Below are 69,976 nucleotides of genomic sequence, written 5' to 3'. Positions count from 1 at the left end.
AAGGCAGCCACATGGCCCAACTGGTGCAGGAGGGGAGAAGCAGGCTGCAAGCCTGGCCTGGCTGCCAGGAAGGTGGTGTCGGATCCAAGGCTGGGAGACAGGTCCAAGGGGTCAGGAGCAGCCCCTTCAGTTACCCACCTGCACTGAGCTCACTCCTGCTCGCTGACACCTCCCTTCTCCTTGTGGGCTCAGGGCTCCTGGATGTCTGGGGCTTCTGCTCCCCTCTAATCTGTCCCTGAGGTGTAGGCACCTCCACCTTGGGCACCTTGTGCCTGCGGCCCCGCAGTCTCACTTTGACGCCCAGGTCCAGGGGGACATAGACCCGGAAGGGCAGTGAGATGCGGAAGGGCACGTGAACTCTCACCCGGACCTTAGAGCTGATGGCAGCAAAGCAGATGTGCATGCACAGGTACATACCCTGGTAGAACGTGTGGGCACACAGCTGGACAAAGGCCACCACGGCCCGCACCCGAGACAGGCTCCTGCCGGCCTGCATCCCAGCCCACACCCCAGCCTGCATCAGCCACCTGGCAGTCTGCTCACACAGTGGGATTAAAGGAAGGTGTCTGAGGGTCTCCAGCAGGGCACAGCAGAGCCATATGTGCAGCATCACCCAGCTCCCTACCAGCTGGGCAGACCAGGCAACACCCTGAAGTAAGACGTAAACCCTACACGAGAGCGGCTGTGAGCACAACACTGCCCTCCTCCTGCACACACACATACGGCACTTGGAACAGCATGAAGAGGCAGAGGAGGAGTGCCCACAGCCCCAGGGACAGCAGGTGGAGGAAGAGACCCCACACATGCACCCCCAGGACCAGGAGCCTCACAGGCAACTCGGTCACTATACCCCACATGGGCACAAACCCCTGTCCTCCTGTTTGAGTGCACAGGGACTCACCTGACCGCAGAGGCTCCACGAGGCCCAGACTCTGGGCAGTCCTGCCACTGAGGAACTATTACATGCGCGTGTACCACCCCCCCACTACACATACAGACCAGGGTCACACAAGCCCCCACAGACACACACACGTTATGCTACAGCTCACATATACATTCCCAGTTCCAAATTTACCCACAGCTTCTAAGACTCAAGAGACAGGAGAGAATACAGAGAAGCTCATGGCACAGGAGCCCCCCGCTCCCTGCTGCACATCCCTTCTCCCTAACAGCCAGCACACTCACGCAGCTACATGCTCTAGGGCCAGTCAGGTATGTGGAGAATGCCCTGTCTGAGCGGGTGCGCCAGCCACACACCTCCTTGAGGCCACCCTGGCGGCACTCAGCCAAGTTGGTCCCCATAACCCAACCCATGGCCCACTTGGGGCCACTCTCCAATTGGAGCTGACTCTGCTGGGACAGGACAGGCAGGCTCTTTGGGAACTGGACCAGGGCGGAGATGGGCCTGGCTGCAAAGGCATTTCTCAATGGCCTAGGGCGTAGGGAGGAAGAAAGAATGGGACAGAGCTGTCCTTTCTGCTTATCTGCAGGAAATAATCCCTCCCAGGTCCCAGGTCTCCATGTCAATGGACAAGACCCGGGGCAGGTGACACCACCAGCAGATGGACCCTGTAACCAAGCCCAGGCTCTGGAAGGAGTGCAAGACCCCCATTCAGAGTGGAGGCCATGGCAGGTAAATTTGCTCTGTGGACACAACGATACCAAGCCAAAGCTTCTGGTTTGTGCCTCAATCAAATGCATTTGTCCCTCTGTACTCCTGACCTGGTGAAGGAGGGGACAAGCTGATTGCCAGGAACAGAAAAGACAAAATACAGACACTCTAGCTGTAGGCTAACAAGTACAGAGAATTATTTTTAAATGAACCAAGAGGCCAGGGAGATGGGAGTATCTTCAAATTGGCTACAGACAAATATCAAGAGTTTAAGAAGTACAGAGAACCTTTCTTGCTGCATTAGATCCAAGCAGTTAATTCTGGCCTTGAATGACTTCCATAGTCAACATTAAGGGATGTTTTAGCACATGGCCCGTGTGAAACTGATTGTTTTGTTTGATTGTAAGCTCTGTCTGCAGCCCCTCATGGTGCCCGCTTATGAAGTTCCTCAGGACAGACTTCCTTCTGGTCACAGTCCCAGAGCTTCTCTTGACATAATGGTTTGCTCCTATTATACAACTTTCATAACTGCTCACGTTTCCTTTTGCTCTAGCCACAAGGAATTTTACAGTCAAAATCCAGGCCCATTCTAGAAACTGCATAGATTCCATAGTATGTATTTTATGTACAGGTAATCCCCAATTTACAACAGGGTTACATTCCAACGATTCCTTCGTAAGTCAGTTCTTTTTTTCTTTTTACTTTTCATTATTTGCCTTTTATTATAGTATCTTTATAAATCCTATCTTTGAACATCTACACGTAAACATCTGAGAATGATAACATCAGCAAATTATGTGCTGCAACACTGTATGTAGTACACATTACTAATGATAAGATGTACCCCCCCAAAAAACTAGACAGTCATTAAGTGCGGTTTGTCGTAACTCAAATACGTTGTAAATTAGGGACTACCTGACTTTATTCCCCAACTTCAGTCTTATTCTGATGATAAACATTGTCCTTTCCTTCTCCCTTCCTAATTCCAGGGCTTTGAACCCATTTGGTCTGGTTTGATCTCCTGCTAAGAGTTTGCATTTCTGCCCCAGATATACTGAATCAGAATCTACATTTTAACAAGATAACCAGGTGATTATTAAATATACTAAATTTGGACAACTACTCAAAATTTGAGAACCTCTGGGTTCTCAAATTTATTATATGTAAGAATCACCTGAGGATTTTGTTAAAATACAGATTCTGATTCAGTATGTCTGGGGTGGAAACACAAATTGTCAGCAGGATGTAGAACTGGAACAAACCAGTTCGAAGCCCTGCCTAATTCATGTTCGTTTTTTATCTTATTGCGTTATACGTGTTTCTGCAAAGCCGCAGATATTTGTAGGAAACAAAGTAGGGAAATGGTTTCCCGTCTTTGCTGTACCTTGAAATCACCTGGGGATCTTTAAAAACTTCTAATGCCCAGCTCCCACTCCCAGACATTCTGATTTAATTGGTCTAAGGTGTAAACTAGACAGCAAGATTTTTTAAAGCTCCCCAGGCGATTCTGACGTGCATCAAAGTTTGGGAGGACTAGATAAAAAATAAATAAAATGTCCTCATTATCTTGTCTCATCCTTCTCAGAGAACCTGCTCTCCCTAGTCATGAATACCCTCTAACTGCTCAACCCTAATTCTCAAATTCCCATTCATTCTCGTTTTCTCTCTCTCAGTCTCTCTCTCTCTTCTCACATGAACTTATCATATTCAGTCCTGCCTTTCCTTTGCTTATACTATTCTTCCTATCTGGAATACACTTCTCTTCTCTTCATGCCCATTCAAAATCCTTTCTACCCTTCAAAGTCCAAGTTCAAACTCTACATTTGCCACAAAGCTTCCCTGGCTATCTAGTCCACACTAATCTCTCTTTTCTGATGTCCTTGGAAGCTTCAAGTAAATGAACCTCCAGTCCCATATTTAGACTAGTTTGATGTTGTGAAACCATAATTTTGTAGCAACACTCGGGATTGGGAGGTGAAAGGTAGGGAACACCTTCAGGAGACAAAAAGGTGACTGAAACAGGTTTTATGAAGTGGATCACCTGGTAAGCTCAGAGGATGTCAATCACCAATACTCTCAGATGAACTACAAACTCTGGCCCCACTTGGTCAAAATAAGAAACTTGGTGGAAAGCAAAGACAGGCTGCTCTCAGTTGGAATCTCAGAGGGCCCACCTGAGTCAAGGGAGGCTTGGTCTGAACATCCGCTCAGAACAATGGATGGTGAGGCTGGGCTTAACCAAGGGTGGGGGCGGGGTGGTGAAGCAAGGGTGGCACTTACAAACACAAACACCAGGGCACGCCAAGCAGCTTTCGGGAGTGAGGGTGAGAAATGCTGCCTGATAGGCCAGTTAGTGCAGGGCAGCTGGACCCTCAGGAGAGGAAGCGAGAGGGCAGTTAGAACAAGACTCCCCACCTGGAGCCTCCTACCCTGAGAAAATAAGGATTGAGAATCTCAACAGGCCCAGCAGCAATGCCAACCCAGATCTACCTTGGGCCTAAGTCTGAAGCAGCCAAGACCCAGAATCTAACCAAAACGAGGTTGAATGGGAGGCTTCCCAAGTAAAGAATTGGAAAAAGAGCTAAGGAGTAACAGAAAAAAAGAAGAAGAAAAAAAAAAAAAAGGCCCTAGAGGTCTATTAAAATAAAAAAAAGGTTTAGTTCACTCACATATCTCTATCCACTTATGAGTGGGTGAAGCTTCTTTGAACCTTTGCAACTGGTCATGTCTGATACTCCTTCTTCACCCCTACTTCCATCTGTTTTGTTGTAATGAATCACAGTAAAATGCTTAAAATTTAAAAGGCCTCTGTGCTTGTTCTCAGAGAGAGCAAGAAAGAAGGGAGCCAGTCCCAGGGAAAAGGAAACACAAGAGCCAGTGCAGGTGGTGGCCATTGCACAGGAGAGGAAACCAGACTGAATCCTGGGGCCACCAGGAATGAGCCTAAATCAGAGAAGCCCTGGGAAACCCCTCGGGAGCTTCCGTAAATAAGGTTCAACTATAAATAACGAGACTACATCATGCTTGATAAAGTAGAGGGTCAGCAAAAAAGAGGAAGTCCCTCAAGAAGATAGACTGACAGTGGCTGCAACAATGGGCTCAAGCATAACAACAATTGTGAGGATGGTGCAGGACCAGGTAGTGTTTCCTTCTGTTGTGCATAGGGTTGCTATGAGTGGGAACCAACTCGATGGCACCTAACAACAACAACAACAACTTTAAAACCATCAGACATTCAAGTGGAGAGTCACAGCGAAAGGAGCCTGGTGGCACAGTGATCAATCACTCAGCTGCTAACCGAAAGGTCGGCCACTCAAACCCACCAGCTGCTCTAAGGGAGAACGATGTGGCAGTCTGCATCCGTAAAGATTACAGCCTTAGAAACCCTACAGGGCAGTTCTACTTTGTCCTATCGGTTTGCTATAAGTCGGAATCAACTTGATGGCACACAGCAATAATGTAGTGTATAGGCTTTGAAATCATACTGCCTGAATTTGAATCCTGGCTCTGCTACTTTCTAGCTGTGTGATCTTGGGCAAAGTCCTTAACCTCTCTGTGTCTCTGTTTCCTTGCCTTTAAAGGAGGATAATTCTACTACCAATTTCACTTGTTGTTGTTTATAAGGACTAAATGAGTTAATATGTGTGAAAGCCCACTTAGCATAGAGCCTGGCACACGTTAAGAGCCTGTGTTTACTATTCTTACTATTACCATTATATCTACTGAAATGAGGACTGTACTTTCATGGGAGTCACTTTGGTGACCATGAACTTCTTCCAAAGTGTTACCTCTGCAGAAGGCATTCATAGAACGCCTTTAAGAATTGCCCACAGAGCCTATAACACAGCCTTTGACTTTTTTCAAAAGTGACAAATCCGTGCCCTTTGACAGTAGATTTGATGTTTAAAAACATAAAATAATATCCAGAGCCAACTGTGATAAAAGTAGATAATGAGGTTCAGTAATACTGAACTGGGCCAAAAGCAACATGTGTCTAAAAAGTAACAAAAATAAATGCACCTCATAGACTGGCTTTGAAAGCAACTCTGAAAAGGGATTTAAAAAAAAACTGTTTTTCAGCAACATCAGCATCATTTTATGATTTTATCATTCTATTAAAAAAATTTATAATTTTTTAATAATGTGAAAGAACACTTATTTTGTAATATTAAGTGTAAATAGCAGGTTACAAAACAGCTTTATCCCAACTTTGTAAAAAGAGAAAAATAGGCATAGAAAAAGACTGGAACATAAGATCCAATATTAGTAGTGGTTCCCTCTCTGTGAGGGAATTATGACTGATTTTTCTTCTTTATACTTGTATTTTCTAGATTTTCTACAATTAAGCAACTCTTAAGTTGGAAATTAAAAAATTGCAGTACTAGTAAAGGAGTATGGCCAGGCAACAAGATTGCTTTGAAGGGCCGCGCTCCACCTGGATGTAATATTTTGCATATTTTTTTTTAGAAATATTCTTACAAATTACAGTTAGGACATAATTGCATATGTAATATGTCAACTTTCTACTTGAAGATAGGGACTGCATCTACCTTGTAGTTCTTTTATATCTCTAAAAGCACCTAAGACAGTGCTAGTACACCAAACCAAACCAAACCATCTGCTGTTGAGTTGACTCCAACTCATGGCAACCCCATCTGCATCAAAGTAGAACTGTGCTCCACAGGGGTTTCAATGGCTGATTTTTCGGAAGGGGATCAGGCTTTTCTTCTGAAGTTCCCCTGGATAGATCTGAACCACCAACCTTTTGGTTAGCAGCTGAGTGTTTAACCATTTACACCACCAAGGGACTCTGCTAGTACACATTACGTGCTTAATAAATGCATAATGGCTTTGCTACAGAGGGAACATCCTTAGGTCCAGAGCTTATTTGATATTATTGGAGGAGGACAGCAGGACTAACAAAGACGCCTGAATCCCACACTGACTTTAAGATTCCAAGCACGAGTGCCCCTGCAATGACACAAGGCTCACGTTCTTCATGAGGGAAAATTAATGACCCAGAGAGATAAAGAAATTTGCCCGCAGCAGCCAACCAAGTCAGTACCACAAGGAACAGAGCCTCCAGCTCCACCGTTCTCTTCCCCTCCCAGCAGTTGAGGAGGAGGACGCCTGTGCCCAGCCCTCTCACCTGTCACCCACCCCTCCCTGCCAAGCCCCACCCCACCCAGCCTTACATACTAGAGTTTCGGTGGGAGCTGGCCAGGCTGTGTCCAGCCATCTCAGGGGGTGGCTGGTGACCACGGTGCAGGAACTGCTGGGAGCTGAGCACGTGGCTGGGGTGGGCAACTTGGTTCATGCTGTGCAGGACGTTGACCTGGGGAAAGGGAAGGCTCAGTGGGCACATGTACTTTGCCCCGGGCCCTTCTCTACTTTTCTAGAGCCCAGCTCCACCTCTTAACTATGGCCCCAAATCTCCTCCTCTGCCCACAAGGTCTAGGAGTCCTCCATGCTGCTATTTCCATTTCCACCAACTATTGGTTTCAGTCCACACCACCCTGGCTCCTCGCCAGTAGGGCATAGCCGTGGAGGGAAAGAGACTCTCTGGGTACCTCCACGATGAATTCATTGCTCGAGTAACGGCCATTCATCTCTGAGCAGGAGAGTCGGAATTTCCTGGCATAGAGGGCAGCTCCATGTCGCAGCCGATAATGAGCCTGCCTCAGGATCTCCTCGTACACAGTGATGCTCTCCACTCCTGAGGAGAGGAACTGTTCAGTGCAGGAGCCAGTGAAGGCACACCCTGAGGCATGACCCTCTCTCCCTCCTTCCCAAGCTCCTATAAGCTGACACCACACAAAGCCCAAGTAAAGGGGGGAACAGAACCAAGTCTCATAGAGTGGGTTAGCCCATCTCTCAACAGTGGTGTGACCTGAGCTCTCAGAGTAAGAGCATCTCCCCACCACCACTACCCTGCTCTGACTGACTGGGATGGAGCAATATAGACTCCATTTCCTGCTCTGCCCTCTCTAATTGCTCTGTGGCTTCTGAGTAGGAATGGAGAGAAGGAAATAAGGAGAGCCTGCAGGACAGAAGGGAGGTGGCATGCAGAAGGGAATCTGAGAGGCAGACATAAATAAGTTCTCAGTCAAGTCCTGGAAGGGAATAGAAACAGGAGAGACACATTCTGGAAGGGTGTTCAGAGAACAGCAGTCTTCCTTTGGAAACTACCAAATCATCATTCCCACTATTCATTAAGGGATGAGGACTTAACTTTAAGCTATGGTGTGTACATGAGATTAGTGAAATGGAAGATGAGAAGATGGCTAGTACTAAACAGCTGGAGGATTAGAAAGCTAGTTAGAGAAGACTGAGCAGAAGAAGGAGAGAGATAAGAAAGATCCAAAGAGGAACCTGGAGTCGAGGTGAACCAGGCTATACAAAGGAGTGGGGAGAAAGAAACATTTGGAATTCACTTCCTGAGGGGCAATCTGGAAGCCAGAGGATCTTCTAAACTGGGAAGGAGCAAAATGGCACTGGGCCACATCCCTCTGGAAGGAGGGCCTTCTGGGTTTCCCAGGTGCTTGACTATGAGCAGGGACACAAAAAGAGAGGACAGGTTCCCAGTCCCCACTGACCAGCAATGGTGAGGTAGGCAGACGTGTTGGTGAGCTCCAGCCCTCGCTGCTGCAAAGATGCCATGTCTAAGAGCAGGCTTTCTCGCTCAGGGTCCAGGTCATCCCCCACCAGAGAAATCTCACAGCCGTCCAGGTTGTGCACGATCTCATCCGACATGCGTGTGTCTGTCACTAGGCAAGAGAAGGTCAGGGTCTGCGTCAGATCTGAAGGGTCCACTGAGGTTCTGAGTCAGCCATCTCCTTGTGGCCATGTTTCCTCCACTTCTAGGGTCATTCCTTGATAGCAGTCAGCATCAGTTAAGAACTGCAAGACCCAACAATTTCCTAACACCCATGTGTCTCCCACTGGCTTTACTACCTAATGGCAAGTGGTTCCAGTCAAACACAGGAGGAAGTGGCTCTCATTTCCAGTCCTGACTCCCCCCCACCTCTGGTTCCAGACACTCGCCCCTTGTCTCGATTATGTCACTTCCTGGAGTCACCCTTACCTGTGCCCTGCCAACTCTCATCCTTTTTGGCCTCTACTTGGTGAGAAATGGAGCAAGTGACTTGAAGGTCAGGGAACAAAGGGACCCCCTCAGGCCCCTCAAAGTCCACAGCTGGGCGGGCAAAATGAGCAGTGCCACTCAGCAGGATCTGGGGGGCATCGGGCTGAAGAACCACCACATAGCCCTCCACTTCAGGGATGGAGACACAGGATTCCTCACTGAAGCACCTATGTGAGAAGAGGAGAGAGAGGCAGCTTGTGACCACAAAGCCCCCTTCCTTATACTCTATATCTATCTCACCCCTCTGGGCCTCCACCTCTACAATAGAGCACCCCATGTCAGGGAGGGCTAGGAGAGGAAAGGGAGGTAGTGTCTCTGCATCCCCATCCCCATAGGAATGCTGGAGGGGGAGACATCCTTTCTGGTAGATGCCACTGAGAAAGGGTCAGAGACAGGTAACTCTGACCTGTAGGGGTGATCATGTCATCAATGCCCTGCCCCAGGATTGTGAAACATCTATCAAACCTTATTTCAATGAAAAATAAGCTGAACATATAAAAATGTATATACATATACAGTTCTTTACCTAGGAGGTAAAAAAGCATGCATTCAGTACAATATCTGGCAGAAATGTGCCAGAAAATATTCAACAACAAAAGTGTGGTGGGGGGCTATCAAAGGATGTCCTCCTCCTTGGTGGTGTCTCCATTCCCTTCGATATCAGGGAAACTCACTTTGGTAGGTTAGTTAATCTGACTATCTTGCACTTAGTTGCACCCTGCCATGAAGCTTCACTGATCTTGGCACCAGAAAAACTACCCCTAGAGGACTTAGGCAAGCCAAACCAACCAATAACACAGGTGCTGAGGAACTATCTTTCCAGAATCACTTCCAGGACACCTCACATTTGCATAGTACTTGCTGGTTTATAAAGCACTTTGCCTGTGTTATTTCATTATAACCTTATTTCAATGCTGTTGAATAGGGATAAGAAACCAAAGCTCTTAGATAAAGCATTTGGCCACATAGTTAATATGTGTCAAAGTCAAGGCTTAAACCCATTCTTCGCATTCTAAGCCCTCTGATCTTTCCACTAAGCCACAGTTACCATGTGGGGCCTGGTTTTGCACCAGGGAAATTTATTTCCAAAAAGTACCCCCTTGAACAAGCAGTCTTCAAAAGGGAGTTAGTAATTCAGGAGGAGGGACTATGGTCCATATGCTTGTGCTAACTCATTTTGCTGAGAGGGCTATTATTATGAGTGTTACTGAGCATGCCCAGCTTGATTGCTGGGGTCAAAAGGGAGAAGGCGTAACCTCAGCAGATATGATGAGCTCAGAGCAGGGCTTCAAACTGGTTCTAAATGGTTCAGACATGGCCAATGGTAGCAAGGGTAGCGTATGCAGTGCATAGCAACCAAATCTCTTGTACATCAGCTTTTGACCTGAGTAAGAAACAGGCAGTGGTGTCCTGCTCAAAGATGGCAGCCAACTGCGCCACTTTGAATTTGTGTTGCTTTCCACAGTCCTGCCAATAATCCAATCTCCTGCCTCAGGCTCCTGAAAGTTTCCTGATGTGGGATACTGGATTATTGGTTCTTGAAAGTTTCCTGATGTGGGAGATTAGATTTTTTTTTTTTTTTTTTTTTTGGTAATGCAATGTGTATGCTGCCCTTGTTTCCGTAGGCCATGACTGTTTCATAGTAGAACAGTGCTACATAAGGTTTTCAATGGCTGTGATCTTTTGGAAGTGGATCACCAGGGCTTTCTTCTAAGGCACCTCTGGGTGAGTTCAAACTGCCAACCTTCCAGCTAGCAGGGACTCCGTGATGAGTTCTCTTTTTTTTTTCCCAGTGGGCAAGAGAAATCCATTGAAGTTTTTCATTAGGGAAGGAGATCATGAAAAGTCTGATTTAAGACGACTACCCTAGCCTCAAGGTGGAGGGTGAACTGAAGCTGGAAGGCTAGAGATGGGTAAACTAGTTTGAAGGCTACTGCCAGCTGAAAGGTGATGAGAGCTTGGGCTAGAAAAGTCTTACAGAAGTCTTACTATCCAATCCATAACACCTATGGATTGAATGGTATTTCCCAAAAAGATATATTGAAGTCTTAACCTCTATACCTGTGAATGTGACCTTGTTTGGAAATAGACTCTTTGAAGATGCTATCAGTTAGTTAATACGAGGTCATACCAGAGTAGGGTGGGTCCTAATCCCATCTGAGTGGTGTCCTTATAAAAGAGAAGAGACACAGAGAGACAGACAGAAGAAAGGCTGCCATGTGAAGATGCATCTACATGCCAAGGAACACCTGGGGATACCAGAAGCTGGGAGACAAGAAAGGCTTTTCCCCTAGAGTCTTCAGAGAGAATATGGCCCCGCTGACACCTTGAATTTGGACTACTAGCCTCCAGAACTATGAGACAATAAATTTCTGTTCTTGGAAGTCACCCGATTTGTGGCATTTTGTTACAGCAGCCGTAGGAAACTAATACAAGAGGCAACAGCAGAAATGGTAACAGGTGAGACATATTCCAGACACTCTGCACAGAGGCAGGAGCTAGGTGACCTGGCAACTGATGGGGCTTACAGGGTAAAGGCAAGGGAAATCAAAGATGACTCAGAGGTTTCAAGCCTGGGTAACTGCAAGGAGAGAGACGTCATTGCAGAAATGGAGAATTCAATGGGAAGGTCTGGTTTGGGCACTGAAGTTGATTGTTTCAGCTTTAACTCATTTGTTTGAGAAGCTGGCAGAACTTATAGAGATTATAGCATTCAGATGGAAATTCAGAGATTTTTATCTTCATTTAACTTATGGGGAAACTGAAGCAGAGTAAGGTAAAGGGTAATGAAAATAGAACTCAGGAATCCTGACTCCTAGTGGGCGTAATCCACTCATTAGATGGCAGTATCTCCTAAAAACTGCCTCATAAACAATTATAATCCACTGTCATTGAGTCAATTTTGACTCATAGCAACTCTATAGGACAGAATAGAACTGCCCCATAGGGTTTCCAAGGCTGTAATCTTTACGGAAGCAGACTACCACATCTTTCTCCTGCATAAACGATAATAAGGGATGAAAATGCCTTCATAGAATAATAGCCAACATTTACAGAATGTTTAATAGGCACTCTGCTAAGCATTAGATCTGGATTATGCAATTTAGTTCTTATAACAATTCCACGAATTAGATTCTATTGTCATCCCTGCTTTAGAAATGAGAAAACTAAGGCCCAGAGAGGTTAATTTGCCCAATATTAAAAAACTAGTAATAGACCCTGTCTCCTTAACTATTATGCTTTCATTGCCTCTCTATTAATTTGTATTTTTAAAGCACCTAATATATACTAAAACCTTGAAAAACAGTCTAGAATTTTTCTTTTAAAGAACTTTAAATCATTCACTTAAAATTCAGGAATCAAAAGTTTATCACTGGTGACCAGAGGCAGATGAGAGGGGGAAATAGGGAGTTACTGCTTAAGCGGTACCGAGTTTCTGTTAAGGGTGATGAAAAAAACTTTGGAAATTGATAGCGGTGATGGTTGCACAACATGGTGAAGGCAATTAATGTCACTGAACTATTCACATAAAAATGATTGAAATGGCAAATGTTTTGTTATACATATTTTAGCACAATAAAATTTTTGTAAAATCCAGGGGTCAACAAACTTTTTCTGTGAAGGACCAGGTAGTAAATATTTATGACTGTGGAAGTCCCAACTACTCAGCTCTGCCATTGTATCATGAAAAGCAGCCATAGACAATATGCAAATGAAGGGGCATGGCTGTATTCCAATAAAACTTTACTTACAAAAATAGGCAGCAGGCCAGGTTTGGCCTGGGCTGTAGCTTGCCAGCCCCAAACTTAATCATTATATTTTACCTTGCAAGAACTTGGTAAAGCAAGATTAAAACAAGTGAAGAAACTAGAGCTCGCTATTTCACCAAGGCAATTAATATTGAGTCAGAATTAATTTAGGCCTCCTAGCTCCCAATCCAGTACCTTCTCTGTGCCACTTTATATATCAGCATAGAAAAGATCACAAAGTGTGACTAAATGGAAAGAATAATGAACTGGTTGTTGAGAAATCTGTGTCTACTCCAAGCTCTTCTACCAACATTGCCGTGTGACCTTCAGCTAGTCAACTGTCTTCTCCTGGGGCCCAATCTCCCCACCTGTAAACTAAGGGAGGTGTAACCCTAGATGATGTCTAAGGCTGAGGAGTTCTGACACTCTCACTCTGCTCTATGATTTGCCCACCCCACCCAACACTCACTTGACGGCAGTGGTGAGGCGCAGGGGCCTGACGCCAGGCGTGGCAAAGCGCAGAGTGTTCATGTAAGCCACATGCTGCAGGGCATGGTTGAAGGTCTCCACATCATCCCCCTCCAGGGTGAGCAAGGACTGCGAGGGGTTCACGTGGACCTGGGCCCCAGACACAGACACAGCTGAGAGCAGGACCAGGAAGCAGGAGAGGAAAGGAATAGAGGTAGAGAGGTGGGGCAAGGTTGAGGGGCAAGGGGCGTGCGAGGAAGAGAGGGCTAGAGGAAGGGGTTATACCTTCATGCCTTTGCCCAGGCTCTCGAAATCCCTATAGTCCAGCCCCTCCCGACATGCATAGAGGCACTCGATGACCTCACGGCTCTCCAGGCGACCTGAGCGCACGCTGAAACCAGCCAGGTAGCCATGAAAGTAGTGGTGGATCGGCAAGGGGTCTCCTAGGGCAGGAACACAAGAGGGGGACCAAGAGGTGACAAAAGGTAAAAGGACAGGAGGGATGGGATAAGGGAAGGGGGACTGAGAGAAAAGGAAGAGAGATGTAAAGAGAAAGGGGAAAGATGGCTTGAGAAAGAAAATTAAAAAGAGAAACATAGAAACAAAAAGAAGGAAAGAGGTGAGAGAAGTGAGGATAAGCGGGAGATTGAAGAAGGGAGAAGGAAGAAAGAAAATAGAGAGAATAAAATCAGGGGGAGAAGAGGGGTGAAAAACAGAAGCAACAGAAATGAGGAAAACGTCAAGGACAGCAGGAAAGGGAAGAAGGAAGCCAGGACCAAAGGGAGGAAAGAGAAGAAACAAGGAAAAGAGGAGAAACGAGGAGGAGACTGCAAGAGAGGGCATCTTTTACAGTGACATGCAAGGAGACCCAGGATGAATGTGTGAGCTTCAGAGGATGCCCAGACCTTCTCCTTCTGTGTATCTGACTCCTTCCACTTCCTTTCAACTATTTGGGAAGCCAGCAAGAGAACACCTTTATTTTACTCGATAGTCAGGAAAGGACACCCAGAATCCAGCCAAACTACAACTGTCCTTACTTCTCCAAGAAAACCTTGCCTTGCTGTATTTTTCTGAGATTCTGCCCCCTGGTGGTATGTAAAGCAGCAAATAGCAAGGCTTTATAGGATTTGGAGTGGAAAAGGGAGCACAGAACAGAAAGTTAGATGAGAAATCTCTGGTCTCCAGTTTTTATACACAGATTACCTTGTGTTGGGTCCATACTGTTGTCTCCTCCTTTTTCCTTCTCTTTGTTCTTCTCCTCTGGGGGAAAAAAGTGCTAGTGAGCCCAGGGTTGTGGGGATGGACTGACCAAGAGGAATGAGAAGATTTTCCTGCTCTGACCCTGTACTTGTAGGACTTGCAACTTCTCAGCTGAGTTCAACCCTTCTTTTGTCATATCCCAGTCTCTCAGGCCTCTGTTATAGACAAACTCCCAAACATGTTGGTGAGGAAACATGTGGGCTCTGGTAAGACACACACACACACACACACACACACATACACACACACACACGGGAGGAAAAATTGAAAGAAATGGCTTAAAAATCAGAAGAGTGATGAACCTATGAAGGGTTACTGTTCTCTAGCAGGGACATGGGGTGTAGAAATCATCATTACTATGGATGGAGCAAAGTGAGAACAAGCTAAAGTTACAGACAGATTCTGGTGTGTTGCCTGAGAAGGATATTCCTCCAAGTAAGAGGTGATGCCCAGTGGAACGGGTGGAGGTGTGGAAGGCTGTGGTCTCCTCCACTGGAGATCTTTCACCCTCATCCTGCCCAACTGCAGGGAGGTGCAAGAAGTGGCCTCAGCTAGTCCTGGGGTCAGGCTGCTCTTCCAAGCCCACCTCCCTTCATCAATTCTAAACCTCTGGATACTCTAACCTTTGGTGTCTTTACTGAGAAACTCAGAGGGTCTTACCACTCCAGCAGGCCCCAATCATGAGAGCAGGTTCTCTTCGGGGTGGGTGGATGAGGCCATTGTCATGGATGAGGGCAGGGTCAAAGGAAATGCCATCAGCATAGAGTGTGACTGTGGGGAACTCAAGGTTCAAAGCATAGTGGTGCCACTCATCATCACAGACCTGGAGGAGAGTAGGAGCAAGAGCCTCTCAATTACTTCATATTCAGGGAACTATAATTGGGAGATGGGGCACAGTCCCTCATATCCCAGTTCTACCCACGGGGCTTACTAGCGCCTACCCAGTACAGCTTAAGGACTAGTACCTTGCCCCAAATCTATCAGACAACAAACCTAGTACCTAAAATTCCACCCTTTTCAGGTAAATCTTCAAAACTATAAACATTCCTACAAGGAGTAACACCATATTATAAATAACTTCTCCCCAAAAAGTGTGTGTATATGTGCATGCATGTATGTATGTACTATGTATCTATGGTATGGGAACCTCTAGGGTAATTTCTAACCCAACAGGAACCACTAAAACAAACTTTGTCTCCGTTTGCAGTTTCTCCTACGGTCAGCCAAGATGGGGGTAAGGGATGGTCAGAGGAGTAAGGGGTAGAGAGTAATCTGTCTTATCAACTTCCAAATGTTGAGTTTCCTCAAGGCTCAGAAAAGGGACCCTCTTCCCTTTTTTCTCTACACTCTCTTCCCATGGATAACTCATCTGTTCCCATGGATTCAGATACCGTATTTATGCTGGTAATTCCAAAATCTACATCACTAGCCCAGAAATTCTCCCCTAAATGCTGGGTTCTCCACATAGATGAATCACAGCCATCTAAAATTTAATATGCGTAAGATGGAAATCTAGGCCCCTTTCTGACTCCTTCAGTATTCCTTGGGCCATAAAATGCTGCATCATCCATCCAATTGCTCAAGTGGATAACCTAGGAGAGAGACATACTTAATTCTTCCCTTTCCCTTATCCTCTACATCTAATCCATCAGCAGATCCTGTCAATCCCAGGTCCACATAGAACAAAGAGCGGTGTGTTTCTGTGCAGTTCTGTCTACCTCCATTGCCATACGTAAGTGAAGTCCCCCATCTCTCTTGTGTGGAATGTTGTAACAGTCTTGTCTCTCCACTTTCACCCTTACATCTCTTCAATACATTCCTCCCACAGTTGTCAAAGTAACCTTATTAAAATGTAAATCTGATCACATCACATCCTTGCTTCAAATCCTTCAAAAGTCTTTCTATCTGTCATAAGACAAAATCTAAACTAACACCAGCACACAGGCCCACTGCATAACCTGGTCCCACCCGTTTCTCTAACCTCATATCATCTTTCCTCCGTGTTCACTCTACCCCAACCTCCCTGGCCTTCTTTCCATGCCTAGAACATGCTGGGCTCTTTCTTGCCTCAGGGCCTTTGCACTTGCTCTTCCCTCTACCTGGAACACTTTTCCTTGCTCTCTTCTCATGGCTATTTCTTATCCTTTAGGACTAAGATTAAATTTCAACTCAGTCACGCCCTCCCTGAGCATCTAATCTAAGTTCCCCCTTTCCCTGCATTCCCTCATTCTCTACCTCCGTCCCTTGCTTACTTCTTTCAGAGAATTAATCATAATTTATTATTTTTATATGTTTATTTACTTTATTTAAGCCTATCTCCCCAACTAAAATGTAAGCTCAATGAAGGCAAAGATTTTGTTCCATCTTGGACTCCATTGTATCCCCAGAACCTAGCCAAGTGCCTGGGACTTAATTGGTGTTTAATAAATATTTGTTGAATAAATGAGAGTGAATTAAAGAAAAATAGAGAGGGCAATATAAGCTGCCAATACCAGCAATCTGGAGGAAAGATCAAGAGGTAACAATTGGCAGACTATTTCTTTAAAAGATTGCTGCAAAAAGCATTTGCAGCCAGCCCTTAATTATCCAGTTTGTGGATTTTCTTCCTGCCCTTTTTTAGCCATTTGCTTGCTCAGTCACTCCACCAGGACTTACAAGAAAAACAGAAGATGAAAACTCGAATTAGTTCCCATTGGTCCTTGTGGTCAGCTTGGAAAATGACTGAATAAAGAAGAGGCTACAACCTTTGGCTCAAGAGAGGATTTTTAATTTTTTGTCTAATTTTTTACCCCTCATAATCATGGACAATAAGAAGAATTAACATGTATAGAGTGTTTTCAGTCTATAAGGACTATTATATCATGTAATCCTAACAACAACCCTGGAATATAGAATTCTGATTATCCTCACTTAATAGGAAAAGAAGCAGAGGTTTAGACACATTAACCAAGATTTCATTGCTAGCAGATTTCGCTGGCAGGACTCAACCTCAATTCACATATCTCAGAACTTGTTTTCTCAATTACAACATGCTAACTGCCTGAGAGTCAAGGATGTGTACCGTTAAGGTTCTTGATAAAAGAGCGATCAAATAAAATAAGGGGGAAGAGATGGTTGGATAGCTGCTTGAGTTGGGTGTTCGTAGTAATTTTTCCCTATTTCCTCTTAATCACAGAGTACTTTCTACAGAAGATTAGCCTTGGAAGAGAAGAACAAGAGAACCTGGAGACAGAATGTTCAATGACTAAAAGTGCAGAATGAAAGAGGCAGCATAGGGCAACCCAGAAAATGCCAGCCCCTGTCCCAGGATCCTCCTTCCCCAAAAGGAAGCTATAAACACCCAGCCTCACCTGCTCCAGCTTCCAGAGGAACTTGACTGGGCGGGCACTCTCAAGCAGGGGCCAGTACAAGAAGGCAATTCTGCAGCCATGGACCATCAGTGAGTAGTGAGAAAAGCCATCCTCTGAAAGGAGAAAGTAGAAACAAGAGTCAAGCACAGGGCCTGAGGCAAGAACAAGTTCAAAGCATCAGGAGGGAGAGGATGTTGGTTTCTCCTAATCCTCTCTCATGTGCTCTCTTGCTCCCTTGTTCATTCTCTCTCTCTCTCTCTCTCTCTCTCTCTCACACACACACACACACACACTCTCACACTCATACATGGTTCAGTTCAAGTGATAAATAGAGCTCTCAGGCACTCTGATTGGGCTGAGGGGGAAACACTAGGCAGCCTGCTCCCACCAGCTCTTTATTGGTCCTTTGGCTAATACAAATGTCATGGGTGACAAGCATTTTCAGGGTGAGAGAAATGGGGTCAGAGGAGTGGCTACAAATGAAAGAGCTGAGCCCTCCCTAGAAGGATGTGCCACTGTAGTCTAAGGAAGGTTCTAGGGAAGCCAACTAGCCCTTAGGGGAGAAGGATGGGATAGCGGTGGAGGAGAAAGAATGAGCACACCGTTACCCAGGCTTTTCCACTACAATGAAGGGGCTTTAGTGGGCGTGGAGATAGGGAAGCCTACTGCATGGTGAGCTTCAGGGAGATTGGACAACTACAAATGAGAACGGTGGTGGCAGTTCCATTGCACTCTGAGAGCAGTAGGATCTCAACATATCATGTTGGGGATAAATCACTGAATTTCAGGGACTATCAAACCCAGCACAGTCGTTTTACATGAGGAAAAGGGAAGTGACCTGTTCATGGTCACACACTGGACGGTAACAGAGGCAGGACAAGAAGCCAGTTTCCCCACTCTCAGGCAGTGCCCTAGGGAAGCTCACCATTCTGGACAGTGTTACACACGATGGTTTCCTCCTCCTTCTTGCCCTTGCTGGGAGTTATGCCATGCTTCATCCAGAAGGACAGGGTGAAGTGGTCACTGAGGCTGTCCTGGGACCCAGAGCCCAGCCCAGCTGTGCCACCGAGGGGCACCTGCACAGCTTGGGTGCCGTTGAACCAGTAGATAAGGCTGCTGTCCTGACTGTAGTGCACAGAGATCCCTGCTGTCCAGTTGGCATTGGGGCCGGGCATGGGCAACAGGTCCATCTCCCCAGTGGCAGCACCTGCAGGAGCCCCAGGGGCACAAGTGTCAGAGCTGAGGGGCAGCAGACGGAAAAATGGGAAGAAAGCAGGGAAAGTATGACTGGTTGAGGGTGGAGAAAGATTTCCTACAAGTAGTCTCGCCACCTTTTCTGGATTTTCAAAGACAAGATGGGATGGACCTGTCTAGGAATATCGCTCCAATTAACTCAACCCATTCTCCAACTCTTCATCTCTCCCTACCACTGCCCCATAATGTATCTGATGACTGTGTTGTGTTATGATGCATCTTTGCCAATGACATATTTTTCAGCCTTTTTAGGCCACAAGGGCTAACCATGTGCCACAACGCCCGTGGATATGTGCACTTGTAGATGGTCAGAAAATGTAAGACAAATTCTGAGAAAGGGGCAGAAGAGGGTCAGGCAGAGGCTGGGTAGGAAGAGACAGGCCTGAAGGAGTGAGGAGGGGGAACACTCACCACAGAGTTTCCGCAGTGCCCGCTCTGAGTAGTTGTCACGGTCACAGCCCTTGGCCACGTGGCTGGTCTGCAGCTCTATGGTGGCCTGAATGTTCCAGAGTGGTTCATCACAGGTCTCCAGACGGATACCAGGGAACAAAGCCAAGCTCCCAGCACCTGGTGCATATTCAATCCTTTTGTTCCAGCCTGCATGGGTGAGGCAGAGAGGGCAGTGGACAGAGAAGGGTAAGTCAGCTTCTTTCATCCATTCTCCTCTCGCCATGTCCACTGCCAGCCTTGAGCTCCTAGGTAAATGGCCAGGGAAGACAGCTACAAAACTTCCCCCAGTTATCCCTCCCCTGACTCCTAGGCTGGTCCCCATGTTTGTCAGAAGGGACAAACAGAAAGACCAAGGGGAAAGGTGATTCACAAGATGGTCACAGAGCTGAGCTCCTCACCTTGCCAGCTGGGTTTACAGGTGGGCTTCACCTGGATCTCCACCTCCGCGTCATCTGCCGCCCGCTTCTTCCCACAGTCATAAGCTGTCACTGTAAACTTGTAGAGCTTCTCACCACTGTACTGCAGCTTCTCTGTGTTCTCGATGTTCCCTGCGGTGGGTGGGGGGGAGGACAAATACAATCAGCAGCACTAGAGAAAGCCTAGGGAGGCAAGGGGAGGATTCATGAGTTAATTGAGCAGTAGGTGAATCAAGATGCAAGAAGGTGTCTGGGAGAAAAATTTCCACATCTGGAAAGGAGGGCGTGAAGTAAGCATCTGAAGGGGAGGAGCTGTGGGAGCACTGAGGAAGGTGGGCTGACACAGAGCTGGGCAGCTGGGGTGGGCAGGGGATGGACTCACCGTCGTTGTCGATGAGGAAGGGGGTGTTGGGCGTGAGGATCTCGTAGTAGCAGATCTGGCTGTACTGCGGGGAGCAGTCGCCATCGATGGCTTCCACCCGCAGGATGCGATCATACAGCTTCCCCTCAGTCACGGCCGCGCGGTACAGCCGTTCCACAAACACAGGGGCGAACTCATTCACGTCGTTGACCCGAACATGCACCGTTGCCCTGCACACAGCAGAGCAGAAGGAGGGGTGAAGAAGAGGGCATAAGGAAGGGGAGACAACAAAACGTGGACAAGGAAGGGAGACAAGCAAGAGCCAGCCAGCCTCAATGCTCCAAGAGAGGCACGAGGGGCCGAGTCATAGGAATGCAGGTGGGGGCACAGAGCAGGAGAAAGTCCGCCTGTCCCTGAGCCTGGGGCAGGTCAGCATGCTCACCCCCACCCCTCAGAGCACCAGCCCAGGTCAAAGTCCTGCCAGAGTAGGGCAGACTCCAGAGAGAAGGTCCTCAAGAGAATCGGGGCTAAGGAAAAGGTGACTGATGTAAGGGAGAAGGAATAAGCACCAGGGGACACCCAGGAGCTGATTTTGATGATTTCTGTACAGAATGCTACAGGTTGAGGTGCCAAACGAGGAATTATGCAGAGAATTTTGCATCCATCAGATCCTCCTTCACAACAATCAGATCCAATGAGATAATTAAGGAAAATTCAGAGAAAAGCCAAAATTAAAAACAGCCATAAGAAGGAAAGTGGCATTTGTACAAAAGGCACAAGTCAGCTGACATGTCTGAGCAGTACATGTGAGCTGTGTGCTGCCTTCTGTGCACATGTGCAAAATGTGCATGTCAGGGGTGGTGCCTCCTTACTTGTGCCCTGGGCAAGCAGAGTTGCATGGAAGCCCTTCGTGCTGAGTCCCATAGCCAAGATCCAGGCTCCCAGGACCAAGTGACAAGGACCCTATCTCCAAATGGGAAATGAAGTCACAAGGAGCTGTTTATCTCTAGTGCCTCTTAGTGGTCCAGGAATCCTGACTGCAGTCTTTCTCCCACACTCAAATGAGAGTCAGTGGGAACAAGACATAGGTGTCCTGGACCCTGGCCTCTTTCATGCTGTAACCATCTGTTCCTCATCCTCTCCTAGAGCTGTATGCATGAGTGTTATTAATTGGGTGATTGTGGTGTCTACTACAGATAGACCGGTGGGCAGCTGAAAGGAGATCAGGATGTGTGCTAAACGTGGTTCATCCTCCTCCGCATCATCATAGCTCCCATGTATTGAGCCCTTTACCATGTACTAGGCACTGTGCCATTTAATCTTCACAGCAACCTTATGAAGTAGGTATCATCACTATCCCCTTTTTACGGATAATGAAAAGTAGATCCAGAAAGGCTCCGTACGTTGCCCGAGGTCATAAGAGGCAGAGCCAGGACTAAAAAACAAAAAAACAGTTGCCATGGAGTTCACTCCAACTCATGGAGACCCCACCATGTGTGTCAGAGTAGAACTGTGCTCCCTAGGGTTTTCAACGGCTGATTTTTCAGAAGTAGATCTCCAGGGCTTTCTTCCAAGACACCTCTGGGTGGACTCAAACCTCCAACCTTTTGATTAGCAGCAGAGCACGTAGCCTGTTCACACCACCCAGGGACTCAAGAGCCAGGATTAAATCCTCCTAAACTCTACTATATGCTTCTGTCACCTTGACTGAAGGATCCTGAGGGGCAAGAATACTGTTCCTAAATCCTACGGACAGCAGAGTAGTGGGTGCATTTTCAATAACAATACGGACAGATGGCACGGGGCTTGGAGAAGAGGATGGAAGCTCAGTTCAGGGAGGAGGTGGGAAGGGCCCTGGGGCATATGGGGCAGAGAAGGGCTCCCTCACTTGTGGGACTTCTTGGTGTTGGCCCCGTCGGGACCCTCGCCACAGTCGTAGGCCTGGATGGTGAAGGTGTGCTCCTTCTGAGCCTCGCAGTCCACTGGCTCCTTGGCCCGGATCAGTCCTTCTCCTGTTGCCTTGTCCAGGATCACCGCCTCAAAGGGCACCCCAGACCCATGGAGCCGGAAGCCACAGATCTCACCTGTCCCGGGGGGAAGGGAAGGAGTGAGGCTTCTGCACTGCCTCCAGCACCTCCTCTTCCACCCTCAGGCTCAACTCGGTTTCCAGCTTCACCCCTCCTCCCAAACCCCTGTCCTTTCTGTTACAGGCGTGAAAGCATGAATTATCAGACAATAGCTCCAACTCCAGTTTCCCTCTCAGAGCCACCAGGTCTGAGATATGGCAAAATCTTGATCAATTAACCCCTGCCTGCCCATGTCCTTCTCTCTGGCATCCTTTCCTCAATTGCCATTCTTCAGTGTATCCCATTCCCCCCCCCCCCCCCCTTCAGCCTATTCTTCTATTTTCCCCCAGGCCTCTTCTCCACTCTCTTAATTCTCCCACTCTCTCATTCCTCCTACTCCCAGGATTACCCCTCCCCTCCCTCACCCTCTGCCCTCCCAACCACTTTTCTGTCCCCTACCCTGCCTTGTCATACCCCAGCCCCAATTACCTGCATAACGCAGGGGGGCATCCTTGTCCAACGCAAAGAGTGGCGGGTTCAGCAGGACAGTGTTGTCATTCTCCATGACGATGCCCTGGTATTCTGCCTCGATCCATGGCTTGTGCTTGTTGGCTGACCCCCAGAGAGAGAAGGGGAAGCACATGTGAGCTGGGCCTCCACTCCCAGAACAGCTCCTCATGGCCCAGGCAAACTCATACCTCAGCCTCATTACCCTTTCCACCCCCTGAGGGAGCACCTTGCAGGAACACAAGGAGGAGGACAAGGACAAGGATGAGAAATTAGCCATTGAAGAAGTCAGCGGGCCTGTGGGAGGTCACAGCGTTCGCCTATAGTAGGATAGACAGTTTCCATGGCAACAGCCTGCCCCCCAGAGGGTGGGGGAAGAGATCACTATCTCCCCTGAATACCAGGGTCTGGGGGTGGGGAGCCCCTTTAGGGATTTCAAGTGCAGGACAGTGGAGACTAGGAAGTCGGGGAGCACTGGTGGCCACCAAAGGAGCCCTGAGAAAGCGAAAGGGGAGATTAAGGGCAGAGTTGGTATTTAAAAAAGGAGGGAATATAGAAGTTTCCTGATTGTTTATCCACCCTCCCCCTTAATTTCCAATCCTGCTCCCTTCACTTTTCACTGCTTCCAGCCAAGCCCCAAACTAAGGCCATTCTCCTCAGCACAGGGAATAGGAGAAAGAAGGGAAGAAAAAAGATATAGGACAGAGGGAGGGGGACAGAGGAGGGCAGGGATGGAGCAGAGGGATCAATGGTAAATGCCTGGACCCAGCAGAGCCAACATCCTAAGGGATTATCAAGCTGGCCTAGAAACACGAAAAATCCCCTCCCTGCTTCCCACCCCCACACCTAGAACACGCTCATAACCAGCACATTTCTATGTCCCCTACAGGGCCACCAAACCCAGCACTCCCTGAACCCTGCATTTTATACAGACCCATGACTTAGTCCTAATTCTTGCCAACACACCAATCTTCCCTTCAGCCATCAGCCAATTCAGGGTGGATGTAGAACTCACTCAGGCTCCAGATCCTTCCATATTCCACTAAATCACTCCCCGCCCGTCCGCAGGAGCAGTCTACCGCTAGCCTGGGAGGAGGTTATGGGGAAGGCACGGTGTTCCTTGGGAGCTCAGCATCTTCTCTCCCCTTCCACATCACCCCCAAGCCCAGCCTCCACTGGTTACTCTATCTGGTCCCATCATGCCAAGCCCCAGGCTCTCAAAGCACATTCATAACGGCACATCAGCAGGACATGGATGGAGGAGGACATATCACCAGAGGGAAACTGAGTCACCAAAAGCCAACTTGTTCGGAGTATTCATGGTGAGCAAGAAATCCTGATTTCCAGTCTTTCCTCTAATCATCCCCCCAAAAAAGCCTTCTGGTATCTGAACGCCTACCCCTTTCGTGCTGACGACCACCACAACCCCTTCCCTGATGGCTGAGGAGAAAGTCACAAGATGGTGCACAGGAGACAACACAGGAAGTGGCAGGAGGCTAAGAAGCCAGGCTGAGGTGAGAGGTAGAGGCAGGAGCCGCAGCCAGGCCAGGCGAAGGAGAACGCAGATAGAGGGGCTGAGGCAGATGCAGGGGTGAGGCGCAGCAAGGGCAGAGCCAGGCACTTTTCCATAGCTCACCCCTCCATCCCTGCTTCCCTCCCTACCTCTGTCTCCCAGCTCCTCTCCTCTTGACCACCTACTCTCTCCTTGTATCCATTACCTTTCATTCACACCTAGGCTCCCTGTCTCTTCCTTCCTCGGCTTTACCCTTCCCTTCTCTTTTCTTCCTCATTTTCCTTTCATTCTCCTTTTTTTCTGCCTCTACCTTTGTCCTCTCCCGTTCCCTTCTTACCCCCCTCCCACACCTCATGTCCCTTCTTCTCAGCTTTCCCTCTCACCACTCATTTAGCGCCCTCCCACACCCACTTCTGCCCCTTCCTGCCCTTCTCCATCTGCTTCCACCTACCAGAGCCCTCTGCCCCCAGTCTCCTCCCTCCATCCCTCACTGTCCTTCCAACAGCCTCATCCAGCTGAATTTATCTGCTGTCTGCCAGAGAGGGCAGCTCTGGTAACCCACAGCCCAGCTGTGTGCAGGCGTCAGGGTATGGATGCAGAGAAACATGCAGAAACATACGTGCTCCGAATTGCTGAGCTGCAAGGAACAGTTTCTCCCCAGGATGGGATGGAGATGAACCAGATGGAGCTGCCACACACCCTTAGTGTGTGCGCACCCCAGTGAAAATGGAGCCACTGAGAGATGCATATCATTGCTCAGGGGCAAGTCCTCTGAGACCTGAGATATCTGCCAGCATGGAGAAACTGGGCAGGGGTGGGGGTGGGTAAGGACTCCAAGATGGGGATGGAGACTCTCTGGGGGCAAGATGACCAACAAGAGAAGTACATGGGTAGAGATGGATCAGAGAGGAGGATGTGGCAAGGAAGATGCTGAGGGAGAGGAGAAGGGGGCAGGTCTGAGAAAATGGATGGGAGGGGGATGGTCAGAAGAGGAGCAGACACCTGTCATGTGCCAGAGAGCCTCAATACCTCCTGCCCCCTGCCCCCACATCGCTCTGTCCCTGCCCCTCTCTCAGTGACCCCCACCCCCACCTCACTCACCTTTGTTACAGGAGCTGAAGGGGAGCAGGGAGGCCAGCAAGAGGAGCAACAGCAGTAGGGTCATGGTGTGGCGTGGGGCAGAGCAAAGCTGGAGATCGCTCTCCCCTGGGAGCCTCAAGCCTGCTTGTTCCCCCTTAGGGAGGGATGCAGGGGCTCACCAAGGAGGGCAGGGAAGACAGAGAGCAGCAGGGCAGTGACAGAGCGGAGGCTGCCGCCCACACTAGTCCACAGAGCCGACTTGGGCAGACCCCAACCTGGGTGGCTAAGGTGGGGGACTTGCAGTGGCTTCTACTCTGTCCCTCTAGAGCCCGGCGTCCTCACTCTCTCTCTCTCACTCCCACCCCATCCCCGCTACTGCAGGATGACGTCAGCAAAGCCCGGCACGGATTGATGGGGCTGCTGGCCAATCGGGTGACTGGGGAGGCCAGGTGCTGCAGGGAGGGGAGGTGACCAGTGGGGCTGAGGAGCAGGGGCGGGAGAATGTGGTAGGGCTTTTTTCCCTAGACTGCAATTTGGGAGAGCAGGGGAATTGTGGGGGCCGGGGAGGAAGCTGGAAAGTCATAGAGGGGGTGGGAAATACGAGGGACAATGGGAGAATGGAGAAGCTGAAAGCAAGGGGGTGGGGAAGGGACGACGTCAGCAGAGACCTGAGGAGGTGGGGACCGGCAGTATCCACGTCACGCACACACACCCCAACCCTGCATTAACCCCTTTTCACAACCCATTCCATCAGTAAGTCCTTGCTGTGTGCCTCCTGGGTATCCCGAAGTGGCACCCTCAGCCTCTACCAGAGAAACCCTGGCATTTAATTTAAGTCCCCAGCCCCAGGACTTGAGGAACCCAGGGATGGTCAGCTGGGGGAAGGGCTCTGGGACTGGAGGAAGCATGAGATATTTGTGCTCCCCTCGCACACACCTGTTGAGACAGTTCATCCGCAGCTGGAATGTCAGGCCCTATGAAAATGGACCTATCCTGCAGTTGTTCCCACTGCTGACTCTTCCCTGCCTCTCTCCCAGGTTTTCACACCCAAACCACGATGAGCCAGCCCAGCTGATCCTGAAGCTCAGGAAGTTGGTAGGTTTGAGACAGAGTGGGCAGTTGGGGAGTGTGACACACTATAATTTAGGCAGAGGCCCCCAGGGGAATGTATCTGGTACACATGGCTGTCTCAGCACTGGGGACTCCGGGTGATGACATCTCAGCACTGGGGACTCCGGGTGATGACATCAGTGACTCCAAAGGGAAAGGGGAAACCCCTGGATTCCAAGCCAAAGAGTATAAAATTCTCCAGAACAGCCAACCAAACTCCTCCCTACTTTCCGCTCTGGACTTTGAACTCTTAACTCAACATCCCCTCTGTGTTTGGGGAGAGCAGTTCTCTTGGCACCAGTCCCCTTCTCCCACTGCGCCCTCCCCATACCTTCCCCCTTCCTAGTGACTCTACAGAGCAAAGAGTTTGGGCTCCAACACAGCAAAGGTATCTGAGGAAGCTGTGGGGGCTGTAGGGTTTTCTTCACTGTGGCTCCTGGCCAACTGGCTGTCCCCCTTATTTTCCTACCTCCTTCTTCTCACACCTTCTAACACAGGGATCTCAGGTATTGTTAGAACTTACCCCTAGGTGGGCCTGTGAGAACCTTCTACTCCCTATCGCCAGCCCAGTTGCAGCTCTTCCCCAGGAGACTGCCCCTGTGGGCTCTGGGACTGTTCCCAGCTCTGTCAGGAGGAGGAATGGGGTGGAGGCCAATACTGACCTGCAGAATGGTTCAAGTCTTGGATGACTGACAGCCCAGGACCCTGGACTCCTCCAGGTTCCTTCCTCAGGAAAAGTGGAGGTCAGGCACAACCTTGCCAATGCCCTGCCCTTCCCTCAGGCTGCCGGCAGACACCAACCCCAAACTGAAACATGGGGGGAGGGAGGAAGTCTGGTAGGGACTGTTATTGCAACAGGGCCCTAGTCCTATAAAAGCCCTGGAAAACATAGACTTTACACATGCCTGTTTCTCTGTGTGGAGGGCTGCCTGGAGTCTCTCAGACTCACCTGCCAGACAACATCCCCTCTCTCCTCACCTTGTCTCCTATATCCTCCTAAAATTTTAATCTCCATCTTGGCCCACGCAGACAATGCCTCCCAACCTCACCGGCTACTACCACTTTGTCTCACAAAAGAACATGGAAGACTACCTGCAAGCCCTAAGTAATGGCCTCACCTCTCCCAGGCCCCTTCCACTCCCCTTCTTTCCTCTCCCTTCCTGCCTCTCTGTCTGTCCCATTGAGAAGGGAGAGTGCTGGGGTTGGATATTGTGGAAAGGTTCAGGCCACTGACACGTGACTTGGGATCCATTCTAACCAGTGGCAATGCTTAACCAAAACCAGTTGCCAAGAAGTGGATTCAGACTCATGGCGATCCCATGTGTGTCAGAGTAGAAGTGCTCCACAGGGTTTTCATGGCTGTGACCTTTCAGAAGCAGATCACGAGGCCTTTCTTCTGAGGTGCCTCTGGGTGGGTTTAAACTACCAACCTTCTGGTTAGTAGCCCAGTGCAGGGCAATGCTAAAACAAACAAACAAACAAACAAAAAAAAAACCCATTGTCCTCGAGTCAATTCCAACTCATAGCAACCCTATAGGACAGAGTAGAACTGCCCCGTGGGGTTTCCAAGGAGGGGCTGGTGGATCCGAACTGCCGATGTTTTGGATAGCAGCTGAGCTATCCACAGTTCCAGACCCAGCTAAGTGAAAGCTCACAGCCCTGAGCTGCTGCTTTGGTGGGGAAGCTAGCATGGGTTGGCAGGACCCTTGCTAAGAGACCGCCCCCTGCAGACATCAACATGGCTCTGCGGAAGATAGCGCTGCTGCTGAAGCCAGACAAGGAGATTGACCATCAGGGCAACCACATGACGGTGAAGACCCTCAGCACCTTCCGCAACTACATTCTGGAATTCGATGTGGGAGTTGAGTTTGAAGATGACCTCAGGATCATGGATGGACGGAAATGCCAGGTACTTTTCCTTGGACTCAGGGGAGGGGTAGAGGAGCTGTTGCCTCTTAACAATTTGGGGCAAAATAAAGTGACCTCTCCTAGCCAGAGCCGGGGAAAATGATTGCCATAGCAGGCTGTAGAGTCCCCAGGCTACTAGTCTTGAGACTAACAGGCTTCTGGTGGTCCCCCTACTCTCTTTTAACTTGTTCCCTGCCCCTCTCATCCACCAGCCAGAAGGGCTAAAACAGCAGGTTATCCCCAGGCAATGCGCAAACATTTACTCACCCTCTAGCCTGCAACAGACACTGCTGGTCACCACACAGTCTCTTTTCCCTTCCCCTCTATAACCCCACTCTCCTACATTTCTTTCTAGCTCTTTGGTGTTCCTTCTTGGCTTCCTTTGCAAACACTAGTTCCCCTATTAATCCCTTAAGTGGGGCTTTTCCCCAGTGTTTTGTCCTTGACTTTCTCCTTCTGCTATGTACAGCGTCTGTGGGCTAAATCATCTACACCCACACCTTTAACTACAACCCAAAACTCTTTGCCATTGAGTCGATTCTGACTCATAGCAACCCTACAGGGCAGAGTAGAACTGCCCCATAGGGTTTCCAAGGCCATGGAAGCAGATTGCCACAGATTTCTCCCATGAAGCAGCTGGTGGGTTCAAACCACTGACCTTTCGGTTAGTAGCTGAGCGCTTTAACCACTGTGCCACCAGGGCTCCTCACCTTCAGCTACTGCCTATAAACTGCCCTTGACATACATCCTCCAGCCAGAGCTATCCCCTGAGCTCCAGGGTGATGCTCTCAACTGCCTGCAAGCCATCTCCATTTGCATGCCCCGAGGTCAAACTCAAATTCATTATCTTTCTAAACAAACCACCTCCTCCTTTTATACTTACTGTCTCCCTTAATGTCAATAACCAGCCATCAAACCAGAGACCCCGGAGTCAGATCAATATTATTTGTTCCCTTACCTATGTGCCTCCAACACACACACACACACACACACCATATCTAATTAGTCAAGAAGTCTTTATAATTTTTCTGCACTGTCCAGCATAATAGCTACTAGCAACATGTGGCTATTGAACATTTGAAATGTAACTAGTTCAGATTGAGATGTGCTGTAAATGTAAAATACACATTGGATTTCTGGAGAAATACACACACACACACAAAGAACGTAAAAATATCCCATTAGAAATGTTTATATTGATTACATGGTGAAATAATATTTTAGGTTAAATACAATATATTGTTAAAATTTATTTCACCTATTTCTTTATATTTTTCTAATATAGCTACTAGAAAATGTAATATTATATATGTGGCTGGCAGTTGTGACTCGGGTTATATTTCTATTGAAGAATACTGCTCATCTGTTCCTAACTATTCTCACTATCACTACCTTAATTCAGGCCCTCATTTCTCACCTGGCACTCAAGTTGGCCCCAGTCTTGACCCTCCTCTAATCCACTCTGCATGCTGTAGCCACAAGGATCTATCTAAAATGTAAATGTGACCATATCAATCCCTGACTCAGACCCTTCCAGTGACCATCTATTACGTTCCAGATAACATGCATATGCTTAAATCCACCAGTTCCTCATTTATCTTTCACACACACACTCTAGGTTAGAGCCCTTCAAGACTATTTGTCTTTCTCTCTTACCTTGCCTCTTACCCTTCTTTCCTTGCCAGAGACTTCCCATTATCTCCAAGCTAACACCTAACTTCCTTGAAGACTCAGCTCTTCCCTCCCAATTCCCATCCCAACCACTTGCCTGGTATAAGAGATAAGTATTTACTGATCCTCTGTCTTTTCAAGATTGTGAGCTCCTTATTGAGCAGGACGTATCCTATGGAAAATAGCCTGGGTGGCACAAGTGGTCTGTGATCACCTGCTAAGCTAAAGGTTGACAGTTCGAACCCACCCAGTGGCAACATGGAAGAAAGGCTTAACTATTTCTGTAAAGATTACAGCCAAGAAAACCCTATGGAGCTGTTCTACTCTGTAACACATGGGGTCTCCAGGAGTCAGAATTGACTCAAAGGCAGTAGGTTTGGTTATTTTGTTTTTATCCTATGGAAGGCATCAATAATTGTTAGTTGGAATGCCCAGGCCCACCCAGCTCTGATTCAGGGGGTTGGTCCTTCTTTGTAAGGGGCACTTCAGCTGTGGTTGAAAAATGAGAAAGAGGAGAAAAGAGATTCTCTGGTGGGGCTCCCAAAGAATTTCTCTTTTTTTCCCAAAGGCAGGTAAGATAAAAGTCTTTAGAGGATAGACTTTCCATTTTCACCCTCCCAATTTCACCCAAACTACGCTGCCCCACCCCCACTCTCCCCAGGTCATTTGAGTCAGAGCTACTCAAATGTCAGCATAAAGGAACTATGGCCCTTTGTGGCCTGTAGGAGTGAGAGAAGCCCACTCAGAGCAGCCCACTCACTCAGAATGAAGAAGCTCAGGGCTGGAGCAAGACTGTATCTGCTGTGTAGTGAAAGGGGGCAGCTGGAGTAAGTTGGGATGTATTTTGGGGGACCTGCCTCTCAATCTTTCTTTATTCCTGCCTTCCCCTATAGACAATAGTAACCTGGGAGGAGGAGCAGCTGGTGTGTGTGCAGAAAGGGGAGGTCCCCAACCGGGGCTGGAAACACTGGCTGGAAGGAGACAAGTTGTATCTGGTGAGCTGGGTGAGGGCTGTGGGGGAGAGGAGGCTGGCATAAATGGGGGTGTCTAGGAGAGGGGCCTTCAGCTAGGATGCAGCCCCTTGCCCAAACCAAATAAGTTTACTCCCCGTCCTCACTCCTTCCCCAAGGAAGACCAACAAAGAAGGAAAATAAAAGGACTGAAAAGGGTGGGGAGAGGAAGAAATAGAGTGGCCAAGGTGGGCCCTGGCTACAAGTCTGATGACTGTCAGTAAATCATGACTGGGGAGATCGAAGTTTAGCCATTTCCCATCCCCTGACTAGCTACCTTCCTTCCTCTGGGGTGAAAAGTTGAGGGTTGAAACAATGATACAATTCCCCATATATCAAATGCTCTTGCCAGTGTATCCTGAAGGACTAAGTGGAGTTCAGGGACCTTGAGAAAGGAGCTCTGGCTGGTAAATATCCTCGGTTCTTTGTCCTCATCTCTCTACTCTCTCCCCAGGAACTGACCGCCAGGGAGGCGGTGTGTGAGCAGGTCTTCAGGAAGGTCAGATAGCCGAGAGGAGCTGAGGGCCTGCTCCAGAGGGTGCTGGCCGGTCCACTGACCCCTTGCGCTTGTGCCCCTTCAAACCCAGATAGTCCCAGCTCAGCAGTTTCTTCCTCAGGCCGCTTTCCGTTCCCCCTGCTTCCTTCCTCCCCATGTTAATCTGTAACTTGCAGCCCCCAAGCCAAAGTCCTTTCTTTCTCACATTCCCCTGCCTTATAGTAGCCACCTTACAGCCAGTTCAAGGCCTGACCTCTTGGATGAAAGAAGCAGGCAAAGGGGAAAGGGCCCCTGAGAATGACCACCACCACTCTCCTGTGTGACTCATTTAGCCCCTTACTTTCCTTCTAAGAAAACTCAGCTTTGGGCATTTGAGGATTAGTGAAAATTCAATCTTGGTGGACCTTTTGGAAAACTGTGACTGGGGTTCAAGAATTTACACAGAAGTTATTGGTAGCTCCATTCCTCCATTTCCTTGTCTTTTTTCTCAAGAAAGCCTTGTATGCTCAACAGAACCAGGCCCAAGACATGACCCTACTCAGAGTCTTCTCCAAGGAATGCCCAGACCCACTGAGACTGTGGGCAGCTGAAGCTGCTGTTTCCCCTGCAGGCAGCAGAGGGAGCTGCTTGCTGCAGTCAGAGCCAAACCAAAAATCCGTTGCCGTTGAGTCGATTCCAACTCATAGTGACCCTATAGGACAGAGTAGAACTGTCCTGTAGGGTTTCCAAGGAGTGGCTGCTGGATTTGAACTGCCGACCTTCTGGTTAGCAGCTGAGCTCTTAACCACTGTGCCACTAGAGAGCCTCAATTTCCCCATTACCCACCTGCACAGGGCTCAAGTGACTCCATGTTTACAAACATCTGAACACACCCTGACTATTTTATACTTCTACACGTTGGAAAAGAGACATGGGACGGGGAGAGGCCTTTGTCCAGTGCTACAGGAGACTGGGAGCTTCTAAACAGTGACCAAGCCTCCACATCTGCTTTGGGAAGGACAGACAGCAGTAAGATCAGAAAAGACTAAAAAGGAATCAGGTGGATAAAGCAAGGCCAAGGGATAGAAAGATGAGGGACATGGGGGTGTGAAGGCAACAGACAGTAGGCGAGAAAACCAGCAGGCCTGGCTCTAGGGACCCTCTACTTAATGGCCAGCACTGCTGGAGAGAGGGGAAAAGCAGAGAGTTTGAGGCCAGCAAGGCCCCTTACCTAGGGTCCCAGAGTCACAGCCCTGGAAAATAGCCCAGAATGGTGGGGCTAGTTCAAGGCCAGTGCTAGCTCCAGCCCCTGGGTTCCTCCCTACCTTCAGGGGCAGTGACTCTTGATTCTTTCAGAATAGAAGTCCTACGAGGCAAGAATCAGATAGAAGAGGGATCAAGGTAGGGTGGAGGCAAAAGTCTAGAGGGAAGGGAATAGGTTGGAAAGTCCCTGGCCTGTGCTTATCAGATAAACACCCCTGCCCCCTCTTCCTGCAATGACTAGGCCCCCTACGCAGGCACGCAGACACTGGGGCTCTGGCCAAGGAGAAGTGGGCTTGCAGCGCTGATCCAACCACACACTGGGATGAAGTTAGGAAAGAGAAAAAATCTCAAAGTGAAACTGAATAGCTTGTTCCTTGCCCAGCCTCTCTGCAGATGTCCCCAGCAAAGTAAGGAGTAGAGAGCTGTCCTCTTGACAAAGCCACCTAGCAGAAGCTCCAAGAGCTGCTGGATCCCACCATGTCCCTTTCCAAAGTGGAGCAAAGCAGAAGAAAGATGCTCCTGTGTGTATACTCACTCATTGTCCCATCATTGGGTCAACACAGTGTCCAGGCCACTCAGTTCACAGTGCAAGTCCAAGCCTCTCACCACAGGACTCTCCTCTGTCATGGTCTTTTTGCTAGTCCAATGCCCCTCGCTGGAGTCTTGGCAGGGGTTCTAACTTAGGAACTCATAGGCCTCTATGGTGACTGTCAGGGTTTAATCCTCCCAAACTCCCAGTGACCTGGGTGTCCAGGCCATCCACATGGCAAGACCCTGTCTCCCATCCCATCCCACCCCACCCCTTCAGGAGCCAGAATCCAACAAAGAGGACTGGAGACCCCCAAAGGAACACAACAACCAGAGGAGGGCCGAGCAGCTTCCCAAGGGAGTGGAAGCCAGGACCCACGGAGACTGTGGGCAGCTGGGGCTGCTGTTTCCCCTGAGGGCAGCAGGGGGAGCTGCTCTCTGCAGTGAGAGCCAGAGATCCTCCATTTCCCCTTCTTTTTCTCTCTCACACATACACATACATACCCCATTTCCCGACTTGCATATTCATCCTTACTAGACTCCTTTTCCTTGTTCAAATCAGGCTCCATTCGTCTCCGGAGGTAAGAGGAAGTGATCAGAGGGACCAACCTGTGAATAAAGGAAAGGCAGGGGAGGGGGCAATGCCATGGATGAGTGGATCCCACCTCCGGCCCTTCCTGGGGCACACAAAGTTGTGGAGCCCTGGAGCAACTTTAACTTTTTTGGCCAGAGTCTTCTATCCCCAGGGATATAATCAGGAATCCAAATGTTTATTTCCATGCGATCAGGAATAACTGTACCCTGCTAAGCCACCCAGATGCCAGCGACCTACCCTACTCCCATCTGCCAGGCTCAGATAGCACCAGATAGTCACAAACAACTTTCTAGCCTGAACTCCAAATGATCCTTCAGCCTCTGTAAAGTCCAAAGGTTGATCTAGATCCTCTCCCCAGAAGAAACTGACATGCATTGTACATTAAGGACAGACGCAGGAAGCACAGGGACACATGATGCCCAAGGACTAGGGCTCTGCATTCTAGGAGGGCCTGAGAGGACACAAAATCAAAGTCTAGCCATGTTGCCCTTCCCAATTGCCCCACCTCTCCAATCAACTCTCGCATCCCCACCCCACCTCCACGTGCCCAGTCCTGCATGTTGAAAAGGGAGCTCAGGTAGAAGCAGAAGAGTTCCAGCTCTAAAGCCCAAAGGCCAGCCAGCCAGGCGCCTGATCCCATAACATGGTTGGACCCTTTATTGGCAGCAGGGGAACACTAGAGGCCACCACAAATCCTAGGATTCTAGGACAGAACAGGGACTTGGACATTTTGGCCCCTTTCCTTCACCCGAGTGTCGCCCCTTATAAGGCAAGAACCACATCTGGTCTAGGCTTAAGTACCCAAAGATCAATAAAAGGCCTACAATCCCTGACATGACTGAGGATGAAGATGAGGGTGGGAAGGCAGCCCCTCCAGCCTCTCCCTGCTCTTCCATGGGCTGTTCTTCGGCCTGGGAGCTCACTGCTTCTGCTCTGGCTGGGGTCCACCTCCAATGCCCCCACCTAGCTCTCTGGGAAGTCTCCCCTGACTTCCCCCACTATATCCTCTCAATTATGACAGCACTCATGCCATCAGGGTAGCAGGGACTTCCCTGTGAGGCTGGCCTACTGGACCTCTGACCTGGAGCCATTCCAGGACTGTGTCCATAATCATGAGCAGGTGAAGATGAGAAAGTCTTGTAGGTACAGCAGGAGGTGAAAGGGCAGTGAGTGAGGTGGGTATATCACGGGGCTCTGGGAAGGACTCTGAGGTAGCAGACCTGGGTTTTCAGGGAAGATGGAAAAAAAAAAAACAAAGATAGTAGCTAAGGCCTCCAAGGCCAGGGGTACAAGTGGCAACCCAGAGAACCCTGCCTGGCCAAGAGCCAAGATCAGCACCCACCAGACCCTCCTCTTCCTCCACCAGATCTCAGCCAACAGGCTGAATCTGGGCCAGTTCTGTGGGCACCAGTGCTCCACACTGAATACCCACCCCTACCAGATGCAGTTTGTGTTCCAGGGGACCAAGGTGGAACTGACCTTCCACACGCGTTCTTCCTGCAAGAACAAAGGGGACCACAGTCTTTTTCAAAGCTTCCTGGCTCACCATTTAGCTGGGGGTGAAACTCCCAGCTCCTCCCCCTCACCCATTCCCAAGCCTCATTTCCCTTTGCCCTCACTTTTGCCCTGGCCACTGGAGAGAGGGGGCAGCCTTAGAAGCCTCAGTTCTGCCCCCCAGTGAGCAATGCCCAAGCAAAGGGTCACCAACACAGCTAAGCCTTTGGGTTCATGGATTAATCACTTGCCTCTGGGGCTCTAGATGAACTTAAAATAGCACCCAGAATGGGGGGTGGGGTGTTGCATAGTGGTCAGGTGAGCAGGATCTGGTATCAGACTGCCTACATTAAAGCCTGGCTCCACCTCTTACTTGCTGTGTGAACATATACGAGTTACTAACCTTGAGTACATAAGCCACATTCACCAGCCATACAAGGCAATGCCAAGAGTACCTTCTTCCTCCTTAGAATTCTGTGAGGATTTCATATAAAATCACTCAGCATAGTACCTGCAACAGAGTAAACACCGAGGAATGTTAGCTATTATTACCTTTAGCACTTCCCTACCTCTTCACTTAATGACTGAAATTCTGTTAACTGGAAGTAAAGCCTTTTAGTCTACAGTTCAGGGTATAGCATCAACTGTCAATGACCCTGAAGTAACACAGTGACTTATATTGATACTAAAGTGTCAGTGACTGATACCAAGAATTAGAGATATAACCCTCACCTCAGCTGTCCAGGCAGGTAAAATCTCTGGGGGTGACGGGGATGAAGGGGAGTTGTTGCCTCCCCCAGGGCCCCAGAACAAGAATCTGTCACTGATTGTGCCCCTTCACCCCCAGATGAGGACAAGCGTGCTATCCTGGACAGTGGCACCCTGCAGAGCCCCTGTACCAGCATCTGGGCAGCTACGAACAGCAGCAGTCGCTCTTGCCTTCCCAGCAGCCCTAGAGGAGGCCTCAGTGCAGGGGAGAAGGAACTGATGGTGGGACAGGGGGCACAGCTGCCCAGCCCTAGCTCCACCCCTTGCACCTAGGAAACAGCTGTACACAGAGTCATTAGGCTCCACCCCCACACCCTAGTCCCCCAGGGACTTGCCCCCACTCCCCAATACACACTGAAGCTACACCCTTCAAGGTGCTGGATCCTAATGGCAGGAGCTATGTCCAGGACTCGAACTGCTCCAGTCACCATCTGCAGGTACAGCCATTTTCCCTTGACCCTTCTGGCTCCCTACCCTTCTCCTGATACCAAAAGCAGCCAGCACCCTTACCCCTGCCCTGGAGCTTTATCTCATACTTTCCTCTTATCTGAGAGGCCTTCACCTCCAGCCCCTGATCTCCTAAAGAATATCCTGTTGCCTTTCTACACTAGCAAACCGCCAGTGATTCCTCCATTCATGCCTCAATTTGGGCCTCACCAGCCCTACCCTATACATGAGCCAGTAGGCAGAGGGTCTACTTAGGTATGAACTAAACAGTTTTTCTTCCACATCAATGTGTGCATCCCACACAATTCTGCCTTGCACACATCTCTTCTGTGTACACTGCTGGGGTTGAATGGGGTGGGAATATATGTGTGTATGTGTATGCATGGCCTTTTCACCTATTGTTCTATAAGACTGCTGAGAGCCAGTATTCCCTTTTTTCTCCCCTCTGAGCACTAACAATAGCTGCAGATTATTCATTAACCTAGGCAGGTGTCAGCGCACTGCTGTGTGCACCACTGGCTGTGTGACCTTGGACAAATTATTTCCTTTCTTTGTGCCTTTAAGAAGCCCTGGTGGCGCAGTGGTTAAGTGCTCTGCTGCTAACTGAAAGATCAGTGGTTCGAACCCACCAGCTGTTATACTGGAGAAAGATGTGACAGTCTGCTTCTGTAAAGATTACAGCCTAGGAAACACTATGGGGCAGGTCTACTCTGTCTTATAGGGTCACTGTGAGTTGGAATCGACTCAACGGCAATGGATTTGGTTTTGTTTGTGGTTTGTGCCTTTGTTTCCTCACTCAAACAGTGAAGGATTGGACAGGTCTTGTTCAGCTCTGACATTCTACGACTAGTCTACTAATTTGTCTTCTACACTCACCCCCTCCCCTTGGATTCTTCTCTCTTTCCTGGCTATTTTCAGAAGAGGCTTGCTCTATATCCTTGACCCAGATGTAAAGGAACTGTTGTCATTCTTAATGTAACTAAAGCCTATCCTGCTAGGTTCCCAATGGAGAGAACCCCACCACAGAGGAAAAAGCCATTACCATGGATTATCTAATATAACGGCAAAAGCACAAATAGTAAAAGACAAAATAAGTAAATGAGACCTCATAAAAATTAAAAACTTTTGATCATCAAAAGACTTTACCAAAAAACTGAATAGACAAGCTACTGACTAGGAGAATATCTTCAGAAACCATATATCTGACAAGAATCTAATAGCCAAATTATATATAAAACTTCAACAACTTAACAACAAAAAGACAAATAACCCAATCATAAAATGAGTAAAAGACTTGAATGGACATTTCACCAAAGAGGACATTCAAATGGCCACCAAAAATGTGAAAAGACACACAGTGTCATTAGCCATCAGAGAGATGCAACTCAAAACCACAGTGAGATACCATTGTACTCCCACTAGGATGGCTAAGATTTTAAAAAAATAAAAAACAGAAAATAACAAATGTTGGTGGGGATGTGGGGAAATTGGAACACTTAGAATGCAAAATGGTACAGCCATTGTGGAAAACAGTGTGACAGTTCCTCAAAATACTAAAAATAGAACTACCATATGACTCAGCAATTCCACTTCTAGGTATATACCCAAAAGACTTGAAAACAGAGACTCAAAAAGAGACTTGTACACCAGTGTTCATTGTAGCACAGTTCACAACAGCCAAAAGGTGGAAACAACCTAAATGCCCATCAACAGATGAATGGATAAACAAAATGTGGTACATACATACAATGGAATACTACTCAGCTAGTAGGAGAAATGAAGTCTTGATACATACTACAGTATGGATGGGGCTTGAAGACATTATGCAGAGCTAAATAAGCTAATCACAAAAGGTCAAATATTGTATAACCTAACTTATATAAAAAGACAAGAAAAGACAAATGTATAGAGACCAAAATTTATTAGTAGTTACCAGGGATGGGAGTGAGGGGGAGAACGGGAGTTAATGGAGATGGAAAACTCACACTGACGAAAGGTATTGCACAGCAGATTATTGTAATTGCTGTCAATAAGTTGTGCATCTGTAAAAAGTTGAATTGACAAAGGTTGTTTGATAGATATACTTACAATGACAAAAAAATAAAAATAAAATAGCTGCTGAGGCTGCTTATGTTCAACCAAACACCTCATAGGATTTGGTTCCTTAGTTTGGAGGTTTAGGGTCATGGTTTCTTGGGACGTCCCAGTTAATTGGCCTAATAACGTGTTTAGTGCTTCTGTTCTACCTCCTAGTTTGTTGTGTAGTGCGTGGAGTCTTCAAAGCTTGCAAGCAGCCATCCAAGTCACAATAATTGGTCTTTGTTCACCTGGAGCAACAGACGAAGAAGGAGAGTCAGGAATAGGTGGAGAATATGGAATGTGTGGCTAATTGCCTCCATGAACAACAGCCTCCTTTGCCATGAGACCAGAACTGGATGGTGCCCACCTACTGTTACTGAACATTTTGATCAAAGATTCCATAGGAGAATTTCTGATCAAAAGGGGAAAAATGCAGAACAGAATTTCAAATCTTCATGGACTCCAGACCTCCTGGAACCATGGAGGCTGGATGAACCCCTGAAACTATTGCCCTGGGATAATCTTTAAACCTTAAACCAAAAATATCCCCTGAAGTCTTCTTAAAACCAAACAACAGTTTAGCTTTACCAGTAGAAAAAATTCTGCCTTGAGCGTTATGCTCTTTTAAAAACTATCTATCTATATGGGATCAAATTGACAACAGTAACTCGAAGATTAGATAGGAAACTTAGGGGGAAGTAAGTTTATGTTAATGGGGGAGGAACAACTCAGAAAAGGGGGGTGAGAGCGGTTGCACAACTCAAAGGATGTAACAGTGTTACTAAATTGTACATGTACAAACCATTGAATCGGCATATGTTTTGCTGTGTATATTCTCAACAACAACAACAAAATAAATAAAATTTAGGGGGAAAAAAAACAAAAACCTTGCCATCAAGTCAATTCCAACTCATAGCAATCCCATGTGTGTCAAAGTAGAACCGAGCTCCATAGGGTTTTCAATAGATAGAAGTAAGATCGCCAGGTCTTTCTTTCATGGTGCCACTTGGGGGGGTTAGCACTGCCAACCGTTTGGTTAGTAGCCAAGTGCAAACTGTTTGCACCACACATGGGAAGGGGAGGCCTTTCCTTGAGGTTTATCCCCAAACCACTGCTGCCACTCAGCACCTCCTTTCTTGCTTCCTCTCCACTCCTTTATTTCTGAATAGCACAGATAGGACAAAGGTGGACCATTTGAAGGCGTTTATTAAGGTCTTGGAGGAAACAAAAAGGAAATAGAACAGAGAGTAATATGCAACTTGATTATCTGCAGTACAAGTGCAGCCTCACCCAAAAACTCCTCATTGTTGAAGGAAGGGATGGTGCAGGATGTAACAGAACTGCCTCACTCTTGGTAAGCAAAGCACATACACAGTGTGTTAGTGTCCTTTACTAAAGGACTTCAGGCTTGAAAATCCACACAAAGCCCACAGGGTGTGGGAGATCTGGAACTGGAATCTCCAGTCTATGCATTTGTCTCTATGAGCAATCTCATGGAGTGGGACCTGGGACTACAGTCCTAGATTCTCAAGACTCACAATATGGTCACCCTCTTACAGGTTGGAAAAGACATTCTGTCTGGGGCTTCTGCTTGCTGCCCATCCTCTCTCCTTTTCAACAGCTCTCTGGTCCTTTTGCTTTCCTCCCAAAACTCCACTTCCTCTTGTGTTTGGCCTCCTGTAGGTCATTCTTTGATTTGTCCAGTCCCACTACTGATGGGGATGGATGAAGGGCCCCATCAGATATTAAGGTGGAGGAGGAGAGGGCCAAAGCCCTCAAAGGCAGTCTGGCTTCAGGGTAATACAATACAATCATACCCAACAAAAATAACATCCTACTAACTGATCTTCTGCACTTATTGTACTAAAATAGTATGTCTAGTTCTGCGATAGCCAGCCTCCAAGATGGCCCCCAATGATCTCTACCTCCTGGTATTCTGCCCTTAGGTAGTCTCTTCCCACATTGTATGAGGGTTGGTCTGTGTGACCAATAGAAGATGGCAGAAGTGATGCTGTATCATTTCCAAGGCTAGGTTATAAAAGACATTTTGGCTTCAATTTGCTCTCTCTATCTTGGATCACTCACTCTGGGGGAAGCCGGCTGCCATGTCATAAGGACAGCGAAGGAGCCTATGAAGAGACACAAGCAGCAAAGAACTGAGGCCTCCTACCCACAGCCGTGAGTGAGCCATTTTGGAAGCAGATCCTCCAGCCCCAGTGAAACCTTCAGATGATTGCAGCTTTGTGAGACACCCTGAGCCAAAACCAGGGTTTTAGCTCCTCGATTTCTGATCCTCAGAAACTGCGTAAGATAATACATGTTTGTTGTGTGGGAGTTACACAACAATAGATAACTAGCACATATTCTCAACCCTGAACTTCATCACAAATTACTCCTTGTACCACCATAGCCGCAATAGTTGCCAACCTTGCTAAAGGATAGGAGTGGGCTGACTTTGGGAAGTAAAAAACATCTGCCACCACAAAAGTTATGACTCCACACTCAAGGTTCACAAGCCCTTCCATCCTAGCTCCAAGCCCAGACACCATCTGAGCACCTAGCACCAGGGGTCCATATCTCAGCATCTGCCCCCTTGAAGTATAGAGAGTGAAATCCACAGAAAGGCAGGAGTTCCCTTTCCTTCCTCTTTAAGGTCCATCTGCCTGGGTACTGCCTGAGATCCCAACACTTTCCTAGGTAATTGTTAATAGGAATGTCCAGCATCTTCAAGTGATACCCAACCCTTTCACAGATGTGTTACCTTACTCTGTGGCCTCAAGAGAACAAGTGCATCAGAACACAACTCAATAAGCCTCATTAGACACAGCGCATATTCAGGGACAGGGGGATATCTCAGCACTAGGTCTTTGCTAGTGGGAAGCTGATCAACAAATTCTGCAGAGGACAGAGCAGTGGGGTTCTGAAGACGAGCAGCAGTGAAGGGAAGGAGGTATTCCAGACACACAAGGCAGGGAAGAGCCACACCCAGACAGTCGGTTACTGCCTCACAGGGCTAGGAGTCCCTGGGGTCCTCCCCAACCTTCCAGTGCCAGCACAGTGACACTGGAGTCGGAGGTTTCTTTGCTGAAAGGAGGGGCGGGTGAGATAGGGAAATGCAGCACGTTGAAGAAGGCTTTCTGCAGAGGGCATCAGATGTAACCAAATCTGACGACGGAAGAAGGGGATACAAGAGGAAGGTGTTAGAATGGCTCTCTATTCCACTATGCTTTCCCTGACAGGCTTAGACTGTGGGCAGCCCCCAGCCTGCCACATGAAAACTTCTGCTGTCACCAAGAAGGAGCTACTCTCCGCCTTTCTCCTACATCTCTCTCATTACCTGAAGCCCCAACGTGTCCCAGCCCAGGGCAAGGTGTCTAAAGATGAAATAGGGCAACTGTGGAAAGGAACAGTCCCTGCTGAACACTCCCTTCCCTCTCCCATGGATGTTTGGACTCCAAGAGAGTAGATATTCCTCTCTAAATAAATGCTGGAATCTGAAGGGGTGCAGAAAAACCTCCCTGGCCAGGAAAACCCAGGTGCCCTGTGCTGGGCCCTTCCCCATACAGGACAGCAGGTGGCAACACCAAAAGGAACTTCAAAAATAAAACCAAGCTCCCAAAAGCTTGTTTACGCACTTCCTGCACTTATACCCATGAGCTCCCTCTGCTTTCCTTCCTTCCCTCACCCTTCTTAAAACTCTGAGGACTGTCCCCTCTCCCTAAAACAAACAAACAAATCTGTTACTGTCAAATTGACTCCAACTCATGGTGACCCCGTGTGTGTCAGAGTAGAACCATGCTCCATAGGGTTTTCAATGGCTGTAATCTTATGGAAACGGCTGTGACCTTTCTTTCACGGCACCACTGGGTGAATTTCAATGCTCAGCTCCTCCTCAGTTAATGAGAAACAAATGTCAATGGTGCATAGACCCAGAAGCGGGCTTAGAAGGTATAAGTGAGAACTGGAGGTGAGGGGGAGAGTAGAGACAGTGGGTATCAATTTTTTTTTTAAACAGAGGCTCACATTTATTTCTGGTGACAACTGAAGCCTCTGCCCTTGCTCACCCAGCAACTCAAGACTGAAAGGATCTGTGCCTGGCCAAAACTTATATCCCAGGACAGAAACCTTCTCCATTAATCACATGGATTAAAGATGCCCCCAGAGCTAGGATCTAGCATCATTTTCCAGAGCCGTGATCTCATCCTTCTAAACTTGTCTGGCTTAGAAAAGACCATCTGGACACAATTATAATTTAAATGCATTTATTCCTTAACTATTAAAGTGATTCAATAACATTACAGAAATTTTACTAAATAGAGAAACATTTTTTAAAATCATCCATAGCCCCACACACTAATACCATCACAGTTATTTTAGATTCTTCTCATGGATTTTCCCTGTATTTGTGAGCATCGTATACTTAATAATTTTGCAGAGTGTTTCATCTTCTTAGCATCCCAGGATCTCAGTCCTCTTACCTATGTTTGGGGGCCTAAACATTGAGCAAATATGCCTTTTGCGCTTTAGGGGATCACATTTGGGTAAAGGAAAGGGGACCAAAGTAAATTGTTGAAGGATTAGAGATAAGGTGACCAACTGTCCCGGTTTGCCTGGGACTGTCCTGGTTTTAGTGCTGAAAGTCCTGTATCCCAGGAAACCCCCCAGTCCTGGACAAACCTGGTTGATTGGTCACCCTATTAAAAACAAGCCCCACCCGATTAAATCATTTAGTTTCAGATTTTCATTTTAATTTATATAATGACTTTTTAGCTATACCTCTTTGCCTTATTTTTAAGAGTATATAGCTTAAGAAAAGCTTATATACTCTTAATGATTGAGAACCCCAAAGAGCTTTTGTTTATGTGGGTTAGTCTATTAATATTCACTGCATTAGAATTAAAAATGAGAAAATGTTCAGACACAAGGATGCACAGACGCACATTGCATTAGTTATCAGGGACATAGCCTCTGGTAACATCACTGTTTACTCACGAGAAAATGAGAGTGAGAAAAGCCAATGATATCTTAATAACGAAAATAATTTTGACCTCACAGACCCTCCCTGAAGGGATCTCAAGGACCCCCCAGGGCCTCCCAGACCACACACTGAGAACTGTTGCTCTGTAGAGACCTGGTGCCTTAGGAATTACAGTATACATCCTTTCCCGTCTTCTTAGAGTTAATATTGTACCTACCCCAAAAAACCAAACACATTACCATCAAGTCAATTCCAACTCATGGAAACCCCATGTGTTACAGAGTAGAACTGCTCCATAAGCTTTTCTTGACCGTAATCGCTACAGAAGCAGATTGCCAGGACTTTCTTCTGCGGCACTGCTGGGTGGGTTTGAACAGCCAACATTTGGGTTAGTAGATAAGCACAAACTGTTTGTGCCACCCAGGGACCTTCCACTTCATGTGAAATGAAGGAACCTTGTAACTGTATGAGTCCCTTTAACACCTCCTCATCCTTTAAGCTATAGCTTTTGTCTACATGTTATAAATCCCACAATACGGTATTATAATTTTTGCTTTAAACAGTTACATGTATCTCAAAGAAATTAAAATGAAAAAATATAATTTATATTTACCTACAAATTTACTGTTTCTCTTTATTCCACCCGGTAGCTCTGTTCTTCCCTCTGGTTCCATGTCCCTTCAGCCTGAAAAATTTCCCTTAACATTTCTCACAGTACAGATCTGCTGGTGACAAATTCTCTTCGTGTTCATTTATCTGAAAATGGCTTTATTTCATCTTCATTCCTGAAGAATTTTTTCACAGAAAAAGCAGTTCTGGGTTGACAACTTATTTTTCTTTCAGCGTTTTAAAGATGTTATTCTGCCATCTTCTGACCTGTGTTGTTTTTGATGAGAAAACAGTGACATATAAAATGTTATTCTCTGTGTGCTGTGTGCCCTTTTTCTCTACCTGCTTTCAAGATTTTCTCTTTATCTCTGGTTTCTAGAAGTTTGATTATGATGTGCCTATGTGTACTTTTTATTTTCAGTTGTGCTTTGGGTTTACTGAGCTTCTTGAATCTGAAAATTTATGCCTTTCATCAAAGTTTGGAGATTTTAAGCCATTATTTCTTCAGAGTTTTTTTCTGCCTCATCTTTTCCATCCTCTTCTTCAGGACTTCAAGAACACATATATTAGAGGTTTTTTGTATTGTCCCATGGGTCCCTGAGTGTTTCTTCTTTTCTTTTCCCTCTGTTCTTCAGATTGGATAATTTCTACTTATTGATCTTCAAGTTCACTTACTATTTATTCTGCCATTGCCATTCTTCTGTTAAGCCCATCCAGTGAATTTTTTATTTCCTATAGTGTATCTTTCAGTTCTAGAATTTACATTTGGTTCATTTTTATAGTTTCTATTTCTCCATTGCTGTTTCCTACCTTTTTTGTTTACTATGAGCATGTTTTTCCTTACCTCTTTGAGGACAGTTATAATAGCTGCTTTAAAATTCTTAGGTGCTGCTGACTGCAACATCAGGGTCATCTTGGGGATGGTCTCCGTTGATAGTCTGTTCTCTTGAGAATAATTTGTGTTTTCCTGTTCTTCATATTTTGAGTAATTTTGGATTGTATCTTAGACATCAGGATTATTAACACATTGTAAAGACTATGGATTCTGTGATGTTCTCCCAAAGAGTATTGTTTTGTTTTGTTTTGTTTTTAAGCAGTTGAATTGGCTTAACTCAAACTGCAAACTATCTTGAGAAGAGCAGTAGCTAAAATCTATTCTCAGTTCTTCTAGTCTAATCTTAGCTAGGCTACTTGGAGTCTGCCCAATATATGCATGGTTCAGGAGAATAAGAGTAGAAATATCTAAGACACTCAAGTAGTTTTTAACCTGGTTATGAGCCAGACAGCACACAATGAGAGAACAATACACCTACACAGCCTGGAGCTCAGGGAGGTGGTTCAGAGGCTCCGTGCTATAGCCCCCCACCCCCCAGTCTATCCTAATACCTACTTGTGCTTCCAGACAGGTAAAGGTGAGCAAAAGCCTCTGGTGATGATAAAATGTGCTAGTCTCCTTCTAACCTGCCCGCCTCTCCAAGGCTCCAGAGCCCAAGTCCCCACCTCCCCACCCCAAGATGCTGATGAGTGCCATCCAAGTTCTGGCCCTGAAGACCTCCTGTGTCCACACCAGTACCATAATTACTTAGGTGGTTACATCTGCTCCTCCTGCCTGGGCTACAGGCTGCAGTGCAACAGCCACTCCTGCCTCCCTGCCAGCCAGAGAGGAGGTCCCTGTGCAAGGAAGGTGGTGCTGAAAGCAAGACAGGGTCACAGCTGTCCTGCCCTAGCCACACAGGGGACTTTGGTGGCTCACCATACACAGAACCATCAGGCTCCTTCTCCAGTCCCAAGCCCCCCAGAAGCTTCTTCCCTGACCCAACCACACCCCTGGCCCCAACACACATTGCAGCTACAAATGAGACCATGGTAAACGAGGCACTGGACATAGAGTTGCCAGAGAATGCTCAGGGTAACCAGGTTCAGATTGGGTCGTGGCCACAGCAATTGGTGAGGGTGAATGGGGCTAGTGTAGGAGAATGAGCTCTTGTAGCACAGTCACCATATTGAAGTAGCTGCAAAGTATCTACTAGGATGACCTGGGGCTCCAACCAGGACACCTTTGAGAGGGAAAGGGGGCACTATTAATAATTATCCCAGGACCACCAGTGTAAAGTGGGACCATTACAGCCAAACAGAGACATATGGTCTCCCTATCAGTGACCCTAAAGAGGTGTTCTGGAAGGTTTGGTAAAGTTATTCCATCAAACTTCAAGGAAAAGGAGGGTTAATAACTTTCGTAGATAAGGCACTAACAGTCTTGCTAGACCTATCAGAGTCACTCAGGGAAATGAAGACAATGATGAAGAGGTAGGAGCACTACTGCCTCTAAGAATTTCTTCAAGTAAGTTATTCGGGGTGGGTAAAAATAAATACTCCAGTATTGTTAGGGCTCATAGATTGGTTAGATAGTTGTATGATGAAGTGAAGTGAAACTTACTCAGAGAGACAAGGAACACAATATGGGCCCCTAAGCCTTATGATCCAGTGTCTCATCCTCCCAGGGTAGATCCCTGGGGGCTCGTGTTATGGCCCTTCTTCATGAGCAGCTCCAGCAGGTCCTGAGCTTTTACCTGCAGGTATCAGCAGGAGACTCCCTCTTCTGGGGCTCTCTTTGTCCTCCTCCCCCTGCTACAATCTGCAAGAAGTAGCCCAACTGGAACCGCTAAGGGCCATCAGGCTTCCCTGCCCACAGGCCAAAGCAGTTCACAGTCAGCCATCTTACCCATTCTAACATCCAGACAGAAGACAGGACCTCAGATACTGGCTGTACTGTCAGATGTCCAACCTGAGGCAGATTACAAGACAGAACCATGTAGACCAGGAGCTGAGGGGAAGCTTCATGCCACAGGGTGGACTCTACTCACGTTCACCCAAGATCTTCCTCTCTCTGCCACCTAATTTGATGAAGCCAGATCCTGGTGCCTCTACAGGACTACCTTTCCTCTCCTCAGCGGGCACATGGCCTGGAAAGGAAGAGCAGAGATAATGACAACCAGAGACTAGAGAGAGATTGGTAGAGACCCAAAAGCATAAAGAAATGGAAAGACAATCTTTCAGAGACTTTAAAAAAAAAAAAAAAAAGGACTGTCATCATAGCCACCACAGAATTTTCCTTCAGCTTCTCCTCCAAGTAAAGTCTAGGTGTAGGTGGGTAAGAGGCCTTCCTGGTCTTAGAGCTATCAAGCCTCCAAGACCAGTAAGTGGGTAAAACCTATCTCTAATATTTCGACTCTCCCTAAGTCAAACAACGGATAGTGTCTACTCTAGAGATTTAAAAAAGGACATGCTGAAAATGACTATATTTCCAGTAACTTTCCCCTCCTGCTACTGGAACCTTCCCCAGTCACAGCCCTGTTCCCTAGCTTGAGCCATACCCAAGTGAAAGGACCTATTTCTCAATTATAGATGAAAAGCATTATGTGTCCCATATCCCATTTGTTAACTTTCTCTTTTCTTTTGTATGATTTAAGCTTCTCAGGCCTGCTTTTTTTTTTTTTTTTTTCCTTTTCTCTTTCCACCCTGAGTACTCTGTAATAGAATTCTGGTGCTTAGTTTTTAAAAACAAGCTCTACAAATGCTAATGAAAGAGCTCTCAAGAAGATGAGAAATACTGCCTCTTATCCTACAGTTACAGAGACTCAGACATGATTCTGCTTCATTAAGTTGATTTGGATAAAGTGGTGAATCAAGAACATTCAATCTCACTAGTTTGGAAATGCACAATCCTGTTCTATACTACATTTATATCAACTTTGGAAGTGTAATTTGTATAAAGGAATCTTTTAAGGCACTCATACTTCAGAGATTATTGCTATATGTCTAGTGAAATGCAATCTATAAGCCCTAAAAGTCTGCAACTCTAGTTGGTTGTGGATAACGCATTGCTCTAGAAATAATATTTCAATTAGCCTTCTCATTTTCCAAAAAGCATAAATACTTGTGAGATTGTTATTTATTTGTTAGACCAGAAAATACCTTTGGGATTCTCTTCTTCTCCTTTCAGGCATAAAGGTAAAATCTCATTACTCTGTTTCTTTTTTTTTTCAAGCAAAGAGTTTAACAGTCTTTGATAATTTGAATTACCAGGAGGAATCCCTGCCCAGGGAACTACTAAGAAAGACAGAAGTGAGCCATGTGGGAAGGGCTGGAAGAGGAAAGGGGGAGGAAGTGGACAGAGCCTGAGTTCCATTAACTCAGAGGGGATTTGGAGTTTGGCTGTGGCTTATAGCATCCCTTTCCTGGGGATGATCATAAGGGGACAAAACCTCTGATTATAAAACCATAGCTGGGATATTTGGGGTCCCCATCTCCACTGTGGCCTTAATACTTGGGGGGAAAATAAAAATTCCCCAGCCCAGTGCCCAGTAGGAAGCTACCTACTCAGGTCAGAGACTCCCCCAGGAAGATGGAGCAATATGAGCCTTAGAGGATTGGAAACTGGCAGACCTAACACTTGCATCTAGGAGAAGGCTGAAAGTGAGGGAACAAAGGTCTGGAGAAAGGGAGGAAAGGAATATAGGTAAGGGACAAGTAAAGGAAGGGTAAGAAGGAGGAGAACATGCCACCTGGGACCTGAGCAGTGTGCTGTGGGCCCAGAGTAGAGATTACTTAATGAAATGGGGGCAAAAAGGCTTGCCTCCCAAGCTCTTCTTTGGGCTAATAAAAATAAAGATGGAGGGAGCAAGCTCTGGGAAGGAGAGGAACCCAAAGGAGTGGCACTCAAGCAAGATCCAGATCACTTGGGAGGGGGATGACCCCAAGAGAACACAGAAAGAGTTGTTTATTGTTGTTACAGAATTACAAAATATTACAGAAGCACATTATTTTCTTTTAGTTTATTTTGTATGTTTAGAGCTTCTTACTCCTTCATTAGATAGCTATGTTGCAACTATATCCGTTTTGTTGCCCTATGTGGGGTGGAGGAAGGATCTTGCAGGAGAAAAGGAAGAGGGAACCGTTAGGTCCCCAACGGGTGGTAGCAGAAAAGTACTCAGCAAAGTGATAGTGGGGTGGAGAGCGGGGTGGTTAGGGTAAGGGGGAGGAAAGGAAGAAGGTAGCTAAGAGTATATTTCTACCCATATATTCAAGATTCGACAGTACTTATTTCATGATTGTTTATATGGGTTAGGGACAGTATTAGCCACCAGTGGTGCTGAGCAAAGTAGCATAGTCCCTGCCTTAATGAAGTGTTCTGTTTGGCCTAGCGGACTGTTTGGGAGTGCCCCTAAGGGTTCCAAAAAGCCTCTTGAAAAAAGAGGTGGACCAAGGAGACCTAGAGTGGATGAGGAGCCATTCTAGGCACATGGCCACCTTTGTAGTCAGTAGAATGGAGAGATAAACAGTGAGTAGAACTATTTGATGAAGCCACTATGAGTTATGACTTCTGAGCCCCAAAAGTGTGCAGGCTTTCTAGAGGCGGCTGGAGTCCACACTCAGGTTATGACCCTGTGACCACCCATGATGCAGAATTCATCCCACACCTGGCTGACCCTCACTCCTCCCCTCCCCTTTCAGATCACAGCCAGTGGAACTGCTCCAAGCCAGTTCTGTGGACACCAGGGCTCCCTGCTAGGCAGAGTCCCTGGTCAGAGGGAGTTTGTGTTCAGGGGCTTCCTGGCCCTCTACCAAGCCATGGGTAAGTGTCCCTCCTGGGGGTGTAGGGAGGGCAACCTCTTTCCCCAGCCATGGCCCTGGGTAGCTGCCTAAGGGAGCTAGAGTGATAGCTGAGGCTGAGGGCTTAGGGACCCCTCGGCTGGACCCCATCCCTGCCCAGCCTGACCCTGCTGCGCAAGCAGCCTCCAGGGGCTGTGGGCAGAAGTCTAAAGACTACCTAAGCGAGTACCTCCTACCCATGCTCGGTGAGGAGAAAGAGAGAAGGAGGAGCTCAAGTTCACAGGTCACCAACTCTAATTTCTACAAGACGCAGGCAGATTACATAAATGAGTGGCGAGGGCCAAGTGGAGAGGTATAGCCTGATTAAAGGGGCAGCCACCATTCACAAGAGCCATCCTACTATGTGTGATGCATGCACATGATAAAAATTAGTTTTAAATGGTACAAAAGAATCAAGAGTCAGTGTCCTCCCACCCCTGATCTCAGAGGACCAGGGTGATTTTGGAGATGTTCTTCTAAATTGTGCTGGGTAAGCTATTCCTAAGTCAGACAGCAGGTGGCGCCCAACCGAGAGAGTTAGAAAAAGGGAACTCTATACTTAACTCATTTCCAGTAACTTCTCCCTCCTCCCCCACAGGGCCTTCTCCAGCCCCTCCTCCTGTATCCTCGCCTGGGCCAATTCCTCTTTCAGGTCTCAGATCCCTGGTCTCACAGTGGGGAAACTATCTCTGGAGAAACCCCCACCCCGAAAGCTGCCCAGGCAAGATGTGAGTGTGCTCCATGGGGTGGCCTAGAGGAGGAGGAAGAAAAGGGGAGGGAGAGGGGAGGGTGAGAGGGACACACACTCTGGAATTGAAACTTACTGTAGAGCCCAGCAGCCTTCCACGGGTGGTCAGGAAGAGGAACAAAACTCTGAGCCAGGAAACTAGTATATTAAATGCCCCTCACTTTTACCACCATTGCTCCCTTAGATCCCGGGGTGGAGGTGGGATTTTCTAAAGCAGAAAGCAGCCCCCTACTCTGAATGAGACCCTCCACAGAGATGAGCAACAGTAATGTCTTCAGAGGGTGGGAAACTGGCAGACCTAGAGCTCAGGCTGAGTAGGAGGCTGAACGGGATTGAGGTGAGGGAGGGGCAATAAAGGAGTAGACAGAGAAGATGCCCAGGCCTCTAGAGCTGAGGCCACAGCTAGTGACCTCTGCCTCTGCCAAGCTTCAATGCCTTAGCATCACCTGCCCCACTCCTCATATTTCCACAAGCCCCAGTCTGTATCTGTGTGGCCTCATCTTGCCCTCACCCACTCACAGGTGGTGGCTGCTCCTCTGCGGAGTCCTCCAGGCTTTCCCCACACAGGGCTTGGTCCTCTTGGCCCAAAGGCTACCCCAGAAGCTGACATCCCCTGGGTACCCAGAGCCATATCTCAAAGGCCAAGTGAGCACCACTGACATCGAGGCACCAGAGGGCTTTGTTGTGAGGCTCGTCTTCCAGGACTTCGACCTGGCGCCATCCCAGGACTGTGAGCAGGACTCTGTCACAGTGAGCTGGAGTGGGGCCCTGGAGGGGTGCTCGGGAGGAAGCCCCGCGCCTGGAGCCTACCAGGGGCGGTGGGAGGTGGCTCTGCCCTGACCACAAAGGAGGAATCAAAGAGGGTAGACGAAGAGCCTAAGTCAGGGGCACTGGGGCCAGCGCACAGCTTTCCATGAGTGTCTCTGTAGCAGCCACTATCTAGACGCACCACAGAGCAAAGGAGAGAGAGTCAGGACAGGCCCTGGCTTTTGAAATTACAAAGGGACACACAAATATTGCAAATCTACAGAGTGAAAGGGCAGGGACTCACACCTCAGTCATTAAAAGTATATCATCAAATATTTGTTGAGTGTCTGCTCTGTCAGGTTAGGAAGCTGGGCACAAAAATATTAGGTAACCATTCAAGCTTACCTTAAAGGAGTTCTTACAAGACTTCTCATGACAAGGACGTTATTCAGAATAAGGGCACTTTAAAAGCAGTACTTTATATTATCTTTTGGTTTAAATTTTATTTATATCAAAATAATACATGTACATAGCTTGAAAAATCAAAGCACAGCAAGACTTATAATGAAAAACAGCTGTCTTCCAGCCTTCTCCTCCCTACCTCTCATTGCTACCCTCAAGGGCAGTCATTTATAATTCGTCTAGTAGTTACCTTCATATGTATAAATAACATGCTTATGCTGTTATTTTTTATTTTTCATTTTTAGATACTATCTACTAACTTCCAACTATAGAAGATGACTAGCTTTAGCTCTCTGGTCTAAGGGCTGCATTTCCCCTCCCCCATCCTCCCAATTCACTTATATCATCATGTTTGGTTAAATCTATATTCATTGTTTACATTATTATTACTGTAAAATACTCACCACAAATATTGCACCCAGTGTGCAATAATTATGTTTCTTTTCTTCTCCAACTTTTGGTTTTCCCAGAAGTCAATAATTATATGGAGTTCTTGGGGTTTTTTTGTTTGCTTTTGTTTTTTCTTTTGTTTTGATTTTTAGTTTGCTTAGTTCTCTGTGTAACTAATCTCCCCAAACTCTTAGCTGGGAGTGTAAATCCCCTGCGATCATATTCGAGCACAAATCTCAGTCTATCAATCCTCCTTTTTATTGATGACATCCCATCTAAAGATCTCAGATTCCCTTTTTCAGTCTGAGTTCTTTGCTCCCTAAGGCTTCACACATCCTGGGAATTCCCTTCTCCCTCATTCTGGAGATTTCCTTTACCTGTCCTGTGTTAGACCTGAATCCCATGTCTTTATCTTTCTTAGTTTACTCCCAAGTTTTGGAGTCCCTTGGTGGTGCAAACGGTTAACTTGCTCGGCTACTAACCAAAAAGTTGGAGGTTCAAGTCCACCCAGAGGTGCCTTGGAAGAAAGGACTGGCAATCTACTTTGGAAAAATCAGCCATTGAAAACCCTATGACTAGTAAAGAATGTCTGCCTTGAGCATTGCGCTCTTTTAAGATCCATCTGTAGGGAATCAAATTGACAACAGCAACTTGAAAGATTAAATAGAAACTTAGAAGGCAGTGAGTTTTTGTTAATAGGGGAGGAACAACTCAGAAATGGAGGATAAGAATTGTTGCACAACTCGAAGAATGTAATCAGTGTCACTAAATTGTACACATAGAAACTGTTGAAGTGGTGTGTGTTTTGCTGTGTGTATTCTCAACAACAACAAAAAATAAAATAAATTATAAAAATAAGTAAATAAAAATAAAATAAAAACCAAACCAAAAAAGAAAACCCTATGGCGCACAGTTCCACTTCGACACACATGGGGCCACCATGAGTCAGAATAGACTCAGTGACAGCTGGTTATTTTGGGGTTTTTCGTTTTTGTTTTTTGAAGGAGCACATTCCTCAGAAAGGGTACATGGGAGGTCAATTTTAGAGGATCTTAAATATCCCTAACTGCCTTATTTCTACGCTTACAGTTTGTGGATGATTTGTCTGGATATAGCATTCTAGGTTGGAAGCCATTTCTCGTAATTTTGATGATATTATCTTCTAGTTCTAGTGTTGTTAAGAAGTTTTATCCTTAGTTTTTCCTCTCTAGAAACTTTCGGAGTATTTTCCTTATTCCCAGTGTTCTGAATATCGTTATAATGTGTCTTGATGCAGGTCATTTTTCGCTCATTGTTCAGGGCTCTTGAAATCCAGAGATTCTTTTAATCTAGTCCTTCAATTCTGGGAAATTTCTTATAGTATTTCTTTAATCATTTCCAGACGTCTGCTTGCTTTATCGTGCCTTTCTAGAACCCCTCTAATTCAGCTGTTGTATATTCTGGATTGATTCTCTAGTTTTATTACCTGTCCTGTTTTATTTTCCAACTCTTGGTGTTTTGTTCCACTTTCTGGGAGATTTCCTCATCTTTAAATCCGACTGTTTTGATTAATGTTTTATGCCTGCTAACATTTTTTCCCCCTTAAAGGCTCATTCTTACTTTCTAAATGTGCCCTTTTAAGGAAACTTTTTCTTGTTTCACAAATGCAATATCTCCTTTTTTTTCCCTCTTTGGATATTAATTATATTTGGGGATTTTTTTAAATGTTTCTTCTGTTCCTTGTATTATCTCTGCTTCATCCAAGTTCCTTTTTACTGTTTGCTTGTTTTGGTCTCTGCTTTTCATGTTAGAGACTTTCCTGCAGTGTCTGATAATCCTTGGCTGTCCACTCATATTTAAGAGTGAAGCACTACAATGCTGACTAGAAGCTCTGTGAGGCAGTGATGTCACTAGGGTTGTCACCCAGTGCGGTAACTCGTGGTGTCACCCCTCCGCTTCCATGGACCCCTTCCCATACCAGACCATATAGAATCCTTAGTAATGTTTATTATCAATTTTAATCATAGAGTAATATATGATATAGTTGTAAATTCCTTAAATGTAATATTTCCTAGATTATATGAATACTAACAACAAAACTGTTTTGTAAAATCTTTCTACATTGAATTACAACATCATTAGTTACAACATTACTAGTAACCGAGTGAAAGAGTTTTTTATTTTTCTCCTTTTCCTGTAATTGCTACTTCATTCTCAAAAAAAGTTCTTGATATAGGTTCACGAATGCTAATTACCACAACGTCGCTAAAACACCAGAAAATTTGACAAAATCAGCGACTATAAAAACACTGGCAGCAATGAAAACAACAGCGCATGCTTATAGCGTGTGCATATGAAACCACATGATTGGAAACATCCTTGTAACTGGATAATAATGACAGCTCTGACTGGGATGGCATTAAAAGGTTCAAAAAGTAAATTAGCCTTGTAGATATATTGATACATGCAAGCTGGGCTTACGAAAGTGTTTTTGTTGTTACAACTAACTACATGGACATTTTTATTAAAAAAAATAATCAATTGCTGCTGAAACACTGCGCAGAAATTTTATAGACAGTCGTTTTGGTGGACCCCCTCTGACAGTGTCCCTTGGTGTTGTCCACACCGCCTGTACCCCCTTAGTGACGCTACTGCTGTGAGGAGAGCTGAAATGTGTCAAATGATAGGCTTGAAAATAAGGTTATCAACAAGGTGGCCTAAGTGTGTTATTGAGGACCTCCCAAATGTCAGTATGTAGATGTATTTTCTTTTGGGACAACCGGTTTCTTCAGAGAGGAATCCTCCAGTCTCCTGCCAGCATTCTGGTAAACAACCTGGGAAAGGGCTGGAGATGGGGTGGGGGGTGGTTGTGTCTCACTGCAGACTTTCACTTAATCCCTCTGTTTTCAGTACTGGCCTTCATCCCCTCTTTCAGGTCTGTCTGTGACCCCCAAGTCCAGGGTTCCTGGTTCAAGCTCAGGTCTCCTGCCAGAGTGGGGCAGAGGGACTTGCCTGAATGCATAGGGTAGGTAAGGGGAACTAGGGTCTGAGGTCTCTCTACGTAGGCTTTCTGCAGTCTTCCTCTTGTCAGCGCTGCCCTCATCCCCAACCTCAGGGGTTCTTGGTTCCTTGCATTTCTGAATCTTTCCAGGATTCTTGCTTTGTGTTGGCTTTCACCCTTGCAGACTCAGGATGCCTCTTGTCCATCTCCGTTCTATCTTCCATCTGCGGTCGTCTCTTCTCACTTGTTTGTCTTTGATTATGTACTCCTTTTTATCCCTTTGCTGTTGTATTAGTGGGGTTTGAGGCAGAAGAGGAGATAAATTCATGCATTTATTGCTTCAGGTTTAACCAGAAGTCAGAACTATATTCAATTCAGCCTATGTCTGTTGAGCACCTACCATTAGCCTTGTTCCTATTGGTCCTGGAAAATTTTAATCCCAGCCTCACTCTTCCGTTATCATTGTGGGAGTTCAAGCTCTGGAACAGGATTCCTCTCTCCCCTGTGCAGCCAGAGCAAGTCACACACACACACGCACAAACACATACACACACACCTCTCAACTGCAGAAATCAGCACGTTGTAGTCTATTCATGTTTTACTTGTCAGTATCCTCAGCCAGACTGTGTGGGCTTCTCAGTATCACAACTGTGTCTTATTCATATTTGTATCTCCAGCACTTAGCACAGTATCTCCCACATAGTACATAATCAAACGTTTGTTGAGCAAATGAAAGAATGGATGAAAGCCATGCTTACCATGTGTGCATGACAAGAATAAATTTTGTATGAGCAGTTATTATTACCCTCGGCGCTGCTCTTGGTGCAGATACCGGAGAGCTCCCATAGGATGTTGTGTTGTCCTAGCTGGAAGAGGCCTCACAGACCATTTTATAGGAGGTCTCATTTTATATGAGGGGAAACTGAGATCTGGGACAGTTAAGAAACTCCCCTTGTCACACAGACAGTTAGGAGCAAAGTCTGGAATTTAACATAGGCTTATGCCTCTCAGTCCTGGGTTCATTCTACCTTGCTAGTTAACCTTTGTATTAGCTTCCTAGGGCTGTGGTAACAAAGTACCATAAACTGGGTGGTTTAAAACAACGGAAATTTATTGTTTCTCTGTTCTGGAGGCTACAAGTCCAAAATCAAGCTGCTAGCAGGGCCATGCTCTCTCTGGAGACTCTAGGGGAAGACCCTTCCTTGCCTCTTCATCATTTCTGGTGGTTCCTGGCAATTCTTGGCTTGTAATCGCATCATTCCAAACTCTGCCTCCATCATCCCATGCCTGTCTTCCCTCTGTGTGTCTCTGTATCTCTTCTCCTCTTTTATAAGGACACCAGTCATATCAGATTGGAGCCCACTCTAATTCAGTATGACCCCATGTTAACTAATTACATCCACAAAGACCCTGTTTCCAAATAAGATCACAGTCACAGGTACCAGGGCTTAGGACTTCAACATATCTTTTTGGGGGACACAATATAACACATAACAGACTCCTAAGTGATTTTGTTTAGCTAACAATTCATGAGGATGATAAAAAAAAGAAAACTGGAGGGTTTTACAACAGAGTACATCAGAAAAGGACGTTTTCCTGTAGCAAAATGCTTCCTCCCCAATATATATGCTTCTTAAATGTAGTGAGTTAACATTTGTTACTGCTGTAAGGAAAAAACAGTATTGGGACATGCCCAAGCAAGGCATTTGGGGTAACTGAGAAATTTTCTTCATGCCAGCGTTTACCCAGTTAATACTAATCACAGTGAGATGGGCTGCATGGAATCTTAAAGGAATGAGATCTGGGGAGAATAAAGGAATGAAGAGCTAGGAAGAACCCAGGATATATGGTTTAATATCAAAGTCACAAATAAATGAACTAAGCAGTGAGCAGTGTGCCTGGAATAGAGATTAATCGTGAAGCTTGGGCCAGGGAATGCCTTCCAAGTTACCCTCCGTTTGGGGCTCAGAACCACAGAAAGGGATTTAAGCAGGGCGAGGTAGTCAGAAGGAGATTGAGTACCATACTATGTACATTTTGTGCTCTGAGATTCCTGTACATTGTGAGGGCTTCATTTACAATCCATAAGATAAGAGGGGGAATACTCAAAACAAGGAGAATAGGAAAGGTCAGGAACCCCAGGGACTCAAACCTTTCAAGAGGGTCTCCTTGCTTCAAAGATAAGGGCCATAGAAATTTACTTAGAGAAGTGGAAGGTGATGGAGAGGGGGAACCAGTTGGGAGGGAGTTAGTCTGTATATGATGAGTCGATGATGACTCGAAACTGTGGTGCTATAGACAGCATGTTGAGCACCAGGGACTCAAGTCATGAGCAAAAAAGATGAAGTCCCTGCCTTCTTAGAGCTTATGGTTCAGTGGACTGTTAGAGGAACCCTGAGATTCACAAGGAGCTTCTTGAAAGAAGGCAAAGATGGTGGGCTTTATGAGATAATTATGGTAAGCTAAAGAGATAGTCTAAGTGTGAGATGTCTGGAAGAATCTTGGGAGTCAGTAATGGAACAGGAAGTTACTTGAGGAAGGCTTCACAGGGTATGGCTTCAGAGCCCCAGAGGTATGCAGACTCTCTAAAGGGAACTGGAGTCTACACCGATGACTCGACCCTGTGACCACCCATGATGCAGAATTCACCCCACACCTGCCTGACCCTCACTCCTCACCTCCCCTTTCAGATCACAGCCAGTGGGACAGCTCCAAGCCGGTTCTGTGGGCAGCAGGGCTCCCTGCTGGGCAGTCCACCTGGTCAAAGGGAGTTTGTGTCCTCAGGAAGAAGGCTACAGCTGAACTTCCACACAGATGCCTCCTTGGAGAACAGGACCACCTGCCTCCACAGGGGTTTCCTGGCCCTCTACCAAGCTGTGGGTGAGTGTCCCTCCTGGGGGTATAGGGAGGGCAACCACTTCCCCCAGCCATGGCCCCTAGGTAACCTAAGGGAGCTAGAGCGACAGCTAAGGCTAGGAGCTTAGTGATCCCTGGGCTGGGCCCCATCCCTGCCCAGCCTGACCCTGCTGAGCAAGCACCCGCATTAAAGGGCAGCCACTGCTCAGCTCCAACACCCCAGACAGGCCCATTGTATGCAGATCATCTCATTTTCCAAGAAAAGCCAAAAATCCAGATATATAAGTGAAATTCTAGATTTTTGAGTGGTGACTCAGATTTGTTTTAAGATAATACATGTATATGATAAAAAAAATTTTTTTAAATAAAAAGACACTATGATAAAAACAAAATCCGTCTGATCTTTGACTCTTAGTCCCGTTACTCTGTCCAAAAATAACCCCATTCTCCATTTCCTGAGTATTCTTCCGAAGACATTTTGTGTCATTCAAATATAAATACTGTGTGTGTGTTGTATACTCTACACAATGTACAAAACTTAACCATTTTTCACTCAGTGATATATCTTAGAGACCCCTTCATATGAGTATAGTTAGCATTGCCTCATTCTTTTTTAATGACCATATAATAGTCCTTTGAGTAATGTGTCATACTGTATTTAATCAGTCCCCCACTAGTAGATATTTTGTTGTCGCAAACAGTGTTGCTGTGGATATCTTTGTATATACATCTTCGAGCACGTGTAAGAATATCTTTAAGGCAAATTCTTAGAAATAGAAATGCTGGGTCAAAAAATGTTTACATTTTTTAATTTTGATATTGCTAAATTTTCCTCCAAAAAGGTTTTGCTAATTTTCATTCCTTCCAACCCTGTATGAAGGTACTTGTTTCCCCATACCCTATTTACCATGCTATTTTCAAACTTTCTGATCATTGACAATCTGACCAATGAAAAACAGTTAAAATGTTTTCTAAGAAAACATTGTGCAGGCCAAGCTAAATATGGCCCTGGCCAGAACCAGCTCCTGGATTGCCGGTTTGCAACTCTGTCCGAGGTCCTAATGACTGCTGTTTTCTGATAGGTGTGAATGATAGTCAGCCCATCAGCCAGGCCAGTGAGAGCTCCGAGGCCATCAGCCCACGTGGGGACAACTCCTCCAAGATCCAGAGCCATTGCCAGGAGCCATATTATCAGGCGATGCTAGCAGGTGAGTACCCGCCTGCTGAGATACCCATTCCCATGTGCCACACTCCCACTACCAAAAGTCCTGAGGCCCTGTGGGAACCTACTCTTTTAGCCCAACACTTCCCAACTCTGAAACTTTTTTCTTTGCCTTTCCTCATTTCACTCCTCAGGAACAACCCAGGGCACCTGGAAGCACAGACAGAATAGGGAGGAGGCGCCTCAGTGTGTGCCTGGTGAGTAGTGACCTGCCCAGCGCTGTCCTTATGGCCATTTCCCAAACAAGCCTTGGCTATAGCTGCGACCTGTGGGAATTGAGAATAGGGGAGGGGGAGATAGATGGGGTTAAAGGAAAGCCTTGGGATAAAAAAGAGAAATATAGGCAGAAGGTGAGAAAGAAAAGGAGAATCAAGAAGGCCCAAAGCAGGAGAGGCAAGGGGCTTGTCCCTTATTCTTTAAGGGTCAAGAGACATCTGAGAAGGTTAAAGAATGAAAGAAGTTAATTAGATACCAAAGTGAAGGAGGAGGGACAGAATAGTTGACATGAGAGAAAATTCTGTCTTTGTATGGTCTGCTTTAAGGATATACACACAGCCTCTCTGCTTCCAAAATATCTCCCTACCTAGACGCCACAGCGCCAGAAAGTTCACCTTTTTAAAAATTGTTTTTTAGTTGAGATAAAATTCATATATCATAAGATTCACCATTTTAACTACTTCAAAGTGTACAATTCAGTGTTTTTAGTGTATTCACAAGTCTGTGCAAGTATCACCACTATCTAATTCCAGCACATTTCCATCACCCCAAAAAGAAACCCTGTACCTCCAATTCTCCCCTCCTCCATCCCCTGGCAACCACTAATCTACTTTCTGCTCTATAGATTTGCCTATTCTAGATGTTTCATATAAATGGAATCATACAATATGTGGTCCTTTGTAACTGGCTTCTTTCACCTAGCACAGTGTTTTCAAGGTTCATCTATATTGTAGCATGTATCAGTAAATAGTTCATTTCTTTTTATGACTGAATACTATTCCACTGGATGGATGTATCACATTTTGTTCATCCATTCATCAGTTGATGGACATTTGGGTTGTTTCCACTTCTTAGCTGTTATGAATAAGGCTACTATAAACATTCTTTTATATACCTAGGAAGGTCCCTAGGTGATGCAAACAATTTATACTCAGCTATTAACCAAAAGGTTAGTGGTTAGAATCCACCCAGCAGAACCTCAGAACAAAGACATGGTAATCTGCTTCCGAATGGTCACAGCTATTGAAACCCCTGTGGAGCACCGTCCTACTCTGACACACATGGGGTCACCATGAGTTAAATCGACCCAACAGCAAAAGGTTTGGGTTTTCTTTATATACCTAGGAGTGCAATTGTTGGGTTACATGGTAACTCTATGTTTAACTTCTTCAGAAACTGCCAAATTGTTTTCCAAAGTAGCTGTACCATTTTACATTCCCACCTGCAATGTGTCAGGGTTCAAGTTCACCATTTTTTAATCCTTTTTTTTTTTTTTTTTTTCAGTTAAGCATTGCCTTCCTAACCCAGTCTGAGTACATTTCTCAGACTTTACTTCCGGTCCACAGAAAGCTGTATGGGCATGCTGTAGGCTCCTAGTGCTTTGGGAGTGGGTTGGAGGGTGGGTGGTTGTGGGAGATGTTGTGAATGAGGAAATGACACAGAAAACAGAGACAAGAGGCACTGAAGAAAACTCTACCTGTTGTTTGATTTTGCCCAGTGATGGTCCCATCAAGTGTCTAAAAGAGTGCCTTAAAGATGGGTGAGGAGGCAGGAGGGGAAGCCCAGCAGAGCCCGCCCTAAGCATGTCTTCATCTGTGCTCTCTACCTCTCAGTTCACTGTCCTGAGTCCTATACAGGACATGCACCCAGTACCGTCTGACTTGATTTGCTGTTCATGTCTGTCCATCTGGCCCACACCTGTAAGTCTGCAAGAGAGTGTAGAGTCCTTCTGGCCCAGTGCAGGGCCATATCTGGGACCTTCCTTGCACAACCTACCTGGACAACACTTCACAGAAAGGGGTCTTTAATAAATACATCTTAATGCAGCCGTGACTTTTCACCCTTCCCTCTCTTCTCTCCAGTGTGTGGACGACCAGTCTCTCCCATCACCCAGAACCAAGAATCCCTTGGTTCTTCCAGAGCTCAGTTGGGCAACTTCCCCTGGCAAGCCTTCACCAGTATCCACGGCCGTGGAGGCGGAGCCCTGCTGGGCGATAGATGGGTCCTCACCGCTGCCCACACCATCCATCCCAAGGACAGCATCTTCCCCAAGAAGAATCCGAGTGTGTATGTGTTCCTGGGCCACACAAACATAGATGAGATGCTGAAACTAGGAAACTATCCTGTCCGCCGCGTCATCGTGCACCCAGACTACCATCAGAATGAGTCCCACAACTTCGACGGGGACATTGCTCTCCTGGAGCTCCAGCACAGTGTCCCCCTGGGCCCCCATGTCCTCCCAGTCTGTCTACCTGACAATGAGACCCTCTACCTCAGTGGCCTGTTGGGCTATGTCAGTGGGTTTGGTGTGGAGAAGGGCTGGTTAACTACTGATCTGAAATACTCAAGGCTGCCCATAGCCAAAAGGGAGGCCTGTGAGGCCTGGCTCCGAAAGAGGCAGCGGACTGAGGTTTTTTCTGACAACATGTTCTGTGTAGAGAATAATATGCAGCAGCAGAGTGTCTGCCATGGGGACAGCGGTAGCGTCTATGTGGTATGGGATGATTGTGCCCATCACTGGGTGGCCACGGGCATTGTATCCTGGGGCATCGGGTGTGGAAAGGGGTATGACTTCTATACCAAAGTGCTCAACTATGTGGACTGGATTAAGAGAGTGATGGAGGGGAAAGACTGACCCTGGGGCATCTCAACCTCAACTGACCCTGGTGACAACCAGGGACCAGCACTGTGGAGGCCCCATAAAGAGAAAGTGGTCTTAATTGCATTTCATTTCTGAAACATTACAAAGCCCCTTTAGTCACCCTTTAAATATCCAAGCCATTGGCTTCACCACTTATCACAACTTCTGGATGCAAGTATAGTAATAGCTCCTTTTTTTTTCCTCCACATCTTCTATATGCCAGGTGCTTCACATATGTTATTTCATTTAATCCTCACACTGAGTTTGCAAAGGGTGTGTTATTATCCACATTTTACAAATGAGGAAACTAAAGCTCAAGGAGTAAAATGACTTGCCCAAGTTCCACAGCTGGTATGTGCCTGCAAAGGCCACATTCTTTCCCGTATGCCATGATACCTCTCAGTTGTCCTCAAGACCTACTGTATCTCCCACTTCCCTACTTTCCCTTCCAACTCCTCACACCCTTACAGAGTCTCCCTCCCTGGGAATTCCTGCTTCAGTGAAGACAACAACACCTGGCTCACTCTCTCCATCAGCAGGTCTCCTACATACACACCCCAGTGCTCCTGGACACCCCAGTCTGTGCTCCTGTCAGTGAACCCCTTGACCTTGTCTTCGGGGGGCACTGCTACACCTGAGAAGACCAACTGTTTAATTTTCAGTGATGACTTGAAATGATTTACAGTAAAAAACACAAATAAACCAAATGATGTAACCATTCAAGTGGAAAGAGAAAATGAATACCATAAAACAGATAGGAGAGCAAATTTTGTTAGCCATGAGCATCAAGTTAGCTACTATGATTAAAGGTTAAATTTATCTTAAAAACGATAGCAGGATTCAAAATTGTGCGTACCTGTGATTACTTCTATTTTTTAAACCTAAGCACAGTATGATAGACTATAGAAAAAACTCTCAAAATCTTAAACAGATGTTATTGTAGGTGGTACAGTTTTGGCTGCTTTGTTTTCCCCCTACTCTTCTTTACCTGTCAAACTTTGTTTAAAGGGCATTGTCTTAGTCATCTAGTGCGCCTATAACAGAAATACAAGTGGATGGCTTTAACAAAGAGAAACTTGTTCTCTCATTCTAATAGGCTACAAGTCCAAATTCAGGGTGCCAGTTCCAGGGGAAGGCTTTCTCTGTCGGCTCTAGAGGAAGGTCCTTGTGACGCATCAGTCTTCCCTTAGTCTGGGCATCTCAGCGTAGGAACCTCAGGTCCAAAGGATGCGCTCTGCTCCCGGCACTGCTTTCTTCGTAGTATGAGGTTGCCATGTGTCTCTGCTTGCTTCTCTCTTTAATATCTCAAAAGAGATTGGCTTAAGACACTATCTAATTTCGTAAACCTCATCAATATAACTGCTGCTAATCCATCTTATTACATCATAGTGGTAACATTTACAACACATAGGGAAATCACATCAGATGACAAAATGGTAGACAATCATACAATACTGGGAATCATGACCTAGCCCAACTGCTACACACATTTTTGGGGGGACACAATTCAATCCGTGATAGGCATGTTTTATTTTATTATTTAAAAATAAAAATTAATTTTTATTAATGAGCAATAATATTTTTATTTTTTTTATTATTGAGATGAGCTTCTCCCTGCCAAGGTTATACATAGACATATATTTCACAGAGGGAAACCTATCATCACTTTAAGAGAAAAAGTTTTTCCTCCCTAGAATCAAATTCTAAGAGAAATGACCAGTATAACAGACAATGTCTTCAGTACCAGTGTTATGCAGGAGCAATCTTTATATGGTTGTTTGTTCTTTCCGAGCTTGGTATAAGTCAACAGCATAACAAAAACGTGTGAGCAAATGTTCTGGTTATTGAACAGAGTGGGGGCTGGGCTGTTTGTCACTTTGCAGCCGTGTTGCCTGATACCAGGACAGAACTGAGCGCCCTGGGGATGGATGCAAGAGCTTCAGCTAAGACTTAACGTTCTTGGACCACTATCTCCTTACCTCTACCATCCTGTTCTGTTCTGTGTATACACACACACACACACACACACACACACACACACTGCAGCCAGGATGATAATGTGCAATTTGCTACACAAGATTCTCCTTCCTTCTCATCTTCTGACTGAATCTTATCCTCTCCCCTATCTTTTGTCTTTCCTGCTCTGACACGCCAATCGTGAATCAGCCCTGCCATCGGATTCATCCCTCAGCTCTGACACATAAGCCTGCTGGAGAAACCCTTAGTTGATCTTGCGCCTTCCCTGTGCCTACTCACTAACTACACTCAGGGTCACTGCCCATCTTCCCAAGTCTTTGCAATCCACTGCCTGAGAGAGTATCTGCCTGTAAATGGATGCAAGGATGGGTGGATGGATGGGTTAATCTAATAGGGGCAACAAGCAGGACAGCCTATGAATGCATAAGAATTCAGAGGTCTGCTCTGCAGCCTGCCTCCTCATGGGGTAAAGTGCCATAGGGTATTTGGAGTCATGGAGAATTGATCAAGAAAGGCCTCCAGAAAGAGCCAAGTTTTAAAAGAGGACACTATAGCCTGGTGGACAGAAGAGACAAGAGCCCCTACTGCCTCCCAGGGGCTGGACTTCCTCTCAGAAAAGCTAAGTCCAGAAAGGAGCAAGTCACTGTGGGTCCACATTCACACCCTCTGCTTAGCCCTAGCTAACTGCAACCCTTGGGGGCTCAAACTCTGGACAAGGTGCTGAGGAAAAGAGGATGTTTCTACCCCCTCCTCACTGCCATTACTTCTCTAAGAGTCAAGTCTGCAGGCCTGAGTTTACTGAGGTGGGAGGGAGGGTCTCAAAACAGACCTCAAAACAGACAGCTTTAGGGTTGCCCCGACATGGCAATCCCTATTCTACATCTAGGTGTCATTCAAGAGTAAAGGAGGCCAGTGCCTCAATGCAACTAAATTCCATTCTCTTCTGTCCACTTCTGAGCTGCACTCCCCAGCCCCATTGTTCTGTCACCTCATCCTGGGCACTGAAACCCTGGCCATTCCCAGGCCAGGGCTGCTAGGTGACTAAGGACAGGAAGAACAGGGTAAATGGGAAAGAGCAGAGTCACCCTACACCCTCTTCAACCTGTGATTTCCCATTGCCCTTTGGGTAGGAACCTGGTACACACAGCAGCAGTCCCTAGGAAAGTCCCTGGGAAAAGGGAGAATTCAGATCTGGGTTTGGAAACCGAGGAGTCTGGGCCTCCAACCAAAGGCTTCCCTGTCCCTAAAAATTCAGACCCATCTCCTTAGAGCTTCCCCAAGTAGGCCAGCAGGTGGCACCACCAACAGGGACTTCAAAACCAAAAGTAAATTAAAGTGGAAACTCAGATTTTTTTGTTTACGCAAATAGTTCATTCCCTACAACATTCTCCGGGAATGGTCCCCCCTCCTCCCACCTCCAGTCATTCCCTCCGCCTTCTCTGCTCTGCACGACAGCTCTCTCCCTCAACAGAGAGCGCATGAACTCTCCCTCAACACAGAGCTCATGAAGACGCTGTCAGGAGAGGCAAGGATCTAAGCACAAGCCTTGAGAAATGTGAGTAAGGCTGATGGGGACCAAGGAGGGAGCGAGAAACCAAGCGGGAGACTCTTGGGCACAGAAGGCCACCCCACTCCCAAATTTTGACTTGGGAAGACAGGACCACCCTTCTCCTCCCCATATACCAAATCTATTCCAAGGTGCAGACGGGTGCACACACACAAACACAAACCCCAACCCTCCTCCTCAGAACAAAAGGAGATCTTAGACATATGAGGGGATGGTCACATTCCTTGTCTTCCTCCAGCTCATAGCAGGGGAGCAGCCAAGACAAGGGGACCCACTTTGCCCAGGAGGAGTATCCTCTGTGTGTGTTTCCCATACTCTGCAGGCGGTTTCTCCCAGAGGCCTTTGCTGAGCCTTTGGGAGCCTTCTCAAAGAGCCATGACGGGAAACCCTCACCCTCAATTAAACTGGTTCCAAGCCAGTCCTGTTCCAGGAAAGGGCCACATCTGGGAGGGGAGGGGAGTGATGAGGCAGGGGAGGAGGATGGAGAGTGAATCGAAGGGAGTGTGCTGACCTCTGGACCGGACTCTGCCCTGTGGAGGAACATCCAATGTCGCAAGCTGCACAGATCGGCCCCCCTCCACCCGCCCGCACCTGGAACATCTATGTAAGATCTAGAAGGGGCAGAGAGGAACATGTTGAGTGTTATGACCATCCCATCTCCTGGCCTAGCCACCCTCCAAACGGCAAGGGTGCTGCACCCCTCTAGCCCTACAAATACCCTATTTCTTTTCGGCAGGTGGCTCTCTTACCTCCTAGTGGCAGGCCTGTTCTGCAGCATGGGAGGCTCCATCTTCATCCCTCAGAAGCTCTTTGGGGAGGTGACTTCCCCTCTGTACCCCAAGCCTTACCCCAACAACTTTGAGAGAACCACTGTGATCACGGTCCCCCAAGGATACAGGGTGAAGCTCGTCTTCTGGCAGTTTAACCTGGAGCCTTCTGAAGGCTGTTTCTATGACTATGTCAAGGTAGGAGGGCAGGTTGGGGGGCAGAGGGGAGACTAAGATGGCTTAGTGTGGAATACGAGGTCTTGTGCTCTAACAGCCCTGTACAGCCCTCCCCACCCCTGACAAGCCCCAGACCCGTGAAGCTGGTGGCCGAGTGGAGTTCTAAGACCAGCTGATGTCATGGATGGGGCATTCACTGGTTTTAGAGACGCTCAGAGAGCACTGAGGGGAGAAACACAGAGGAGGAAGGTACAGGCTCCACTCTTAGGAAATACACTGTCTACAGGAGACAGAAAAACCTTCCCCACCCGCTTACTTGCTGGGAGTCTTTGGAAAACCACTGTGCCTCAGTTTCTCTCTTTTCATAGAGAACATGACTATGGCTGCCTGTATCAACAGGAATATGGGGAAGAGAAATGTGTGTGGCAGCAGCTTGAGCATAGCCCTCGTCAAAGACAGTGGGCTTTGTCCCCTCACCTCTATAACAACCAAGGGTACCTTCCCAGTCCCATCTTTCTATATTCAACAAAAATGAGATTCCAGATTCAGGATTCAAGTAGAGCCTACAAATATCCAATAAATGTCGTTCTCAGGAGACCCTTCCGCAGGTTATGAGAGAGTAACATGAAAATGGCACATCTTCCTAGCCCAGAGGATTTGGAAAGTCTGTTGTTTTTTCTTTTGTTTTGTTTTGCGGGGAGGGGGGCCTTGGTGACAGGAGTAGTGAGGAGTAGGGTAGGGTAGAAAAACCTCTTCTTCTTCTTCTGAGGGATTGAGGAATCTGTCGGGTAAAGAGTTAAGAGAAGCTAGACAATGCTTGCTGATGCTAAGGCTGGTGGGTCTCAGAGAACACCTTTAGCTGAACAAAGGAGGCATAGCTGGGCGTAAATGGTTTGAATTAGATGAGGGAGAGTAAGAAGGTAGAAAATAAAGCAGACTAGTGCAGGCACTAGGAAGGATAAAGGACCGGTAGAGACAACCAGGATTCCAGTGGAAGAAGGACATGAGAGGTGGTGGGAATGAAGGAATGTCTGAAATGTGCTTACCAAAACCAAACCGAATCCACTGCTGTCGATTCCGACTCATAGTAATCCTGTAAGACAGAGAAGAACTGCCCCATAGGGTTTCCAAGGCTGTAAATCTTTACAGAAGCAGACTGCCACATCTTTCTGCCACAGAGTGGCTGGTGAGTTTGAACCTCTGACCTTTCATTTTGCGGCCGAGCATTTTAACCACTGTGCCACCAGGGCTCCTCAAAATGTGCTTAGGGGAGTACAAAAAAGGGAGGGGTCATGTACCAGGCTCAGAATAACATACAAAGGGTTAGTCAGTGGGAGATTCAGGTAGACAGATGAAAGTCACCTGGGGAAGTTTGCAACCGGCAGAGTGCAGCAGATAATGACCAGCTGTGGGACAAGGACAAGAGAGAGAGGACCTTCCACTGGTACCCATCAACCACTTCTTCCTCCCCTTTGTCCTTCCTCCACCAGATCTCAGCTGACAAGAAAAACCTGGGGAGGTTCTGTGGGCAGCTGGGTTCCCCACTGGGCAACCCCCCTGGGAAGAAGGAATTTATGTCCCGAGGGAACAAGATGTTGCTGACCTTCCACACGGATTTCTCCAACGAGGAAAACGGGACCATTATGTTCTACAGGGGCTTCCTAGCCTATTATCAAGCTGTGGGTGAGTGGTCCCAGGAGGAAGCCATTTCTTCTGGCCTCAGTTGTATTGAATGGGCGCCAGTAAAAGAGAATCTTAAATCCAAATAAGCTGAAAGCCTGGCCTTACTTGTTCCTTCCCTCAAGAGAGCTTTTTCCAGAAGAGTCCTGCCAACTTGAGCTCTGTTCCTACTGGGTAGTTCCCAGAGGTCCCGGTGGCCAGGAGCTGACTTTGTCTTTAGGCCTCTGGTGATTGACCCCTCTGAGACCAGAGCCACCGCAGAAGTCCCCGGATAGGAATCTAACCATTCCTTGCTGAATCCTTTCCAGACCTTGATGAATGTGCTTCCCAGCCCAACTCTGTTGAGGAGGATCCCCAGCCCTGGTGCCAGCACCTGTGCCACAACTACATTGGTGGCTACTTCTGTTCCTGCCATCCAGGCTATAAGCTTCAGACAGATGGGCATTCCTGCCAGGGTAAGGGCAGGTGGAGGGAGGCAGGGACTGAGCAAGGGCTTTCTGGGCCAGGCAGAGAGCCTGCCTGTGACTCCTGCCTGGCTCTGCTCTCCCAGCTGAGTGCAGCAGTGAGCTGTACACAGAGCCATCTGGCTACATCTCCAGTCTGGAGTATCCTAAGCCCTACCCCCCTGACCTGCGCTGCAACTACAGCATCCGGGTAGAGCGAGGCCTCACCCTCCACCTCAAGTTCCTGGAGCCCTTTGAAATTGATGACCACCAGCAAGTACACTGCCCCTATGATCAGCTGCAGGTATTCTTACCTCCTGAAAGACCCCTTCCTCTCTTTTCCATCCCGACTTGGCTCCTCTCTTCCCTACTTCCTCAGGCCAATCGGGGACAGGAAGGACCAGTATCACACATGGGCTAAACAGGTTCCCACCTAACTGGAAGTGGGTCCTGGGAATCCCTTTCCCTCTTAAACTGAAAACATACACAAAGCAGGATTCCCACCACCACTACCACCCTGGCCACCCGGTGAATACCCAGTTGGTCCTGTGGGAAAATGTCCAAGTTGGATCAACGACCCTCCTTCCTCCTCCACCAGGTCTATGCCAATGGAAAGAACATTGGCGAGTTCTGTGGAACGCAGAGGCCCCCTGACCTTGACAGCAGCAGCAATGCCGTAGATCTGCTGTTCTTCACAGATGAGTCAGGGGACAGCCGGGGCTGGAAGCTGCACTACACCACCGAAAGTAAGTTTGCCTTGAGACTTCCCTTGCCAGCCAGCAGTGGGGCAGGATCAGGTGGAGAGAAGCAAGGACAAGTGGCTCTGAGATAAACATGCCCTCTGATCTCCCCAACAGTCATCAAGTGTCCCCAGCCCAAGGCATTAGACGAGTTCACCATCATCCAGGACCTGCAGCCTCAGTACCAGTTCCGTGACTACTTCATTGCCACCTGCAAGCAAGGCTACCAGCTCATGGAGGTGAGGTCCCTCGGCTGGGGAGTCATTCAGATGTGGTAGGGCCACCGTGGCTTAGTCTCAGCCCCAACTAGAATTATAGATTTTTGAGCTCAAAGGATCACCTGTTCTACTGGCTTTCAAACTTGGCTGCACATTGGAAACACTTAAAGAGTTTAAAAAATGCTGATGTCTGGGTCTCCTGCTAGAGTTTCTAACTCCATTGGCCTGGAGCATAGCCAGGGCATCAGGATTATTTGAAGCTCCCCAGGTGATTCTAATGTGCAAGCAAGTTTGAGAACTATTGACCTAGTCCAATAATTCATTTTGG

The 69,976-nt window shown here is 47.0% G+C and overlaps 4 protein-coding genes across 4 annotated transcripts in view; 3 read left to right on the top strand and 1 right to left on the bottom strand.

Moving 5' to 3' along the window:
- The window catches only part of CLSTN3 (calsyntenin 3), a 26,748-nt gene extending 1,134 nt beyond the window's left edge, over positions 1-25,614 (bottom strand). The window contains exons 1-16 of the mRNA XM_004387245.1: positions 25,252-25,614; positions 22,620-22,742; positions 21,953-22,148; positions 20,086-20,294; positions 19,686-19,835; positions 19,249-19,434; positions 18,509-18,790; positions 17,584-17,696; positions 14,894-15,056; positions 14,177-14,233; positions 13,259-13,416; positions 12,975-13,123; positions 8,697-8,923; positions 8,209-8,379; positions 7,183-7,328; positions 6,812-6,947 (exon numbers count right to left, since the gene is read on the bottom strand). Of these exons, the coding sequence (XP_004387302.1) occupies positions 6,812-6,947; positions 7,183-7,328; positions 8,209-8,379; positions 8,697-8,923; positions 12,975-13,123; positions 13,259-13,416; positions 14,177-14,233; positions 14,894-15,056; positions 17,584-17,696; positions 18,509-18,790; positions 19,249-19,434; positions 19,686-19,835; positions 20,086-20,294; positions 21,953-22,148; positions 22,620-22,742; positions 25,252-25,315 (2,530 nt within the window). The 5' untranslated portion in view covers positions 25,316-25,614. The remainder of the gene's footprint in view (positions 1-6,811; positions 6,948-7,182; positions 7,329-8,208; positions 8,380-8,696; positions 8,924-12,974; positions 13,124-13,258; positions 13,417-14,176; positions 14,234-14,893; positions 15,057-17,583; positions 17,697-18,508; positions 18,791-19,248; positions 19,435-19,685; positions 19,836-20,085; positions 20,295-21,952; positions 22,149-22,619; positions 22,743-25,251) is intronic.
- Positions 25,615-27,244: 1,630 nt separating this feature from the next.
- Positions 27,245-31,437, top strand: RBP5 (retinol binding protein 5). Its single transcript, XM_004387243.1, has 4 exons — positions 27,245-27,445; positions 28,071-28,249; positions 30,813-30,914; positions 31,384-31,437. Exons 1-4 carry the CDS (start codon positions 27,373-27,375, stop codon positions 31,435-31,437), a joined length of 408 nt encoding a protein of 135 aa, XP_004387300.1. The 5' UTR covers positions 27,245-27,372.
- A 3,590-nt stretch (positions 31,438-35,027) lies between these two features.
- C1RL (complement C1r subcomponent like) lies at positions 35,028-63,191 on the top strand. The gene is made up of 11 exons (XM_023741475.1): positions 35,028-35,310; positions 36,132-36,274; positions 46,667-46,741; positions 49,680-49,800; positions 49,961-50,130; positions 50,313-50,545; positions 51,087-51,315; positions 57,835-58,024; positions 59,083-59,208; positions 59,357-59,419; positions 61,301-63,191. The coding sequence occupies exons 1-11, from the start codon at positions 35,028-35,030 to the stop codon at positions 62,071-62,073; spliced, it is 2,406 nt and encodes an 801-aa protein (XP_023597243.1). The 3' UTR covers positions 62,074-63,191.
- A 2,274-nt stretch (positions 63,192-65,465) lies between these two features.
- Positions 65,466-69,976, top strand: part of C1R (complement C1r) — a 9,251-nt gene continuing 4,740 nt past the window's right edge. Inside the window, exons 1-7 of the mRNA XM_004387242.2 lie at positions 65,466-65,611; positions 66,360-66,588; positions 68,058-68,250; positions 68,556-68,702; positions 68,798-68,994; positions 69,289-69,436; positions 69,548-69,669. Coding sequence (XP_004387299.1) covers positions 65,610-65,611; positions 66,360-66,588; positions 68,058-68,250; positions 68,556-68,702; positions 68,798-68,994; positions 69,289-69,436; positions 69,548-69,669 — 1,038 coding nt within the window. The 5' untranslated portion in view covers positions 65,466-65,609. The remainder of the gene's footprint in view (positions 65,612-66,359; positions 66,589-68,057; positions 68,251-68,555; positions 68,703-68,797; positions 68,995-69,288; positions 69,437-69,547; positions 69,670-69,976) is intronic.

Source organism: Trichechus manatus, unplaced genomic scaffold, assembly GCF_000243295.1.
Source record: "Trichechus manatus latirostris isolate Lorelei unplaced genomic scaffold, TriManLat1.0 scaffold00182, whole genome shotgun sequence".
Taxonomy (NCBI): Eukaryota; Metazoa; Chordata; class Mammalia; order Sirenia; family Trichechidae; genus Trichechus; species Trichechus manatus.
The sequence above is the reverse complement of the archived record's forward strand: the minus strand, read 5'-3'. Positions and strand labels throughout refer to the sequence as shown.

Coding starts and splice junctions, on each gene's coding strand:
- RBP5 (XM_004387243.1), top strand. CDS start 27,373: ATGCCTCCCAACCTCACCGGCTACTACCACTTTGTCTCACAAAAGAAC. Junction 28,250..30,812: donor TGGATGGACGGAAATGCCAG/GTACTTTTCCTT, acceptor CTTCCCCTATAG/ACAATAGTAACCTGGGAGGA. Junction 30,915..31,383: donor AAGGAGACAAGTTGTATCTG/GTGAGCTGGGTG, acceptor CTCTCTCCCCAG/GAACTGACCGCCAGGGAGGC.
- C1RL (XM_023741475.1), top strand. CDS start 35,028: ATGGAAAAAAAAAAAACAAAGATAGTAGCTAAGGCCTCCAAGGCCAGG. Junction 49,801..49,960: donor GGCCCTCTACCAAGCCATGG/GTAAGTGTCCCT, acceptor CTGCGCAAGCAG/CCTCCAGGGGCTGTGGGCAG. Junction 58,025..59,082: donor GGCCCTCTACCAAGCTGTGG/GTGAGTGTCCCT, acceptor GTTTTCTGATAG/GTGTGAATGATAGTCAGCCC.